The sequence below is a fragment of the Chrysochloris asiatica genome, unplaced genomic scaffold, assembly GCF_000296735.1.
Source record: "Chrysochloris asiatica unplaced genomic scaffold, ChrAsi1.0 scaffold00034, whole genome shotgun sequence".
Taxonomy (NCBI): Eukaryota; Metazoa; Chordata; class Mammalia; order Afrosoricida; family Chrysochloridae; genus Chrysochloris; species Chrysochloris asiatica.
In genome coordinates this window covers 3,057,263-3,129,123 of record NW_006408552.1, presented here as the reverse complement: position 1 = coordinate 3,129,123, position 71,861 = coordinate 3,057,263, and the positions used below count along the sequence as shown (strand labels likewise).

Below are 71,861 nucleotides of genomic sequence, written 5' to 3'. Positions count from 1 at the left end.
TCAAGGAGCGGAGGAGAGGTACAGGAAAGTGGGATACAGGGAAGGGAAGAGAACCCAATAGGAGGAAGCGCTCCGAACTGGAGGTGTCCAGAGTGGGAGACTCCTAAGTGGGAGTGGGCTGGGTGAGGTGAAAAGAAGGGTCCCCAGTGAGGGCTTGAAGGTGCCTGGAGGGGGCAGGTTTGGGTCTGGATGGGCATTGACAGACATGAATTCAGTTCTGGAATATTCCAGCCACACTTCCAGCCCCTCCTTCCCTCACTTCCAGCTCCCAGCAATGATGTCTCCTTTTCTCCTTCATCTCAAGGTCCAGCCTGCTGAGTGGCCTGTGGCCAGCCTGGGGGCCAGGTGGACCCCCTCTCCACAGGCCTCCGGGAGATGCCATGTGAGCTGATCTGTTCAGCTGTCTGTCTGTCTGCCTTTCCTTTTCTCACTAATCTCACGGTTCTTCTCCCACCCCCACCCCCACCACCTGGGGGAGCTCTGGAGGAGGGGCACACAAGCCTGGTCTTGCGGGGACAGCTGTCAGAGACACCATCCTTCCCACTTTGCTCACATACAGTTGAGTGTGCCTAGGACTGGGGTTACAGTTTGAAGGCCTAGACCCTGGGTAGGGGACAGGACCACAGGGAACAATTTGGAATGCAGCTGTACCATAGCCTTGCAGGACGATCCTTAGAGGTGGCTCTCGGGACCGACCGCCAGTATCACACCTATACAATAAGCAGAGGTCCCTGAACATCTTAGCTCTAACATGGTGTGAGTCTTCCTTCTGAGACCTTGCTGATAGAGATCGCTAGAAGAGGAAAGGGTATTATTTTCCTTCTGAGATCGCTAGAAGAGGAAAGGGTATTATTTTCCTTCTGAGATCGCTAGAAGAGGAAAGGGTATTATTTTCCCTTGCCCACCCCCTGGAGTCCTGCTGTGGCACTGTAGAATAAGCACTGGACTGCAAGGTCAGTTTGAATTTCAAGTTCGGCAGTTCAAACTCACCAACTACTCCTTGGAAACCGTATGCAGGGTGGCTATGACTCAATAGCATTTAACAACCCCCTAGCCTGGAGGTCCTAACATAGCCAGATCCCCACACCTTCCACCTGGCACCCACCTCAGTCCTTCCCAGGCTGCCTCCTCCTCCCACTAACCTTTGCCTCTTTTCTTCCTCAGAATTAACCCCATGCGATGGGACATGGCTGCCCCTAACCACTATCTTTCTTTTCTCTGGGTCACAGCCTCCTGCCTTCAAACTAATTCCCAGATGGGGGTGTGGGCAGTAGCTGAGTGAGGGCCATGGGGCTGGCCTGGGTCCCGGGCTTGGACAGCAGTGGCCAGGTGTCTCCTCCTCATTCCCTTCAAATGACCATGAAAACCAAAAACCACAATTCCACTGGAGACAGAGAAACTTTGCCAAGCTCACGAACAGGGCTGGGCCATCACAAATACTTCCGGGCCAAGCATTGCTGATCTGAGTTGTCAGCAGCAGCAGCGTTGAGCAGTTCCATTCATTCAACACTTACTGAGCACCTCCTTTGTGCCTGCCACAGACTTGGGCTCCTCTTCCCGCACACAGGCGAGGAGGGAAAACATAACACATGGATTTGGCAAGTGGCCACTGACTACTACATCCTGTCTGGGGGCTCTCTAAGTCCAGGGTTCAGGGGAAAATGAGGCAGGGGAGCCCTGGCCACTGGTGGAATGAAACTCTGGGCCTGTGTGGGGCCCCGGATGCCCAGTAAATCTGCCATTTCTTCCTGGCAGTGCCCGCAAGCGTCCTATCCCCTACTACCGGCCCAGCCCCTCCTCGTCCTCCAGCTGTGTGAGCAGTGACTACGAAAGTTACAGCAGTCGGAGTCGAGGGACCCACAGCCGCACACGCAGCCCCTCCCGGACCCCCAGTCCCAGCTACCACAGTCGGAGCAGCTCGGAGAGCGGGGGCTTCTGAGCCCAGACAGACCCAGCTTGGTTGCCTCCTGTTCCAGGGAGAGGCGAGGAGCCAGGCCCCAAGACCCTGGGGGGGGCTACACCCCCACTGCTATACAGAGGGCCCGGGGCCAGCATGTGGGCAGTTGGGACCAGGGAAGGCCTTGAGGGGGGACTCCCTACAGACATGGACAAACCAGATTCTGGTGCTTTTAGAGGGTACCCACCTCCACCTCCTGTCCACCTACCAGGTCCAGGGAACAAAGAGCCGTTGCAAACACAGGGATCACCCGGCCCCTCTTCTGCTTGATGCCAGCTCACCAGGCTGAGCTTGGCGGTGGTGAATGGTAGTTTTTTCTCCTCAGCTGAGTTTGCCGACAACCGTCTCTGGAGATGCAAGTATAGGAGCCTCCCTTCCCACCCCACAGTGCCCTCAGCACCCCTCTGTCAATGGGCAGACCAGGTGGTGGTCAGAAGGAGGAAGGGCCTGCCCCTGGGGGCACCATCACCAAGGCTAACAAGCTGCTTCATCCCATTCCTGGCCAGAATGGGTAGGACCTGGGTCAGGACCACACCAGCCAGACCTTCTGCATGACAAGGGGCGGGGTACACCAACCACAGCTGCACCTGACCTTGAACTTGAAGTCCAAGGGATTCAGGTCAGAAGGTGGAAGAGGGAAGAGGCAGGGGGAGGAGGGACCCATCTGCTGAAGGAGAAGCAATCTGGGACCAGGCAGGTCAAGGGGATGGAGGGAGCGGGGAGAGGCAGGTTAGCAGTGACCTCCCTCCGCCTGAGAAGAGGGCAGCATTCTGGGACATGGGCAGATGGCCACACAAGGTCACAGCAGTCTGCCCAAAGGGGCACCTCCTCCTCAGAGCTAGGTGGGACGTGTTCAGCCAAGACTCCCCAGAGAAGGGGTAGTACAGCCCTCAAAGAAAGGGTAGGATCTGGACTGAGGGCCTCCACCTGGGGCACCAACTGGGAAGCAGTGGCCCCCAGTCCCCTTCTGCTGCCCCCTGTCCCTCCTCCTGGCGCCCTCAGGGATCTCACAAAGTCTTCCTTGGCCCAATGGGGCAGATGCCCTGGGCTCCAGTGGGGGGAGGGGCTGGGGTCTCATCTGGGTTCTGTTCCATTTCCCTCTCCCTCTCTCTCTGTGAGGCAGATACAAATGGAACTCTAATAAAACCTTTGGTGCCCGGATGGCAAATGATGAGAACAGGTCTCTGTGGACTTGGGCAGGGAGGGGCATGGGGAATGTGAGAGGGCCAACCGGGGTCCGTCCTTTTGAGGAATGAACGGGGCTCAGACTCCTCAGAACCCAAAGAACCAGAGCCCAATATATCCATCCCCCTGCTTCCATGCTTGGAGTCCTGGTGTGGCACTGTAGGATAAGCACTAGACTGCAAGGTGGGTTTAAACTTCAAGGTTGGCAGTTCAAACTCACCAGCCGCTCCTTGGAAACTCGTACACAGGGACACTATGGGTCGGAACCAACTCAGCAGCCCTGAACATTAACAACAGCCTCCATAGTTGAATCTATAAACCTTTCCTGTAGCAGAGATGGGGAGGGTACTAAGAGACCAAAAAGACCTCTCTCACAGCCTGAAGGCCCTGGGGCTCTGGACACCCCACATCTGCCAGACCCCGCTTAACTTCAGCAGTGAATGGGGGGTAGAGCCCTGGATCCAACACACAGAGAATCCTCACAACGTGTGGCATGTTCAAAGTGGTTAGGACCCAGCCCTTGGCTGAATCCTGGCCCAGTGTGTAACTCAGGGTTGAGAAAACATTTAAATTCAGTCTTCTCTTAATAATGCTCTGCACAGTGGCTGCCTAAAGTGAGTGTTCAATAAACAGGCTTTTAAGGATACATTGTATGCCTGGCCCTGGAGTCCTGGTGTGGCACTACAGGATAAACACTGGGCTGTTAACCACAAGGTTAGCAGTTCAAATCCACCAGCCGCTCCTTGGAAACCCTGTTCAGGGTTACTATGAGTTGGAACCAACTGGATGACACTTAAGAACAACATACCTGGCCCTAGCTGGGCACCAGCCAATGATGGGCTAGAGTCATGGTTTTGTTTGTTTTTAAACTTTTTATTGTGAACTAAGTAAAGGGTTACAGAGCAGATCATCAGTTTTACTTTCAATAAGTCATACATTTTGTTTCATATCCATGATTGCAATCCCTTCCATGTAGAGCACTTCCTCCTTGTAGCTCTTATTTCTAGCCCACTCACCTAGCCAACTCTTTTGAACTTTGTCTTTAGGTAAATGTGGCTCCTTTAACCATTCCATGGAGAGCACACCTTACCAGTGTTGTTATGGAGCGGAGTGGTGGGTCTTGACCCTGTTTTGAGTCAGGTGCCCTTTAAGGATCTGGTGAAGGCTCCGGATGCTTGTCTTAAGAAGAGTCCATGGGACCCATAATCTGTCATGTGATTTCAGGCCTCACAAACACTCTGAAGGGACCCATGAATGAGTTAAGAAGCCCGGGTCCACCTCTGCTGAAGTGTGGCTCATGGGGCCACAGCTCTGGTCTCCCCATGAGCCACGACACAGGAAATGTGTGTCCTTGGTCCTGTGCAGAGAGAGCAGGGAGCCATGTCCCTGAAGACTGGGGCTGTGCTTGCAGACAGCACACAACTGTCTCTCCAATTGGTCTTCCCACACACTGAAGGGATGCACAAGGTGGCCATTGGCTCCATTCCTGATCTGAGGAGGATCTTCAAGTTCAGCAAAATGACCTCAGGAAGGAAGGGGTGGGGCAACAGGAAAAGCAGGCTTGGTCTCACTCTGGAGCCTCCCAAGTAAAAGTCAACCTGTCCCACAACGAGCCAGTCCTGAGTCTAGAATCCTGGCACCATGTTTGCTCCTACCCACCATGCTCCCACGCGATCCCCTCACTGCCCATCCCGGGGGGCTCCCTCCCCTTCTCACCTACAGTAGATGCAACTTCTCTCCCACCCCCAACAAGTCTCCCACCCCTTACAGACCCACCTCCCTCAATCTTGCCCTCTCCAGTCAATCCTGCTGTTTTTAAAATGTAAATCTGACCATTTATTTGCTTATTCTAAATAAACTCTACAATATTTATTGAGCACCAACTATGTGCCAAGCCCCGTTCCTGGCTCTGAGAACCCAGTATTGAATTGACAAAACAATCGATGGATTCTGTATCCAGCCGGGAGGCCCTCCAAATGACTGCAACTGGGATTTGACATCCTCTGCTTCTGGAGTCCTGGAAAACTGCAAGGTCAGCAGTTCAAAACCCACCAGCTGCTCTCGGAAACTATTTGAAGGTACACAACAACAATAACAACATCCCATTGGGCTGCTAACCGAAAGATCTGTAGTTTGAACACATCAGCCTTTCTCAGAGAGAAAGGTGAAACTATCTGCTCCCATAAAGATTAGGGCCCAGGGAACCCGAGGGTCTACCCTGTTGTCATTGTGAGTCGGAATTGGCTAGTGGCCTGGGGTTAGTCTTGACAGTCCTCCAACTTCATTTTCCACCATTGCCCTTGACTCCCAAAGCATTCCGCACAGCTGACCTTCCACCAAGGGACCCCCTACTCAAACCCTCTTCAGCTACAGAGGTTCCAGCCGGGGGAGAATTCCTGACCCCCCACTGCAGTGAGCACTCTTCAGGATTCCTCCAGTTTCTGGTCTGCCCCTGTTTATAGGGCCCTGTAGGATAAGCATGAATTCCTGGTGTGGTGTTGTTGATAAGCACTGCACTGTTAACCACAAAGTTGGTGGTTCACACCCACCAGCTGCTCCTTGGAAACCCTATACAAGTCGCTATGAGTCAGACCAACTTGATGACACTTAACTGCAACAAGGATAAACACTGGTCTGTTAACCATAAGATTGGCAGTTCAAACCCACCAGTGGCTCTTTGGGAGAAAGATGAGATTTTTCTGCTCCGGGAAAGAATACGGGCCTCAGAAACGCTATGAATCGGAAGTGCCTCCATGGCAATGCGTTTGGGATTTGAGGAAGCTCTTCGTGTATCTGTTGGACTGTGATAGCTCCGCAAAGCTGTGATTTCTAGAGATCAGGCCATGTCTTCTTGGTTTCTACATCCTTTGAAATGTTTGGTGAATGAGTAAATGAGAGAAGAGCCATTCGTTCCAGTATCCTGGGGGCAGGGCTGGGACCAAGGGCGAGGTGCAGTGACAGTAGAAAGACACTAGAGGGAGACAGAGAGAGAGCGAGAGAAAAGATGCCATTGGTAACTTGCCACGAGGGTCACAAACAGACCTGGACTGAGGGAACGCTGGGGAAGGGTCCACCCCCAGGCTAGAAGGCTGAGCTGGCCCTTAGTGCCCCCCCTTACCCCGCTACCTGGGGAAGATGCGCTCTCGCGGTCCACCCACCCCCCACCTTAGGAAGGAACAAAAAGGGATACCTGGCTATAAGTCTCTCCCACAGTCCAGGGCTCAACCTGAACTCCTGTGCTCCCTACCTTGGGAAAGTTGAGACAGGGGAATAAAGGGGAAAATATTGACAAAAAGGCAGGCAGGAAAACAGGAAACTGCCTCCTTCCCTTCAGGGGAGTAAACAGTGGAGGTGGGGACATCTTCACTGCCCCATATCCTGAGCCTGGCACATGCCCTTTGGTTTTGGGGTGTAGCAGGCTTTCTCCTGGTCTCTCTATCCCAGATGGGGACCAGCGGACCCCTCCCCCGCCCTTCCTTTCCCTACCCATGCAGTTGCTGGGAGACTGGACAGGATTTTCCTGTTTCCTGTTTCCCTGGCAGTATTTTTCCATTCCTTTTAACCTTTTTAACCATTTTCCTGCAACGCCAGACCCAGGACAACCAAGCCCAAGTGAGTATCTAAATTGGGTGTCCCAGCTCTGAACCAGCCCCCCACACCCCTCTTCCTTCCCTCTCTTTCTTAGGATTCTGCAAACAAGGCCTTACTTGCTTTCTGCCTGCACTCTCAGGAGACCAGAAGCATGCATCTCCATGGCCATCTGCCCACTTTCTAGGGCCTCTCTTCTTCATGCTGGAAGCCCAAACCCACCTCAGCACAGGACCACCTTACTCTCTTGGGTTTGGGGGAAGCTCCTCCACCCCAACCCCTCTTTTCCTTACCTTGCTTTGATTTAAAGAAACTTAAAATAACAGCAACCCCAAGTCAGGCCTAGTTCAGCTAGCCTACTGGGAGGAGACATCCACATCTCAGGCCTGCTGAGTGTGGCACCTCCTTCCCTCCCTTCCTCCCTCCCTTCTGCAGCATTAGACTGCAAGGGGGCTGGGGCAGGGAGGACCTGGAGGAGAGACCAGATTCCAGGCTTTTACAGAACATCCAGTCCAATGGTCTCATTGTGCAGATGAAGAAAATGAGTCACAGGACCGGGCTCCCGGCCAAGGTCACAGAGACATCTCAGGTCCCCAGACTCCTGGGCTGGATGAAGGGGGGAGAAGTGGGGAAGAGCTGGACAATGAATCCCCCAGTCCTCCCACCACGCTCTACTACAGCAGTGCTGGGAGGAATGATCCCTGGATAAGTCAGGAGCCAGAGGCCTAGGGGGTGGAGCAGGTCAGAGATGAGTCTAAGAAATAGATTCCCAGAGGAGCTGTGTCTAGAAGCTTCCAGAAAGACCCGGTGCCTGCCATCCCCAGGCACTCTAATTACGGCTCCCCACAATTTCAGTTCCTGGCAGGCCTGTGTCTGGTGCAATCTTCAGCTGCCAAGCCTCTCCTGGGAGCTCGGTAGCCAGCCGGAGACTCAAGCTTTCTCTGAGGCTGTGGCTGAGCCAGAGAGAGAGAGGCTGGCTCAGTCCGCGTCAGCCAAGGTCTAACTGATGTAGCCATGGCCTTAGACCTATGCAAGGGGGTTGCTCTGGAGTGCCCCAGAATTTGGGAATTGTCTCAGACTCCCAGACCAGATAGGAGGCAATAGAGGTGGGTGGGGTTATTGCCTGGCCCTATGGTTTCTAGAAAACCATCTTTATCGCCTGATCACCTGACCACCGGTAAAACTCCTCTTGCCAGCTCAGTGACCCAGAATGCTAGTCTCAATTGTGAAAGAACAACTGGGCAGGTGGGGAAGTTGAGGCTGACTGCCAACATTTGTTCTACTAACCCTGCGCCAAGTGTGGGGTATAACCTCCGAAGAAAGGGTGCCTGGTCAGAACCTGGACCCACAAGGACACCCTTGGGTGCACACGTGCTGCTGCACCTTAGGAGCCCACAGCCGACAGTCCTCCTTGGACAGCCTGGGACATCTCACCTGATGGTGAATTAAGAGGCCTCAGTTCCAATCCCTCCCCTCCTTACCAGATTTGTCACCTTGGGTTAACTCTGACCCTCATTTTCTCTTCTTTGAAGCTGCGGACATACAACTTAGTCAAAGTCACAACATCCAAAATTAAAGGGCCTCTTTCCTTATTAACAGGAGTCCAGGTGTGGCGCTGTGGGATAAAGCACGAGACCGCAAGGTTGGTTTGAGCCACAAGGTCTACGGTTCAAACTCAGCAGCCACTCCTTGGAAACTCTATACAGGGTCTCTTAGGAGTCGAAATAGACTCCATGGCACTTAACAACAACAACAACGTCATCTTTAATAACAAAGAGCCCTGGTGGCGCTGTGGGTTAAGTTTTGGGCTGCTTGATTGCTAGTTCAAACCCACCAGCCTTTCCATGGGAGAAAGATGAGGCTGTTTGCTCCCGTAAAGATTTACAGTCTCTGAAACCCTAGGGAGCAGTTCCACTCTGTCCTTAGGGTCTGTTATGGGTCGGAGTTGACTCACTGGTGGTGGGTTAGGTGTTTGGTTCCTTGATAGCACGAGGCCCTTCACATCTGCTCTTATGACTGCATTTGAGAGACTTGAAATTTACCACAACCCTGGAAAGTGGGCACATTCTTCACCCCATTTTGCAGATAGGAATATGTGGGCTAAGAGAGATCATGAGAACCCAGACTCAAGCCTAGTTAGTCCTAGCATAGTGGTTATGAATCGGGCTGCGAACCGCAAGGTCAGCAGTTTGAAACTACCAGCTGTTCTGCGAGAGAAAGATGAGGTGTTCTGCTCCCGTAAAGAGGTACAGCCTCGGAAACCCTGTTCAGGGTCACTATGGGTCGGAACCGACTCGACGGCACTTATCAACAACAACAAATCCACCATGGGATTGACTAGAAGCTAGAGAGGATTGAAAAACTGACCCACTGAAGATGAATGTGAATTCTCACTTCCTCTAGCTGGGGCGGAGGGAAGGAAGCCCCATCACGCCCTGCTTTCACACAAGATGAAGGAGCAATGAAGGGAGTTGTATGTATAAAGAGCTGGCAGCCAGCAGGCAGCCCACACCCAGAGCGTGGCTGGGCCTGGCAAGGCTGCACTTGAAAGGATTCTGACCACACCTGCCAGTTCCCTCGAGGGTGGAGCACCTGACGCTCCAGTCTGGGCCCAGGTGGACAGGCAGGGGCAGATGGCTCCTGACCTCATCTCGACTTTATAGCGCGAGGGCTAGGTGGGGCTGTGAATGACGAGGAGCTAAGGCCTGAGATCCTTGGGAGATGGCCACTAGTTCCCAGCTGAAACCCACTGGGTTCCTGACATGATCCAGTAAGAGAAGTGGGACAGAGGGCAGGGGTGTCACCTGCCTCCCACCCTGGGCCCTCCAAACCCCAGGAGCTCAGACGTCTTTCTGGCTTTAGGGAACCTTCCTGGCTGCTTCTCCATCAGGTGGGGCAGAAAGAGAAACATCTATGTGCTCTCTCCTGAAGAAGAAACTGAGGCTTAGAGAGGACATGAGCTCATGAAGATATGAGCATCATGGAGTCCTGGTTTCGGGGCCCTCAGGTGTCCCCGGAGTCTGGGCCCAGGCAGGGCAAGTCCTTAGTGATCGCAGCACAGGCTCCTTATGCAGTAGGAGAGTCTCAGCCCAGCTTAAGAGCAGCAAACAGAGTGGGCCTGGGAAAGAGAGGGGCTAGGGCACTCCAAGGCTGGAATCCCACAAGGGTAAGCATCCTGGGCAACAAGAGACAAGAGGTCTGGTTCTACTAGAATTTCATCAGGAATGGTGGGCAAGTCACTTGGTCTCTGTAAACCTCCATTTCTTCATCCAAGGAGTGAAAATCAGGGGAGAAGGAAGACAGGAGAAATGTTGGAATGGTAGGATCGTGGCAGGAACCTAGAGGCGACATCCTTTCCCAGAATTGAAAATTAAGGGGGCATGGATCCCATAGGTGGTCAGGTAGAGGGATGAGGTCAAGGGGAAACCTCAGGCACCCAACAAAATTGAATGAACTGTATTTACTATCTAGTCAGTTATGATGAGTCAACTCCATGTGTGTCAGAGTAGAACGGCGTTCCATTAGGTTGCCAGGCCTTTCTTCTGAGGTTCATCTGGGTAGACACAAACCTCCAACCTTTGGGTTGGCTGTCCAGCGCTTTAACTGTTGGCACCACCCAGGGACTCCATCTGCCACCTGTAGCTCTACTTTCTCTTTGTGCTGTGGGAACCATACACAAAAGGGGCTTTGAGATCAATCATCATATGCAAAAGGAGAAACTGAGGCTATAGAAAGGAGTTGTAGTTGTCGTTGAGTTCTGTCTTGTCGGTTCATACTTGTAGCGACTCTGTATCGGGTTTCCAAGGAGCGACTGGTGGGTTTGAAGCACCAACCTCACAGTGTTTATCCTGCAGCGCCATGCCAGGACTCCTTGCCCAAATCCACAGTTAGTCAATGACAAATCCCAGACTCAATTAAAAGTTGCTGCACATCAGGTTCCCGGTCCCGTGCTTTTTTTTTTTTTTTAAGTTTTTTTTGTGAATTCAGTGATAGATTACATCAGTTTCACACTCATCGTTTCATTGCAATGATTACAATCTCCTCTGTGCATCATCATTCAACAGTATTTGCTTCCATTCCCTCTGTTTTTTGTTTTATTTGTTTGTTTTGGGGTGGAGGGATGTACACAAAAACACTCAGGAATTTATAATTATTTGAACAACCAGAGGGCACGTTCTGCAAGCCTGTCTCCTGGCTGCCAGCACTTAATCCCTCTCTTTCCATGAATCTAAAGTCCTCAGCTGCTCAGTCTCATCTCTGCCTCCATCCCTGGTGTCGCTGCTTCTCTGGATAGGGTCCCACATTCTGCTCATGCTCTTCTCCCTTGATGGTCAGAGGGTCCTCTGTTCCTGGAATGTAAGATTAACTACTCGCCACTTTTTGTAGTCATGGTAACAATTACTCGCTATTGAATCATAAGAATCCTATCCCCATCTCTTTTCACCAGACCCCTCCAAACAAGATGAAAACTATTCAGTGGGGACTCTACCTTTCCCACACACACTCTTAAGCTAAATTCCCTCTTGAAAACTTGTAAGCCTGGGCCTGGATCACCCCCTCATTTTAGGTATCCAGTGCGTCTTGACAATTAAATACAACAAGAAACTTGGCAAGCTTCCTCTGTCCAGCCCCCTCTCAAGACTAGAGCTGGGGGAATCTGAGCTGGACAAGCTGAACCGGGTTCTGGGGAGGAGGGGGGAATGTCAAACCCACATCTCCGCCTCCCTGTACACATTCTCCCTCTTTTTTTCCATTACAAGTTGTTGTAGTTGTGTGCCGTTGAGTCGCTTCTGACTCACAGCCACCCTGTAAAGGATTTCCAAGGAGTGACTGGTGAGTTTAAAGCAGCGACCTTGCAGTTAGCAGTCCAGTGCTTAATCCTACAACACCACACCAGGGCTCCCCATTCCAAATAGCTAATAATAAGCGTTGGGTGAAAATGGCTGTCCCATAAAGACATACAGTCTGGAAAACCCCAAGGAGCAGTCTGACGTCTGCTGTAATCCTAGGGGTCGCTTTGCGTTCCTATGGAGACCACAGCACTGGGCTTGGTTGTTGTTGGTTTTATTAACCATGATTACGTGCCAGGTCCTGGGCTAAAGTCTTGACATGTTCTAAGTCACTGAGTCATTGCCGTTATGACTACATCATCTACATCATCGTCACTTTCCAGATGGGGAAACTGAGGCACTAAGCCTCTGATTCCTAACTACTACACCTGATTGCTTCTTAAGGCATTATATCACAGACACCACCAGTGTGGTTCAAATTTGGCCCTGTCACTTACTGGTTGTATGGCCTGGGACAAGTAATCCCATAACAAAAGAGCAGGACTGTCCACAGGCCACAGCCCAGCGCTTTACTGCCGAGGCCTGCGAGTGTCCACAACCTGGCCCTGCGCCAGCATCGGTGCGCCAGCCATTTGTTTTTTTCAAAGAGAGAAGGTTCCCGATGTGGGCAGGGCATTCCTCGCCTGGCCTCGCCCCCGCCCCCTTTGGAGGAATGCAGGGGGAGGGACAGCTCCTATCCTGTCATTGCCATTAATAGAGACCTGAAACATCGTAGGCTAAAAATACCCGCTTGGCGACCCATAAAAGCGCTAACTGGCCCAGCAGCCCCACACTTCTCCCAACTTCTGCCAGACTCACCCAGTCGAACCGAGCCAGCATGACTGAGCGCCGCGTGCCCTTCTCGCTCCTGCGGAGCTCCAGCTGGGACCCTTTCCGCGATTGGTACCCGGCCCACAACCGCCTCTTCGACCAGACCTTCGGGATGCCCCGGCTGCCCGAGGAGTGGTCGCAGTGGTTCGGCCAAAGCAGCTGGCCGGGCTATGTGCGGCCGCTGCCCGCGGCCCCGATCGAGGGCGCTGCTCCGGTGGCCTTGGCTGCACCAGCCTTCAGCCGCGCGCTCAGCCGGCCACTCAGCAGTGGCATCTCGGAGATCCGGCACACCGCTGACCGCTGGCGGGTGGCCCTGGACGTCAACCACTTCGCCCCCGAAGAACTGACCATCAAGACCAAGGACGGCGTGGTGGAGATCACCGGTAAGAACCGAGGTGGCGGGGCGAGCGCGGGCCTCCGCCAGCGCTTGGGGGAAGGACTAGGCTGGGTGGGGTGGAAAGGTGGGCTCCGGGCCTGCAGGACTCCAAGGTAAAAGTCAGCCAAGGTCCAGGAGATGGGTCACCGCCCTGGCCGCCCCACCGGCCTGTTTCGCCTGCTGTCTTACGGGATAGCTCCTTCGACTCAAAAACTTTTCTTTGGGGACGAGAAACCCCTTCCAGCGCTGACCCCCCGCAACCCCATCCCACGCCCCGCCCAGGGCTGCGTGCAGAGAGGCTGGTGCGGCCGCTGACCCCGCCCCTAGCCGGGCCCCCGCAGGGGAGTGAGGGAGCGCCGCACCCCCTCAGTCCCGAAGGCCGGAAGGAATTTCCAGAGAGCCTCTGAATGGCAGGGAGAGACGGGCCCCCAACCCCAGGCATCGTCCTGGCGCCCCCGCCTCCCCAAGGCGCCACTGACCGCCCCATCCCCATCCACAGGCAAGCACGAAGAGAGACAAGACGAGCATGGCTACGTCTCCCGGTGCTTCACCCGGAAATACACGTGAGTCCCGGACGGCGACTGGGGGCTCTGGGAGGGCGTGGGGCCCACTGTGTGACACTCTTAACCTCGCGCTCTCTTTCTGCATGGCCAGGCTGCCCCCCGGTGTGGATCCCACCCTGGTCTCCTCCTCCCTGTCCCCTGAGGGCACGCTCACTGTGGAGGCTCCACTGCCCAAGCCCGCCACCCAGTCGGCGGAGATCACCATCCCGGTCACCTTCGAGTCCCGCGCCCAGCTCGGGTGTCCAGAAGCTGGAAAGTCCGAGTAGCCAGGAGCCAAGTAGAAGTCTTACTCTTGCTGCTCTCCCCGCCCCCTAAGCCCCCAGTGACTCTCACTGTTCGTCCCCGCCCTGCAATCTGTATGCTCTTTTGATACGTTTACCTTCAGTTTTTCTGAAATAAAATTCGAAGCAACTGCATGGTGCAACTCCGAGTCTGGTGTTTGTGGAGGCCAGGGGTGTTAACGCCCTTCTCTTCACAATTCACACTCACTGAGGGTCCAGACCAGTGGGGCCCTGGGGATGCAGTAAAAAGGTGAGTGGGCACAGTCTTATCCTCAATCCCCATCATCATTAAGAGAGATGGCATGACTGTAACCAGGCAATTAAAACCACAAGTGCCAGGTGTGGTTACAGGGAAACCTCGTTGGACCAGCTGACCCAGGCATTCAAACTCAGGCACACTGACACCTAGCCTGGGCTGGTGACGGACCACAGAGTAGGTTTGGGAGCTTCCTCCGAGGGTCACTGTCCTCCCCCAGAGGGGCAGGACCATGCAGAAGGTGTAGCAATCCTGGGTGACTTTCTGAGAGGAGTGGGGAGATGGCCTAGTCAAAGCACCCACCCCACCCTGCATTCTCAGGCCTGCAGAGAGGAGGGGAATGTCTGAGGAGGTGCAAAAGTACCTCACCAGGCATAGGCGGGAACCCACCTCCGTCTTCTCTCATGCATGCCTGGCCCTGCTGGTTACGTGAAAGTGGGGCCCAACAGGGGTTCTGAGAGAGAGAGAGAGCAGGTTGGGTGGGATTCTCAAGCTTCCTAACAATTTGAGAGGCTCAACATAATCTAGCCACAAAGGGCCCAGAGCCTGAGGCCGGGGCAAGACACCCCAATATTCTTCTGTAACCCCAAAGCCCTACTTGTCCCTGAGAGGAGCTGATCCCACACTCATACACTCCTGCCCACTTCTTCCCTGGCGCCCTTGTTGTGATGCCCACACCTGGAGCAGGTGTGTTTCAACCAGAGCAGGTCCAAGCCCTGGGAAACCTCACTGGACCTGGAGGGCAGACAACAGGGAGATAAACACAGAGAACAAGAATTGTGCTGGCCCAGCTGGTAGCATAGGTCTGGGCCTGTCAGGCAGGGCACTGCCCAGTTACTCAACCTTCCACCCACCATGCCTGAGCTCACAACCCCGAAGTCCGTCACCTTGGCTCCCCAGCACACGCACACACATAAAGACACTCAGCCAGATGGACACCCCTCAGAAATCTCCCGGCTGCCTCCACACTCCTGTGGCAGCTGGTCCACTCCCCACCCTTGCTCTGCTTACCAGTCCCAGGAGCTCTGCCTCTCCCCGCCTCCTGTACCAGGCAGCACCGCCATGCCTGACCCATCACAGTAACACTGCCTATGCCCTCAGAGCACAATAGGCCAGTGCCAAGCTTTTGACAAGTTAATCCTGGGAAGAAGTATAATTACTGCTGCCTGAACTTCGCTGTGTCATGTACCCTGGACATGTGATCAGGTGGGACCGGTCCCTGGAGAAGACCACCAGAAATGGAAAAAAAAGGGGTCAGCAAAAAAAAAAAAAAAGGAAGACCTCCAATGAGAGCTGGACACAGTGGGCTCAAACATAATAACAATTGTGAGGATGGCGGATGACTAGGCAGTGTTGCATTCAGTTGTGCATAGGGTCGCCAAGAGTCAAAGTCGACTCAGCTCCACAGCTCCCAACAACAACTGAGGTATGAATGCATCAAATATTTTTTGCTTTGTTCATTTGTGAAATCTAAGATGTAAATAGGGAGCCACAGGGAGGAAGTAGGATTGCTGTTGTTGTATGGAGGGGATTGTAATCATTGAGATGAAACGAAGTGTATGACTTGTTGGATGTAAAGCTGATGATCTTGTCTGTGAACCTTCGTTTGGTTCACAATAAAAAGTTGGAAACAACAACTGAGAACCCACAACCACCCACCCGTTGCCTCAAGTCAATTCTGATTCATAGCAACTTGGTCAGAATAGAATTGCTCCATAGAGTTTCTAAAACTGCCAATCTTTATAGGAGCAGACAGCTTTATTGTTCTCCAAGGTTTGAACTGCTGACCTTGTGATTAGCAGCCCAATATTTAACCCACTGTGTCACCAGGATTCCTTAACAACTGGGAACAGTGTCTCACAGGGAACAGACTTGCCCAAGTCCACATAGCAAGTCCTAGAGGGGCTGCAGGGAGTTGCTGGGGAGGCCAGAGGAACTCCGACCGGAAAGGGAGGCAGGAAGAGTTGGCTCCACAGTTTACAGTGCTGACTGGTGGAGCCTGTAAGGCCCCCAGGAGGGGCCAGGGCTGGTCAGGGGGTGGCCAGGCTGCAAAGTGGAAAGAGCTGCCAGGGATCTCAGGACCGGTGCACCTAGGGGCCCACTGTTGGGGGAGGGGGGGATGCTATGGGCACAAGTCCAGAGGCAGCAGCTTTGAGGTCCTGGGGGCTTTTCAGGTCATCAGCTGGGAGGGGAGGTGTTAAGTCCCTGCAAAGAAAATGGGTCTCAGTCTCCACTGAGAACTCCCGGTTTGGCACTGTAGAATAAGCCTTCTACCTCAATGTTGGTTTGAGCGGCAAAATCAGGGATTCAGACCCATAGCCACTGCTCAGAAACTCTGTACAGAGTGGCTATGAGTCACAACCGACTGGACAGGCACTTAACAACAGCAATCCACTAAAGTAGAGAAAGTGAGGCAGGTGACAGGGTCACCCTGGGGGCAGAAGCTCAGCTTACATGTGGGCTCTGGGCTCTGGCTGGCTGGTCCAGGTCTGGGGGCCCTGCTCTGTTTTCTCAGTAGGTCCATCTCTAGTGACCTTCAGGTCTATTCACTTAAACATTGGTTGGGATTCCATCAGCATCTGGGCCCCTCTGCTCAGGCTGAGGGTGCCTGAGGGGAATGCCCTGGTCAAGGCTGGCATTGAGGACCTCAAATCCCTAAGACTGCTGCTCATCCCTCATCTACTGTCACCCTGGGCTCCAGGTGGATCCCTGGGTCTCTCCTCAGTACTTTCCTGCCCAGTTGCAAGGCCGGCCCCCTCCATGGGCAGCTCTCCTGGGCTCAGCACGCATCAGGGGCAGCGGGAGGACACAGCTCAGTGGCCAGCACCAGAGTGTCCTAGAGACAGTCTTGGGGTGCTCAAGAGGTATGAGAAACTGGAAGTTTCAGAAGTAGTCCAGGAGAGAAGGCACGAGCAAGAGGGGCTGTAGGAGAGGTTGGGAGCCCCTTTGCTGGAGGCCACTGCTCAGGGTGGGCTGTGGGAGGCATGGCTGGGATTCACAGAGAGGAACCAGGTCATGGTCTGGTCCTTGGAGGAGAGTGGGGTGTAGGGCATTGTGCTGCTGAGCTGTACTGGGCAGAGTGACAGATGGAATATGGGGGTACCGGGAATGGAGAAAAGAGGAATTCTGCTGAGGTCCCCAGCCCCCCGCTGTGGGTCCCAGCCCTGGGTATGTTTCTCTCACTGTGTCTGTAAAGTCAGGCAGGTCTAGGGAGGAAATGTTTCCAGGGGTTGGGACCATCATCCTCCCTGCTAAGGAATTGACCCAGGGATTCTTTGAAGGGAACAGGGCAGGGATGAGGGCAGATTTAGACTAGATGGCTCCACTGGTGGGGAGGGGAGCACTGAGAGTCAGGGAGGAGGTGGGGAATCAGAGGCTGCTCATGGAACCTCTGCAAAGGAGTCACACAGCCTGACGCTGTCCAAAGGGTGTGGTCAGAGTACCTGCGTGATGCAGGGAGGGGCAAAGAGAGGGTCAGGCAGGACAGTCAGAAATCCCAGCCCCCCTGGCCTGCTGGCAGCCACCCAGACCCTTCTCCCACCCCACACCCCACAGAACTCAGAGCATCAGGACCCTCTCTGGTGACCTTGCCCTGGATCACTCCCATGCACTCACAAGGAACTGGGGGCCTGGGGCATTCCTGAGCTTAGGGTTTGCACAGCAGAGACTGAGTTGCCAGTTCAAGTCACAGTAGGGATGTGGAGGACGGTGGAGGGTGGGCAGGTGAGGCTGAGGCTGCTCAGCCTGCAGCTCAGAACTTGCACTAAAGCCTCTACTACTCAGCTGGGGGTTCTTGTGTGGAACTCCCTTAGCACCCAGAGTGCATTTCTGGAGAGACACAACAGCATCGCACAACAGTTAAAAGATTCTCTAATCCATTTATAAATGTACAAATTCTAAAAAGGCGCCCCCTCCATGCTAGGGCCCAGGGCCCAAGTGATGTGGTTCCCAGAGATGGTCCTGCTCAACCTCTCACCACATAGAAGGGACCCGAGGCTCCAACAGGAGCCGCACTTGCCGAGTGTCATGGGCAGAGCGAGACCTGATGTGTTCTCCAGGTGGAGGAAGCTCAGCATGGACCCCTGACCCCAGAGTGTATGATGGTCACTTCCTCAGCTAACAACCCTGTTTGCAAGCCTTGAGGAGCCTAGGGTCTCTTGAGAAGACCCACGTTTGAGCAGAGAAATCACTCCATCTCTGCTTTTCTCTGTCCCTTCTTCCCCTACTTCCCCGGGTAACTTAGTGCCTCACTGTGTGTGCATCCATCTAAAGGTGCCTCCAAGGATGGGCCATCTTCTCAGGAGCTTCTTAGGCAATAGCTCTACCAGTCTGTAGTTGGTATTAAGAGAGTTGGCAGCGTGGAACATGTCAGGAATCCCAGGCTTGGCTAACAGACAGCTCTAGATCAGTAACAGAATTGCCGAATGCTTCAGGGAGGAGCATGGCATAGGGATGAACCCACCAGCCAGACAGCCCACCTCCCTTTCCACCAAAGGGCAGAGTAAGTCAAATGTGTGGTCAGGCCTCCCCACTCCCAGTGCAGAGAGCAGAGGTCATGTCTGGGGACATTACCAGCCCTTGGAATGTCCCTGTAGAAAAAGGGGCTCACCTGCCTGCTGGCATGGCTCCCACCCAGACTACATGGCAGATTGGATCAAGATGTAGGCTGGTAGGGGGCGCTGGACTAAAAGAGAGAGGGGACTGGAATGGCTGTGTGTGCAGAAGAAAGTAGTGGCTGCTGGGACCGGCTCTGGGTTGGGGCCAGCTCTGCTCCTGCTGGAGGAATGGCCAGGGCCAGGGCCAGTCCTGCCCTAGGCTTGGTTTCCAATCTAAGGGGTCTGAGTGACCTCTGAGACCCTTCCTGCCATTGTCTAGAGATTAATGTCAATCCTGTGCAAGATGGGAATCAAAGGGGAGTCAAGACTGGTGTCTATCCAGACACCCCCCCCCAAAAAAAAAAAGTTGTTGTTTTCATGTTGTTGGATGTGGTTGAGTTGGTTCCAACTCATAGCGACCCTATGCACAACAAACTGAAACATTGTGTGATCCTGTATTAATCTCATAATTGTTATGTTTCATTCCATAGTTTTTGCCACTGTGTCAATTCATCTAGTTGGGGGTCTCCCTCTTTTTCCCTGACCTTCCACTTTACCAAGCATGATGTCCTTGTCCATAGACTGGACCCTCCTGATAAATGTCCAAAGTACAAGTGACAAAATCTTGCTTCTAAGGAGCATTCTGGTTATACTTTGTCTAAGACGGATAGGTTGGTTCTTTGGTAGTCCATGGCACTTTCAATATTCTCCTCCAACACCAGAACTCAAATGCATGGATTCTTCTACCGGTCTAGTCTGTCTTATTCATTGTCCAACTTTCACATGTATATGAAGCAATGGAAAATACTTGGGTCAAGTGCACCTTAGTCTTCAAAGTGATACCTTTGCTTTTGAACATTATAAGTGTTTCAAGCCCTCTTGGCTTCCAGCAAGCAAGATTGTAACATCTACATATTGCAGGTTGTTAAGGAGTCTTCCTCCAGTGCTGATACCACATCATCTTCATATTATCCAGCTTCTTAGATTATTTGCTCAGCACACAAATAGAATAAGTATGGTGCAAGAATACAACCCTCATGTGTACCTTTCCTGATTTTAAACCATTCAGTGACTCCTTGTTCTGTTCTAAGGACTGTCTATGGACAGGTTCTTCATGTGCACAATTATGTGTTCTGGAATTCCCATTTTTCCCAATGCATAATCAACAAAGCACAAGTAAACATCTTTCTGGTATTCTCTGCTTTCAGCCCAGATCCCTCTGACATCAGCAAAGACGTCTCTCGTTCCACATGCTCTTTAGAATCTGGCTTGAATTTTGGGCAGCTCCATATTGATGTACTGCTACAAATGTTTTTAAAATTATCTTCAGCGATAGTTTACTTCCATGTGATATTAATGCTATTGTCGATGACTTCCTAACAAAGGTAGAAAGGCCCAAATCCCAGTGATGTCCAAGAATGTGAAGACAGCTCTCTTCAGGGTAACAAGGGATTGGTGTGAGGAGAGCCTTCAGGCTCAGGGAGTGCACTAGGTAACTTTTCCTTCCCATATGCCCCTGGGCCCGGTAAGCCAGGTTCATGAAGGGATGGCTGGGGCACAGGGAGTACTGGATAACTTAAACAGGTGAGTAGATGCTCTAACCAAAGATGTCCACCAAGCCTCTTCCCTTCTCAGATCCCCTTTTGAACTCAAACCCCCTTACTGAGTGCCCCTCCTTCCCTGATCCTCTATCTCCCTCAGTTCCCCTCCCAACATGAAGCCCTCTCCCCTACCCTGAATCCCCGTGTCCTCTCCTTTTTCTGAGTTCTCCCATCTTCTCTGAATTCTTATCTCCCCTTTCGGCCCTTACTTCATTAAGGCTTCTTCCTTCTTGGACTGCTCCATCCTCTCTCGAGCCTCACCTCCACCCTTCTCTGAGTCCTAGTCCCCAAATTCTTTCTTTACAATGTCTTTGGTGGCTCTAGTGAGGTTCTTGGAAGTCGTCTTGGCAAGGTCTGGCTAGCCTGAAAACCTTGAACCGTAACAGTGGCCTCTGCTGGAAAGAGGAGTGCTTCAGTCTCCACAGTTGGTAACAGGACTGACTCCAAACTCAAATTGTGCTGACCAACTCCTTGTAGGAAACCCTGGCCTCACCTTGGAAGGGCTGGAGCAGTACTAACACAGGCCCAGAAACTGTCCCTCTGCAGGGCGCCCACATCCTCCCTGGTCCAGAGAGAACAGTACATGACCGCCCCCTGGTGCTCTCCTAGGGACCCACGGGCAGCTCACGTCAATCTGTCCGAGAACCTTCTGGAATCTTAAATAGGAAGAGTGGACAGGAGACCCAGTCTTAGAAAGCACAGACACCCCACCCAGTTCCATGCCTACTGTGTCTTTGGCCAAGCTCTTCCCTGCTCTGTGTCAGATCCTGAGGGTCCTCAGAGGTCTCCTGACTCTGCCTTTGTTAGGTCTGGCAGCCAAGGCCTGTATCTGGGGGCCTTTCCTGCCTTGTTGCATTTTTTTATGGTGTTCACCAGAACATGCGATCTGCCAATCACTGATTGGCAGATCAAACATGCCTCACAAACCCGCTCTGAGAGGCATTGGTTATGCTTGTGGACAATGGTGTTGCATGGACTGGGTTCGAATCTTCCTCAGCCACCTACTAGCTCAGTCCTAGTGCTTGGGCAAGTTACTAAATTTCCATTTCTTCATGAAGCTGATCATATAAGGTAATGATGCTCCTAGTCAGTGCTAGGCATGTTTATGAAATAAACTTATCATCCCCATTTTACTGATAGGAAAACCACCCTTCTGAAAGATGAAGGAATGTTGATTTTGTCTCACAACGTGGATCAATCCTGAGCTCCTTCAGCGTTCTGCCACCAAACAGCTTTTTATTTAGAAAATGACATCGCTGAGTAACAGAGATTTTGCCTTTCTAAACAGTCACATTGAAGTTGATTTTCAATTTCTAAATCCACATTTGATTGGTGATGTGGGCAACTTCCCTCCCCTCCCTGCGTCTCAAATTACCCAGTTCTATGCTGGACCATGGGAAGTGAGAGATTGGGTTGGGGGTGGGTGGGTTGTCTGCATCCTTGACATCTTTCAAGACTGACAGTGGGAAAGATCATTAGGCGTTACTGGCCACGGTTCAATTCCAAGTTAAGACTGTCAGTGGAGTGTGGGGACTGACTGGCATTCAAGCAGAGACACCTAGGGAGGAATGGTTTGCGACATGGGGCATGTGAGCAGTGGAGGCTGGGCAGGCAGGTTGGGGACCTCTGTGCCCCCTGGACACCAGGTCTGCCTCCCACCCCCTTGGAAACCTGTGAGTTGGGGCAAAGGAGGTCTGGTTTCCACCTGTGCAACATGGGACTATAATAAGACTTTCCTGGGATCTACAGCAAGCCTTGATGCTGCGCTGGTTAAAGCACCTGGCTGCCAACCCAGGGATCAGTGGTTTGAACCCAACCATCTGCTCCGTGGGAGGGAGTGTGGGGTGTGTGTAAAACAAAGAACAGCAGACCACTACAGGACAATGGTGGTTAATATGGGGATTCCTGGGCAGACAGTGGGCCAAGGGCCTGATACTGCAACCAGCTGGGAATCTGGCCCCTTCTACTGATCCCAGCCATGGAAAACACCCTGGACGTCACTAACACCCCAGGCCAGGTGTCTCCGGGTAACAAAATCGTCCGTCCGTGAAGACGAAGGTGGGCACTCGAGACAGAAGACAGAAGACAAAACACCTCGAAGGGAGGGGCTGCGTTTGGATGAATCCGGCCCAGGGGCAGCGGAAGCGTCAGGTCCGGGAGCAGAAACTCAAGCCCTAGCAACAAGCCAACCATTGGAGGAACAGGGAGAGTGGCCTGTGATTGGCTCTCATCATGGCTCCGAGATGAGAAGGCGGGTCACCTCACAGAGCAGACCCGCTCTGCTCACATCCGGGTCTCTGGACAGTACTGGCGCCTTCACGACCCCTGATGGTCAGAGTCCCACACCAGCAGAGTGCGCGTGCGCACGCCAGGGCGTGTCCGATCGTGCAGGGTTCAGGCACGTGGACTCATCTACCAGAACGAATCCTGCCCTTGGGGCCCAGGTCTTTGGGGCTGGAGCTGGGGGACGAACTGGGCTCCAGGACCAAACGTGAGCCGCCCGACGCCTGAAGGAGTCGTATCAGCGGCCCGGGGAACCCACTCCATCAGTGGCGCCAGCCACGATGCCTGCAGTGCCCACCGGGGGCCGACAGAGGAAACACAGCTGCAGCCCCTAGACAGGGACTGGCCGGTGGTCAGACCTGGATCCCTGCAAAGATAGTAGTACCATTGCAGTATTTTGTAGGCCAGGTAAACTGGACATTTCAAGTGATGAATGCATAGTCATCACCGCGACAACGCTGGTCCCCCGCCCCACCCAGGTTCATTTTGTCAGAATCCGCAAAAAAACAAAACAAAACAAAACCCACCACTGCCATCAAGTCGATTCCAAACTGAGTGACCCTGTAGAGGGTTTTCAAGATTGTAAAGGGAGCAGTCTTTCTCCCCGGGAGTCGTTAGTTGGTGGGTTTGAACTGCCACCCTTGTGGTTTAGCAGGCCAGTGCTTATCCTACAAGGTCACCAAGGCTCCTTTACAAGGGGCATAATTGTTACCCCTTTTGCTCTAACCCAGCAATGAGATGGAATGGCTTGATCTTGGGAATCAAGGACTCACCCAAAATCCTTGCAATTGGATCCAGTCGTTCTTATTTCATATATAACCTTTAGGGCAACAGCCCATTCATTCCTCAACCCTCTTCAACCTCGAACTATGGGACGACATTCCCAATAAGGAATATTTTTTTTAATTAAACAGGCAGATTATTGTAAACCGCAAGACCGAAAAGATCATAATTTGGAAGTGAAGGGCTTCAGGAAGGCAATTTGCTTTGATAACCTAATGGAATTAAACATGAGCTTTTCTATGGCCTGACCATTAAAACCGGAATGTGGCAAGGCAGAAGAGATGAAAAGTGGCTAAGAGTGGAAAGAGATAGAAGCTCTGCTATCTTTTCCTAGTCTATATAAAGTCAATTGCTTTTAAGTCAGACCCTATATAGGGTGGGTTTCCAGGAGTCTCTGGTGGGTTGGAACTGGCGACCTTTTGAACTGTTTAATCCTACAGCCCCACATCAGGATGCATTAAGCTCGATTCCATCCTAGAGATTCATTCTCCTAATAATCTACTTTCCACCAGGAGCTGCCTCTGACCTGCGTGCATGTTGAGATGATTCTCAACACAAAAGACGCAGTTTAACCACCTCCCTCCAAAATAGGGACAGAACAGCCAGAGGCCATTCACAGGACGTCATGCATGGGACATCCAGTTGCAAGTGTTCTGAGGAGACAAAAGACCCCAGCCTAGCGATGAGGACGGTTCCCACGGGTGAATCCCACTAGTTGGGAGCTGCAAATTTGGAGTTGTCAGTTTAGGGCTAACAAGTGCTGCTATACATCCTCCAAGGACCTTAAAATAATCCTTCGGCAAGACAAAATAGTGCCTCAACAGGGATAGGTCAACGGTTCTTTGAGGAAGAAACTGGACAGACGCAGAGGGTGGGATTCTGTCACACTTGCCAGGACTCCTGAAAATGCCAATGCCATAAAAAAAAAAAAAAAAAAAGGAGGGAATAATATTCTAGATCCAGACCAAGGCAGCTTAATGATAAGACCCAATTAATGAATTTTAATACTAGTTGGGGATATGGGAAGGAGCAAGAGTTATCAAATGTACTGTGGGTACAGTTTGGGGTAATATGGGCTGGATATTAAAAAAGTATTGTTGATCTTAGGTGTCATAGTAACACGGTGTGGTTATGAAAGAGAAATGTCCTTATTTTTAGAAATATGATGTAAACTGTAAACTGGGATAAAATGTCACATTGCAAATTAAAGATCTTAAAACATATAGAAATATAAAATCAAATATGACAAATTATTAATTTCTACGTCATGGTTATGTATATAGGTTATCACTCTTGGCAACCAAAATGGGCAGCTCACAAATTTGTTATCACTGTATTTTAAGTTGTGCTTGATGTTAAGTAAAAGCTTGGGAGTAAAGTGGAGGTCCCCAAACACCCACCCTTAAATCTAATCAAGAGGTACTTACAGACACTACCAAATTTCAAATTATACGTATTTTAAATAAAAAGGCAAAACCTCTTATAATTGAAGAGTAACTATAATGCTCAAAATAGTAGCAGAAACCCCATGTCTCAAAGATGGACAAAACATGTTGTTGTATCAGGGCCAGTCCTATTGTTAAGTGCCATCCAGTTGGTTTGGACCCATAGAGTGTAGGGTTTCCAAGGAGCAGCTGGTGGGTATAAACTAGCAACCTTGAAGTTAGCAGTCCAGTGTTTATCCCACAGCGCCACACTAGAGTAGGAAGGACAAGTTAACAGTGGGGGCAGAATTGCATGGGAGGAAACTGCTGATAAAACCAGGTTGGTGAGCTGTACTTTAGTTTTTGTGGGTCACAAACATTTTTTTCATTTACAATCCTTTAAAAAAGTAAAAAACATTCTTAGCTCAAAGGCAATGCACTACCCTTTTGTAGTGACTTTGATACTATGTGCACATACTACTTAGTCAAAAACAGAAACTCGGAAAGTGGCTTCCTCTCTCTTCTCCAGCACTGTGGCTTCGCCAGAGAACCACATGGGTAACACGACTGAAGTTGGGAAACCGTGATCTCTTTGTCTTGCCAGCTGTGGAGTTTTTAATCACGGGAGACACCAAGAAACCTATTACCTGGGGTGATCCAGCCCCTCTGGCGCTAACTCTGCAATGACCACAGGTATTGAAACTCCTTAATTAAAACACAATAATTAAGCTGTGGCTAATTAAGAGGCAGGGTTGGGCTACTAACCACACAAGAGCAGTTGTTTGATTGTACCAGCTGCTCTGCAGGACAAAGAGGCGGCTTTTTGCTCCCATAAAGATTTACAGCCTCAGATACCCTAAGCAGGGTCGCTATGACCACGACCAAAAATCCCTGGTGGCACCATGGGTTAAGCATCTGGCTACTAACATAGGGGAGAAAATTGAGGCAGTCTGTCTGTTTCCACAAACCTAAGGAGCAGTTTGACTCTGGCCCTGAAGGGTCACTATGAATAAATAGTAAAGGACTCTAAAGTTACCCACACTTTAGAGTGGAAAAGTGAGCCCAGCAGTTCAATCAGCAGGCTGCAATGCCATCTTCACATGGCCTGGTGACCACTTAATGTCAGTGCTGTTTCTCCAAGTTCGCTTTGAGAACTGTGCACCCAGGAGACAGCAGGTACCATTCTTCAGCACTCAGTCTCAGCTGACCAGAGCAGAGGCGAGCACATGCCCTAACTACACACAGAGAGGAGGCTGCACACTTGCCGGGCCAGCACTCTGCTATGCTCGAGGTCCCCTGCACTTACGCACCTCATTTGGTGACTGCATCTCAAACTCAGTTGTTGGAATGGAGACTCTGCTCTGTGGGTGCCCAAGCAGTCCTCCATATATAGTCACTCCCCTGATCTATATTTGCCTCACATAACCACAACTGGTTTTGAAATTCAGAGTGCATGGAAGGCACTCTGGCAGCACAAATGTTAATATAAGTGCTTGACTGCTAACCAAAATGGTTCAATACCCCTACACCCACACTCCAGCAGCTCCTCAGGAGAAAAGATCCAGCAATCTACTCTTCTGGGTCGTGGTTTGGCACTAGTATAAGCATTGTACTACTAACCACAAGGTCAGCGGTTCAAACCCACCAGCCGCTTCTCGAAGCCCTATACAGTGCCACTATGAGTTGGAACCAACTCCATGGCACAGATCAGCTAACGGGAAGTTACGGCCAAGGAACAAGGTGTTGGGAGTCACAACTTTTAGGAGAGCCTTGAGGAGCCTGGGCCCTGTTTCCACTGTTCTGACCTTATTCAGACCAGTTTTTCCTGATTGGTCAGCCAGTGTCTGATTCCTCTCTCTACCCTGAGGAACTAAGAGCTCAGTCAGTGTATGGTAGTGGTGGTGTGCCATACTTGGTTCAGCGCAATGACCCTGTTATAGGGTTTCTGAGGCTATAAAATTTTTGCTCCTGTGGAGCAGCTGGTGAATTCACGTAACCCACTGCGCCACCAGGGCTCCTTGTTTGTTGTTGTGTGTTGTGGAGTTGGTTCCGACTCATAGTGACCCTACGCAGGGTTTGACTCTGTATAGGGTTTCTGAGGCTGTAAAATCTTTATGGGAGCAGACCACCTCATCTTTCTCCCGCGGAACCACTGGTAGTTTCGAACTGCTGACCTTGAGGCTCACAGCCCCATTTGTAACCACTACGCTACCAGAGCTCCTTTGGGACTTAAAATTAAAGACAATGCAATTTTCCCACCAACTTCTTAAGCCCCCATGTATAGTCTCTTGGCTACACAGACATGGTCTGGGGTCCGCAGAAGTAGCTCAGGTCAGAGGCTGGGGCTCCACTTGGGTTAGCCCGGTAGTAGCGTGACTATTTCCACATCTGTGCCAGTTCTGCCAGCGGCACTCACAGGGTGGCTGGATGGTAAATGAACTAAATGAGGGAAATCCATTCAGTATACCGCAAAAAACCCCAAAACCTACTCACACGAGGGTTTTTCTTCCTGAAATTGGGATTAGTATTTCTAACAAAGACTTTCTGGCAGTGTGTGAAACAAGGCCACCTCCCCTTTCCTGAAGCACAAGTGCATGGAGTAAATTAGCCTTACCCTCCCTCCTCCCCCACGCCTGGGGCCCTGAGTCACTAGGGTTCACATCCTGAAAGCTGGCGGTCTTCAGGAAGCTGTTAGAGCTCAGTCTACACCAACTAATGCCTGGAGATCACTTCAAAAGGATTAATAAAGAGCTCAGACCATTCACTTCGGAATATTTTCAGGCATAAAGGACCATCTCTTCCAAGACTTCATTATCACCAATACTAGGCGCTAAGAGACAGACACATGACTAGGCACAAGACTCCAACCGAATCTCCTATTGAATCCAGACCTCCAGGGCCCAGAAGGTCAAAAGGATCTGAGATTTAAACTCAGTCCTATGCTTCTTGCAAGCTGTACCCTCAGCAAGGCTGGAATCCAGTTGAATGTGCTCGTTTTTATGAGAAACAGAGAGTGTAATGCTTTTAGCAAGGTCGGGAAAGTAGGCTCTCATCCCAGAAAAAGATGTTCTCAATATATACCATCGCGCCCCCTTTCCCTCAATTCAACTTCATCCCTTGGGTGGGGGAGGAGGAGAGAACAGACCACCTGTATCTGATCAATTCTTCAAACGCAAAGACAAAATTAAAGTCATTGAATGAAACTAAGTAGCACTGACGTCAGATCTGTAAGTTTATTTGCTCCACGTATGACAGCTACAGAATGGACTCACATTCATGATATTCCATCACTGAGGAAAACTGCTAAGAATGGTCCGTGTGAGAAAGAATTCCTTAGAGAAACACGGAGTTGGAAAAATAATCACTGGTTAGACCTTAAAAAGAGTTCACTGCATAACATGACAAAAAGCACAAAGGCTCATTCAGAGAACATATTCTTTGTTCTCCTAGACTGTAATAGTTAGAATTTCACCATGACAAACACCAGACATTAAGATTAAGCTAACACTGGTGTTTCTTTTGCTCCCCTCCCCCCATAAAAACAAAATATATAACTGCATGTCACTATAGCAACATCCAAAACAGATCAATTTGTTACGATCACTATTTGGTAGAGCAAACTTTACCCCCAAAAGGAAAAAATAAAAAAAAAAAAAAAAAAAAATTTGAAGACTTCATTTTTTTTTTTTTTTTGTCATAGGAATACATAACAGCTACAGTATAAGTTAATCAAGTTCAAGCTACTGTATAGAAATACAACACGAGCATGCACGCTACGGTATCATAGAATACTGGAGCCATTTTCACGGAGACAGTGCCATAGGCAGGTGCATTTCTGTAAGAAGAAAGAAAGGAAGGAAACCATTCAAGCTGCTGAAATATCAAGTCGCCCACTCCCTCTTCTGTTTTTAGCCCTCAGGTAGGATTTTGTCTTGCATAATTCTAAAAAGCAGCCAGAGCCAAAGCTGAAATTTTAGGGACCAAAAAGAAAAATAGGTTTTGTAATTCCAGTAAATCATTTCCAAATGCGGTGAGGAAGGACACGACACTGCTCCCTAGACATGAAGGGAAAGCAGGGAATGCAGCCCCCCTGAGCCTCGCAGAAACCTCTTCCCACCCTAGTGCTTACAACTTGGGCTTCTGTAAAGGACACAGAAGCTGCGAGCTGCCTCCTCCTCACTGTCTGGGAGGGGCAGGTAGCTGAGACTTGCGCTCTGGCATATGGAAGAGCCATCTAAGGAAAGTCATGCTGGGTAAACTGTGCCGAGTGACAGACAGCGTATGTTCATCCCAGGGGCGTTCATCACCGTCACTCTTCTATCTTCACTGTCACCTGGACCCCGATAGACATACTCAGTACAGAATTATAAACTCAATTTGGTATTAGCAAAAGCCTGTCAGTTTTTCCTCAATTAGTTATCAAGCCTCTCCTTGCCTAAATATGTAAACAAACAAATCAAGTTTGGTGTCATTACTCATCTCGGGAGAGTCCACACAGTTTTCATTTTGTAAAAAAATAAAATAAAATAAACAGAACACACATTCAGCACGTCATATTTACAGATAAACAGAGATTTGTCCAAAATGAGAACGAGGGGCCTAAGGCTAACTGAGAAGAAATTTGTGGAACTACCAATGTAGCTTTCCTTCAATTCCAAATATGCTTTGATTGCACAAGAAAAGCAAATCTCTAGACTTTTATGTTTTCATTAAGAGAGAGAAAGAAAAAAATATATATATAGAAAACCGTTGGATCAAATAGAAGTATATATTTATTAACCTGGTGTAATGATTTGAATTTCTCTTCCAACAACAATTACTTAGGGAAAGAGTGTTTTCAAGGGAGGAAACACTGACAACGCTTCACAAGGCTTCCTACATTTGACAGAATATTTATGAATCTAGCACTTCCTTCCGGATTTTCCCACCAGCACGCTTCTTAAGAACCTGCATTTCCACACTGCACCACAAACGTTTGTAAAAATGACCACACAGCTTTGACAACCCAACAGGTTCAGCCTCGTCAGCTGTGCTGAGGTGCAGCAGGAAGAAAATCAAGTCAGAAGCGAGATGGCAGTGAGTTCCCTGAGGAAGGAGCGAGATGGCGTCTGAGAAATCAGAATTTTCTCTGAAAATACCAACACAAGAAATGACATACAGACCTGAATTTTCTCTTAGTTTTGTGGTGTTTAACATCTCTATTAAAGTGATTAGTAATTTTCTTGGTGGATTTAAGAGGAAAAAGGACAAAAATCCCACAGCCACCTGCCAAGCACCTGTTAAGTCAAAACCTAAAGTCGCTTTGATTCTCCTCAGGCAAGTCTTTGGGCCTGGGAGACAGAATACAGCAAAATCAACCTGATACGGCTGATGTGGAGGTGAAGCCAAAATAACTCGCAAAGAGAGAGACACCATGGATGGCTTGATGTTACATATGGCTGTAATGTAGAAATACTGTAAACTGCAATTTAGTGTTAATACTGCCAACTAATCAGACTTCAAACAACCAACAAGGCCTAAACCGTAAGGATAAATACACCTTATGTTCTAAGCCTGTCAGTTTGGGATTTGAATTATTCCGTGTCTGGTAGGGGGGAATAAAAAAAAAAAGGACAGCGGAAACAGATGAGATAGAAAGTACCCAAAACTTAAGACAAGAGCCATGTGTACACAAAAAACCTTACTGGAACCACAGAACTTATTGAATGAGGGCCATTCCATTGGGGTTTTCTTTTCATCTTAAAACCCTAGTATCTAGCAATAAGTTAAATTAAAGACAGACAGCTCCACTTGCATTAATCTAGAGAACAGTCCAAATGCCAGTGTAAGGCTGCTATTCCAATACCAGCACAGCTAGCCTGACTTTCCACTAGTGGTATTTTGGCAAAAATGTCAAAGAGGCGATCAAAGACAGGACATGTCGTGGGTTTCCTCCCTAGGAAGGTCATCCCTCCTATTCCCTCCCCTACCCAACCCCCAACTCATGGGAAAAAAATAAAGACTGCAGTAGTAGCATCAGCGTGCGCTGCCAGTCCACCTGGGGGCCTAATTGTTGCCTTCTCCGCCATCGTCATCTTGCTGATCGCTTGTCCAGAGCGTTAGGTTGTCGCGGAGCAGCTGCATGATGAGCGTGGAGTCCTTGTAGGAGTCCTCGTTGAGAGTGTCGAGCTCGGCGATGGCGTCATCAAAAGCGGTCTTGGCCAAGTGGCATGCTTGTTCCGGGGCATTCTGGATCTCGTAGTAGAAAACGGAGTAATTAAGAGCCAAGCCTAATCGGATGGGGTGAGTGGGCTGCATGTGCTCCTTGCTGATCTCATGGGCTTCACTATAGGCCTTCTCAGACGACTCCACCACAGTTGCCCGCTTCTCTCCGGTGGCTACTTCAGCCAGGTAGCGATAGTAGTCCCCTTTCATCTTCAGGTAGAACACCTTGCTCTCATACTGGGTCTCGCTACAATTCTTGATCAGGAAGTTATCCAGCAGACTCAGCACATCCTGGCACACCGCCTCCAACTCCTTCTCAATCTTTTCACGGTAAGCACGGACCATCTCTATCTTCTTCTCATTACCATCTGCAGATGTCTTCTGCTCAATGCTACTAATGACCCTCCATGATGAACGGCGGGCCCCAACTACGTTCTTGTAAGCCACAGAGAGGAGGTTTCTTTCTTCATTGGACAGCGGCTCATTCAGCTCTGTCACCTGTTAAGAGTCCAGAACAGAGAGGGGTTAGTATAGGTGATGCCACTGAGCTGAGAACATCTTACGGCCAATAGTACAACGAGCAGATCTTATCACTCAAGGAAAGTGATGAGCAGAGCAACGGAAGTGCAGGTGTATGGAACGGGGTAAAGGTTGTTGTTAAGTGCCATCTAGTTAGGTCCGACTCATGGTGACCATTCACACCCAGGCACATCTTCTGTGACACAACTAAAAACTGCCACAAGCTTAATTTATTGACAGTTGTGTGTTGCCTACTTTATGGTTAACAATTCCAAAATGAACCCATTTGCTCTTCACAGCAGAACAGCTGTCGGTTAGTGCGCTACTCCTAAACGGCAGAGTTGAGCCCCCATCACGTGTCTTGTAACTCAGCTGATATTGGTTCACACTAAGTTAAAACACTGAGAATCCCAGACACTCACTACTTTGTTGTTATCAAGTTCAAGTGAGTTGGTTCCAACTCACAGCGGGATTAGCAGTCTGATGCTTATATACTACAAAGTCACACCTGGAGTCCCACTACTTTGTTATTGTTGTTAAGTGTCTTGGAGTTGGTTCCAACTCCTAGAGAACCTGTACATAGGGTTTCAGAGGCTTTACATTTTTGCGGGAACAGAAAGCCTCATCTCTCTCCCACGGAGCTGGTGGCTTCAAACTGTCAACCTTGCATTTCATGATCAAAAAGTCACCACGCTCCCTCCCACTACCTCATGTTGTTGTTATTAAATGCCACTGAGTCGGTTCCCACCCATAGCAATCCTGTAATAGGGTTTCCGAGGTGCAGCTGGTGAGCTTGAACCGGCAACGTTGCAGATCAAACGGCTTTGCAGTCTGGCGCATTAACCCACAGTGCCACACCAGGAATCCTTAGGCCTTATAATATTGAGCTACTAGAGTCCTGGTGTGGTGCTGTGGGTTAATGCTCTGGACTGCAAAGTCGGCTTGAACTAGAAAGCCAGCGCTTCATGTTCACCAGCTGCTCCTCAGAAACCCTATACAGGGTCGCTATGGGTCGGAACCTGACTCTTTGGCACTTAACAACAACAACAACAATCTCAGCTTCGTCCTCTCCTCATGCAGCCGTTGATTCAAATTAACTGCAAAACAACCCAGACTGCACTAACAACAACACACTTTTGTCTCTGTCTAGGTTATCTCCCACTTTGTTCGTGCCTGAGAAATGCTTAAACTACTCTTCCTCAATCCCACTGGAAAGTATCTCTTTAACTGAGGGTGGAAGTGGGAGAGAGGAGAGACAGAAGCTGCTGCTTCCTCCTCCTTTAAGTCTGCAATGTTCCTTGTGTAGACCAATCATACCAGCTACCTATTGTTTACAGATATAGGGGGGTTAGAGGAACAGACATGATCACTAAAAACTGGTTGAAATCATTCATTTCACTACAACCTACTCAGAGATAACAAACAAAAACTCCAAATTATACTTAACACAGCACATTGCTTTGAAGAAATAGATCATGCTTATTAATTGTCACAATATCCTGCAAATGAGATACACTCACAGAAACATTTCACTAACTGATTAGAAGTTTGTTTTAACGTTAACATTTTACTATACAAAGGGGCTTGTAGAAAACACTGCGTGGTCTTTTCATTCCATTTTCCTGCAAACTTTAAGTTCCCGGGGCCATTCTAGTACTAGAGAACACAATGGTCCTTTTTCACCAGACAGAGCTGAAGGAAAAGACAGCAGAGTGAGAAAAATGGGGTTTGGTCATACTGGAATTCAGAGAGGGAAACCATCACAGAGGCCTTTGCTCACAGCCCCTCTTTTCCAAGCCAGGTCCTCAACAAGGAGACTTAACAGCGCCATCATAGCACACTCTTTTTACATGCTAGACTCAGCCACAACCACTGCCCCTCCCGTTAAGTTGTGATGTGCAAATAACCTAGAAGACCCGGGGGTTTGATTGTTTCAGTTCTACCATCTGCTAAGTGACTCCTGGCAAGCTATTTCATTTCTCTGGGGGAGTCTTTTCTCATCTATCAAACAGAACTTTATGCCCTCTTTCATGGGTTAGGGTAAGGATATCGCAGACAAATGACCAAATGCTCTGGACAGTCAGTTGCTACAGGGAAGTGAGAATTTACTTCTGAGGATTTCTGGAATCCTTCTTTCAGTTCCCTCTCACCAGAGGGGGCCTCTGCATTTCCCACGGAACCCTCTCCTAGCTCATCTTCCTCTAGTAGCTATCTCTTCTCCATTTCATCCTCTCCTTGAGCCCAAGAGCCGAAGCTCACTTTGGCCTTTCCCAGGGACTCAGGCCTTGGTGGACCTCGGCTGGCCTGGCTTCACAGCAGGTGCCCGAATGCAACCTGAGAAGCCAGGGTGCCTGAGGCAGCAGAGATCAAGTTTGGCCTTTCCCCTAAATCATGCTGCCCTTGTTTCAAGAGCCATCAACTATTTAAAGCTCAAACAAGCTCACCAGTTAAGTACAGGTTTGCAGAACCAAACCCAAGACTTGAGACCTCTCAGACTTGACTTTTGCTGTTAACATAAAATTTGCCCTCACTTGGAAACCAACCCTGCCTCCCAACCAAGTCACTCATGCTGATTCTGCAAAGCTCGAAAATCACGGAAATGGCCCTTTCTTGCTCTAAACCAAACCCACTGCCAGGGAGTCGATTCCAACTCACAGCAACCCTATATGGGGTTTCCAAAACTGTCCATCTTTATGGGAGCAGACAGCCGTATCAATCTCCTGCTACAGGGAGGCTTAACTAAGAACAGTGTGTACCTGTTCTGACTCACACACACAAGGAGACTAATAGGTCCTGCTATAACCTGAGCCTGCCTTTACACCCTACTGCTGGGGCTCCTCCTTCAACAAACCAAGTTGTTGTTGTTGCACTAGTGCCAGCCCATAGCGACCCTGTATAGGGTTTCTGAGAAGCGGCTGGTAAGTTTGAACCGCCAGCCTCACAGTTCAAACCGACTTTGCCATCCAGCATATTAACCCACAGTGCCACAGCCAGACAAGTCAAAGGCAGCAATCTGTGCTGATGTGATGATGGTGCTGTAAGTAGGCACTGGACTGCTAACCACAAGGTCGGCAGCTCAAACCCACCCGCTGCTCCATGGGAAAAAGATGTGACGTCTGGCCCCATGAAGACCTAGTCTTTAATGGGGTTTCCTGGTAGACACGATTTCACAAGACAACACTGTCACCATCTTGGCTGCTCTTAGAATAACCACATCAAATCCTGGGTGGTGCTACAGGAAGGGGATCTTGGAAGCTTGCACCTGGTTTCTTCCAGACTTCATCTCATATGCCTTTCCCCTTTGATGGTTCCGTTTGCAGTAAAAAAAACCGCAGCTGTGAGTATGACCATTTGCTAACTCCTGAGGGTCCTCCTAGTTAATCATCAGCCCAGGGGATATAGTCTTTGGGACGACCCCACACACACAGCCATTGTAAGATCTCAACATAGCATGTCACCTAAGGTCTGGTATATCAAGGAAAAATATACTATTTATCAAATAATTCAACAAGCATTCACTGAATTTTTAGGATGTGTGCTACACTGCTAAAAACAACAAAAACTAAGGCAGTATCCCCCAAGGTGCTCGGTGAGGAAAGCTGATTGCATTAGAGTATTGCTCCCTGAAGTATTCATTCCTGTTGGGAGAAATGGGGAGGTAGGAGTAAGGTGTGGGAGTTAGGACTATGGCTAGGTCTAGGACTTCGTCTGGTATTAGGATTATGGTTAGGGCTACGGTTAGTATTAATGTATCAAATCTGTTCTTCAGATGATCTCTAAATTCAGGTGGGATATATTCAAGGTCATATTTTGGCTCTCTTGACTTGTTTTCATTTTTTTCAGCTTCAGTTTGAATTTGTATATGAGCAATTGATGGTCTGTTCCACAATCTGCCCCTGGCCTTGTTTTGACTGATGATATGGAGCTTTGCCATCATCTCTTTCTGCAGATATAGTCAATTTGATTTCTGTGTATTCCATCTGGCGAGGTCCATGTATATAGTTGTCTCTTTTGCTGTCTAAAGAAGGTATTTGAAATGAACAAATCATTGATTTTGCAGAATTCTATCATGCTATCTCCAGCATCATTTCTATCACCAAGGCCATATTTTCCAACTACTGATCCTTCCTCCTTGCTCCCAACCTTTCCATTCCAATCACCGACAATGATCAATACAGCTTGATTGCATGTTGGATCAATTTCAGATTGAAGAAGTTGGTAGAATTCGTCTATTTCATCATCACTGGCTTTAGTGGTTGGTGCGTATATTTGAATAATAGTGGCATTAACTGGGCTTCCCTGTAGGTGCATGGATATTATCCTATCACAGACAGCGTTGTACCTCAGGACTGATGTGGATATGTTCTTTTTGACAATGAATGCAACACCATTCCTCTTCAATTTGTCATTCCTGGCATAGTAAACCATGTTCACATTTATTGACTACGCAAAGGCTTTCGATTGTGTGGATCATGACAAGCTATGGACAACAATGCGAAGTATGAGTATTCTGGAACACTTAATTGTGCTCATGAGGAATCTGTACATAGACCAAGAGGCAGTTGTTCGAATAGAACACGGAAACACTGGATGGTTTAAAATTAAGAAAGGTGTAGGACAGGGTTGTATTCTTTCACCATACCTATTCAACCTCTACGCTGAGCAAATAATCTGCGGACCTGGGTTATGTGAAGAAAAATGTGGCATCAGGATTGGAGGAAGACTCATTAACAACCTGTGATATGCAGATGATACAACCTTGCTTGTTAAAAGTCAAGTGGACTTAAAATATTTACTGATGAAGATCAAAGAGCATAGCCTTCAGTATGGAATACATCTCAATGTCAAGAAAACAAAAATCCTCACCATTGGACCAATAAACAACATTCTTATCAGTGGAGAAAAGATTGAAGTTGTCAAGGACTTCATTGTTCTTGGATCAACTATCAACACTCATGGGAACAGCAATCAAGAAATCAAACGACGTATTGCATTAGGCAAATCTGCGGCACAAGACCTTTTTAAAGTGTTGAAGAGTGAAGATGTCAGCTTGAGGACTAAGGTGCACCTGCTGACTCAAGTCATGGTATTTTTAATAACCTCATATGCATGCGAAAGCTGGACAATGAATAAGGAAGACCACAGAAGAATTGATGCTTTTGAGTTATGGTGTTGGAGGAGAATATTGAAAAGTACCATGGGCTGCCTAAAGAACCTACAGATCTGTGCTGGAATAAGTGCAGCCAGAGTGCTCCTTGGAGGCCAGGATGGCCTCTCATACTTTGGACATGTTGTCAGGAGGGACCAGTAGCTGGAGAAGAATATCATGTATGGTAGGGTGGAGAGTCAGAGAAAAAGAGGGAGACCCCCAGAGAGATGGACTGGCAAAGTGGCAGCAGCAATGGGCTCAAACGTGGCAACGATAGGTTGGCCGAGGATCGGGCAGTGTTTCGTTCTGTTGTGCTTAGGGTCACTATGAGTTGGTACTGACTCGATGACACCTAACAACAGGATTACTGTTGGGGTAAGGGTTGGGCCTAGGGCTAGGAGTAAGGCTTGGTTTAGTTTATAACCAAGGGTTTCCGAGGATGTGAATCTTTACTGGAGCAGAAAGCCTCATCTTTCTCCCGTGGAGCAGCTGGTAGTTTCGGACTAGTGACCTTGCGGTTTGCAGCCCGATTCGTAACCACTACGCTACCAGAGCTCCTTTTATAGGGTATAGTCAGGTGTTTGTTTTTTTTAAAAATCTACTTGAATTCTTCATTTGGGAGTTCTGTAACGACATTCTTCTTCTTTTTCCTATTTTCTTTTTGTTGTTGTTGTTAGTGTTATTACAACTCATCTGTGGCTCTCTAGTTTCCATTTTACTGTTTCCATATACGGGGTCAGTCTAGGTGGTACTGTAATGCATGTTAATCTCAGGTTGTGACGATCTGCTGTGGTTGGTTCTCTGTCCAAAGGATGCCCTGTAATATTTTTTATAAGGCTGGTCTAGTTTTTACAAATTCTTTTCCATTCTGGAAATGTTCCAATTTTACCATCATATTTGATGGATGATTTTCTGGATATAGGATTCTTGGTTGACAATTTTTTACCTTCAGACTTTTGTATACGTCATTCCATTCTCTTCTGGCCTGCATGGTTACTGCTGAGAAACCAGAGCTTAAGTCTTATTAGTTCTCATTTGTAGGTTGAACTTTTCGTTTTTCCCAAGCTGCTCTCAGGATTCTTGCCTTGTCTTTAGTTTTGAAAAAATAGATTCTATTATGTCTTGGTGCTTTCTTTTGAGGTCTATCCTGTTTGGAGTTTGTTCAACTTCGTGAATGGCTATCTTCTCTTTCATATTAGGAAAAGTTTTCTTGCAACAAATCTTGGATAATATTCCCTTTAGTTTTTTTGTTTTGTCTCTCCTGTTTTGGAATTCCAATCACAGAAGTTATTCTTCACATAAACCTGTGGCTTTCTTTGAATTTTATCCTGATTGTGTTGTTAAGTACCATTGTGTCCGTTCTGCCTCATGTTGTTGTTGTTGCTAAGTACCTCTAATCAATTCCGACTCACAGGGACCCTGTACAGGGTTTCTGAGGAGGTGATGACAAAATCACCTGAACTGTCAGCGAACTGCTGACTTTGTGAATCACAATCTAGTGCTGCGCCACAATGCCATAGCGACCCTATATAAGGTTTCCAAGGAGCGACTTGTGTGACTTTTAACCACCATCCTTGTGGTTCAAACCAACCTTATGGTCCTGCATTTATCCTACAGTGCCATACCAGGACTCCAGCAAATAAATATTGTTCCTCTAGCCGATGAACACTAAAATTTTTCTTCAAGCTCAGTAATTTGGCCTTCCATTGCATCAGTGCTAATTCTTTGCCCTTTCAGCATTATTATCTATTTCTGAAGTTTTAGTATTAATTTTCTGGCTTTCTGATTGCTGTGTTCGTATGGTTCTGTTTTGTTTTTTTTCCATTTATTGTGTTAGTTTCCTGAATTTTTCTTTCCATGTTTTCCTTGATTCATCTACAGTTTTCTCCATCTTTCTTTTAATCCACTGAAGATGCCTAAATAGCATTCTTTAAAATTCCTTATCAGATAGTTCTGATACCATTTCTGGTCTATTTTCTGACTATATTTTGGTCACTTGTTTGAGGCTGTCTCCTTTCTTCGTGTTTTCTCTGAGACATTATGGTGTCTTGTTTGTATTTGACTTCTGATTGTATATTGGTGTGCTCCCAAGCACTCCCCAACCGTCTGGCTCCTGGTGGATGTGATAAGAGACTGGAAGTGTAAACACAGTTAGCTCTCTGTTCACTATGTAGCGTAGTTCAGGGCAGGCCTATGCACCTCCAATAGTAGGAGCACTAGGTGCAATGCCCAACCCCACGGAAGAGAAGGTGTCACTGGCTGCTGGGCTTGCTTGTGAGGCCAGGGAGGGTGTGGGAATAAGAGAGAACTGTACCCCTATACCACCAACTTCCTGCCGCAGCCTGTGCCTATAGGCTGTTATATCAACAGCAAAGCACAAACATCCTAGATGTTCACACCAGTCCGTAGCCTGCCTCTTCTCTCCTCTCTGGCTGCTCCTGTTCAGCAGCATCTCAGGCCACCTTTCTGTCCTATTCCACGATGCTCAGGGTTATAGGATCATCATCTGGGTTTTTTTCACTTGGTCTCCCACATTTGTTACAAAGGTTTCTCACAGAAGTATTGTCAAGGTAGCAAAAGTCTGCCCAGACAGCGCTGAGAGAATTTTAATCAAGAAGTAACAAGTTTAGCTAACTTAAAAAAAAAATGAAACACAGCAACTAATGAAATACTCTACCACTCATCTATGAGTTTGTCATACTGTGGCAGCTTACATGTTAACGTGATTCTAGAAGCTATGCCACAGGTATTTTAAATATCAGCAAGGTCACCTGAGCTTCCAGACTAAGACAGATTAGGAAGAAGGTGAGACAGACAACTTGCAAATACTCAGCCACTGAAAACCTCATGACTAGCAGTGCAACACTGTCAGCACCAGCATACAGAATACTGTCAGATACAGCGACGGAAAATGAGCCCCTCAGGTTGAAAGGCCCTCACAATATGACTGGGGAAGAGCCGTCTCCTTCAAAGGAGAGTTGACTGTGTTATGGAGTAAAGCCTTTAGGCCCCTTCATTTGCTGATGAGGCAAAACTCAGTATTAAGAGAAACAGCTGTAAACATCCATTAATAATCAGAATATGGAATGTATGACTCTAGGAAAATTGGATAGATACTGTCAAAAATGAAATGGAATGCATAAACATCAATATCCTGGGCATTACTGAGCTGAAATGGACTGGGATTGACCATTTTCAATCTGACAACCACATAGTTTACTATGTCAGGAATGACAAATGATAGAGGGATGGCGTCACGTTCATCATCAAAAACGGGATGTCTTGAAGTGCAACGCTGTCTGTGATAGGATAATATCCATACACCTACACGGAAGACCAGTTAATATCAGCAATATTCAAATGTATGCATTAACCAATAAAGCCAGTGGTGATAAAATTGAAAAATTCTATCAACTACTTCAGTCTGAAATTGATCAAACATTACTGGTGACTGGAATGCAAAGGCTGAAAACAAGAGGAAGGATCAGTTGTTGGAAAATATGGCCTTGGTGATAAGACACAATGCTGGAGATGGCATGATAGAATTTTGCAAGACCAATGACTCATTCATTGCAAATACTTTTTAAAAACAACATTAAAGACGACTATACACATGGACCTCACCATATGGAATACACAGAAATCAAACTGACTACATCTATGCAGAAACAGTGGGAAAGCTCCATATCATCAGCTAAAACAAGGCGTGGGGAAGACAGATTGGAACAGACCATCAATTGTTCACATCCAAGTTCAGGCTGAAGCTGAAGAAAATTAAAACAAGTCTACGAGAGCCAAAATATGACCTGGAACACATCCCACCTGAGTTTAGATATCATCTCAAGAACAGATTTGATGCATTAGACACTAAAGACTGAAGACCAGAGAGTTGTGGGATGACATCAAGTACATCATACAAGAAAGCAAATGGTCATTAAGAAGACAAGAAAGAAGGAAAAGACCAAAATGGATGTCAGAAGAGACTCTGAAACTTGCTCCCAGGCATACACATACAAAGCAAATGGAAAAAAAGGAGGTGGTACAAGAGGTGGACAGAAAAATGCAAATATCAGCTCAAGAGGATAAAGTCAAATATTACAATGAAATGCGCAAAGACCTGGAGTTAGAAAACCAAAAGGGAAGAACTCGCTCAGCATTTCTCAAGCTGAGGGAACTGAAGAAAAATTCAAGACTCAACTTCAATACTGAATGATTCTATAGGCAAAATATTGAATGATGCAGAAAAAGCATCAAAAAAAGATGGAAGCGATATACGATAGAATGAATGTAAAACTAATGTTCTCCCATGTAAACTATCACATAATTCACAATAAAACATTAAAAAAAAAAAGATGGAAGGAATACAGAGTCACCAGACCAAAAAGAAACAGTCGATGTTCAACCATTACAAGAGGTAGCATATGATCAAGAGTCAAGGATACTGAAAAAGGCACTGGCAAAGAACAACACACTAGGAATTGAGAAAATACAAATTGAAACCATTCAACAAACTGATGCAGAACTGGAGGCACTCACTCATCTATGTTTAAGATATTTGGGAGACAACTACCTGGCCAACGGACTAGAAGAGATCCATATTTGTGTTCATTTCAAAGACAGATGACACTACAGAATGCAGAAATCATCAGACAATAAGCATATAAATAAAATTCTGCTTAATATAAAAATGGCTGCAGGCATACACTGACAGAACTTCCAGAGGTTCAAAGTGATTCAGATAAGGATATCGAACAAGGGATATCATTGCTGGCATGAAATGGATCTTGGCTGAAGGCAGAGAATATCAGAAAGATGTTTACCTGTGCTTTATTGACTATGCAAAGGCTTTTGATTATATGGATCATGACAAGCTATGAACAACATTTTGGAAAATAAGTACCTCAGAACACTTACTTGTGTTGAGAAATCTGTACATAGAACAAGAAAACAGTTAGAACAGAACAAGGGAACATCAAATGGTTTAAAATGAGGAAAGATGTGGGCCAGGGTTGTATTCTTTCACCATACTTATTCAATCTGCATGCTGAGCAAATAGTATAAACTGGATTATATGAAAAAAAATGCAGCATTAGGATTGGAGGAAGACTCATTAACAACCTGCAATATGCAGATGATACAACCTTGCTTGCTGAAAGCTTGCTGATGAAGATTAAAGACCACAGTCTTTGGTACAGGTTGCACCTCAAATGTAAAGAAAACAAAAATTCTCACCACTGAATAAACAGCACCCATGTAAATGGACAAGATTAAAGTTGTCAAATAATTCATTTTGCTCCCATCAACCATCACCACTCACAGAAATAGCAGTCAAGAAGTCAAACGACGTGTTGCATTGGGCAAATCTGCTGCACAAGACCTTTTTAATGTATTGATGGGCAAAGATGTCACCAAGCCATGGTATTTTCAATAGCCTCATATGCATGTGAAAGCTGGACAGTGAATAAGGAAGACTGTAAAAGAACTGGTGTATCTGAGTTATGGTGGTGGAGGAGAATATTGAAAGTGCCATGGACTATCAAAAGAACCAACAGATAGATCTGTGTTGGAAGAAGTACAGCCAGAGTGCTCTTTGTAATCCAGGATGGCCAGGCTTCATCTCTCATTTTTTGTTCTTGTTGTGAAGCGTCTTCAAGTCGGTTCCAACCCATAGCAACCCTGTATAGGAGCGACTGGTGAGCTTGAACTATTGACCTTGCGGTTCATACTGACTTTGCCGTTCAGGGCATTAACCCACAATGCCACACCAGGGCTCCCTATTTAAGGGCATATCGGTCCCTGAAGAAAGGTATCATGTTTGGTAAAGTGGAGGTTTGTAGGAAAAGATGAAGACCCCCAACGAGATGGACAGGTACAGTGGCGGCAATAATGAGCTGAGGCATAGCAACGACTGTGAGGTGCTTGACCAGACAGTGTTTCGTTCTGTTGTGCACAGGGTCACCTAACAACAAATGAAATAACTACTACTCATATGCCGTGGTGTGGCACTATGGGATAATGCACTGGACTGCAAGGTTGACTTGAACCTCTAAGTGGTGGTTCAATCCACCAGCTGCTCCTCGGAAACCCTATACAGGGTCGCTATGAGACAGAATCTACTTGAGGACACTAACAACATACATGCTACAACATGTATGCTGGATGAACCCTAAGAACATTAAGAAAGTAAACACAAAAGGACACAGCTGTATGATTCCATTTATATAAAACATTCAGTAAAGTAAGCCCACAGAGATAGCATGCAGACTGGCAGTTGCCAAGGGCAGGGGCGAGGGCAATGGGGAACAGTGTTTCCTTTTGGGGTGATGAAACATTCTGGAGCTAGATTAAAGGTGGTGGTGGCACAACATAATCAAGGTACGAATGCCCCTAAACTGGACACTTTGAAATGGTTGATTCTGTTGGGTCACATTTTACCACATCTCCCTAGTAGCTATCACTAGTATAAAAATTGTGCAGGAGGGAGACATTCCAGGAAAAGGAGCACAGAACAGGGTCTCACGTAATATCCAACGGCACACTCAGGACACCAAGCTCAAGATCTCAGAGAAAAAGAGAGCTGGGTAACAACCTGGTTTTATCCGACAGCCACCAAGTCTTCCCACAACTACCCTTCGAGGTAGATCTTAAACTCACTCTGTAAAAACGATTCAGGTAAGATCACTTTCCCAGTCATCCCGGAACACACCGTAGAGAAAGCCATCAAACGCGAGTCCCTGGGACCTCAAACCCTATGCTGGAGACAGGTCAATGTTCAGATACTCAATGCCATTGTCTTTTCAGTTCATGGTCAATTTTAAGACAAGAGGAAGCATTCTTTCTTACCTAACCTTGTCTTTTTCTCAAATCTTTCTTTGGGGAACAATAAAATGACTAAAGGTTCAACGCAAATAATAGAAAACTATTTCTAAGAGCAAAGCATAGGACTTCAGAGTAAGGCTGAAGTCAGGTATCTGCAAAGAAGATTCAATATGATATATCTCAAAACAGATTGTGACAAAATATATTGAGATCCTTAATGTTCATTCTTTGACTCTTGATTCTGTCTTTGAAAGTATTCTAAAAACAATCAAAAAAGTACTGAGAATTGTATGTATAAAGATTCAGTTAAAAGTATAATATTGAAATTCTAAAATTTCACATGGTCTAAAAATAAAAATACTCATAAACAGCAACTTATTTTAAGTATTACTTTTGAAGACTTTTTACAATATAGTAAAACCATCATACTAAAAAACTTAATTACACCCTGAGGGCCCAAGCATTGTTGACCGTCCAAACCATAGGCTCTGAGGATCAGACTCTAGCTACCTAGTAGACATAGCAAACTGTCCCTCATCTGATTATTCAGTAATGCTTGTTAGTAATCTCATACATGAGCCCTGGATATCCACAGACAAATGTAAAAATCTTCCCTAAAAGCCGAGACTGTAAATTCCAAAAAGGCAAGCCCCCCACCCCCATTCCAAAAAAAAAAGCTAAAGAGGATAGAGAGAAACACTGTAAACTGATGATATATGGCGGGGATAATAATCAATGTAATGAAACAAGCTATATGAATGGTTGAATGTGAAGCTGATGATGTACCCTGTAAACTTTCACTCAATGCAAAATAAAAACATTTAATTAAAAAAAATAAATAAAAACTTAATTACATCTCAAAACAAAAATCCTCACAATTGGACCAATAAACAAGATCATAATAAATGGAGAAAAGATCAAAAAGTTGGAAAAGACTTCAATTTGCCTGGATTCATAATGTTCATGGCAGCAACAGTCAAGACATCAATGACATATTGTATTAAGCAAATCTGCCGCAAAAGAACTCTATCAAAGTGTTCAGATGCCCGTTGGAGGACGACGGTGTACCTGATTCCTGACCCAAGCCATGGTGTTTGCAATCACTTCACACACATGTGGTAGTCCTGGTGTGACACTGGGCTAATGTGCTGAACTGCAAAGTTGGTTTGAACCACAAGATCCATGGTTCAAGCTCACCAACCACTCCTCGGAGATCCTATACAGGGTTGCTATGGGTTAGAATAGACTCAATGGCACTAAACAACAACATATACATGTGAAAGGTGGACGATGAGATAAGGAAGAAGAATTGATACATCTGAACTTATGGTGTTGGAAAGAATACTGCAGAGTACCATGCACTGCTATCCTAACTGCCTATAGAGTTAGTGGTGGTTAAGCTGGTGGTGGTGTGCCAAGGAGTCAGCTCTGACTGATGACAACCTTGTAGAAAGTTTCCAAGACTAAACCTATGGGAGCAGAACGCTTCATCTTCTCCAGTGGAACAGCTTTCTCCAGGCAGATCTGAACTGCTGACCTTTCAGTATACGGTTCAACTTGTAACCCACTATGCCACCAGGACTCCTTATAGGGTCAATAACGTGGGAATCAACTCCATTATAAACAGCAGCAACCACACGTTTGATGCCCCCATTGTGATGGTGGTAGTGTGGTTGGTGTGGGGTTTACATGAACTTTATCTATACAATCTGGTTTGGGTCCTTTTTCCAATCTCTTTTAAAACCTTGAGATTTAAGTGTCAGGACTTCGGACCACACCAGATAACCAACTGAGGCCTATGAGGTGACTCTGGGGTGGGCTCGGCTACGCCAGAAAGACCCACAATGTCATCATCATGGTATCAACCTCAGGGGAGAGGAGCTGGGTCCCCAGTTAAAACTCTGGGCACTGAAGGCTCCAAGAACTGCCTGGTTGGCCCAAAAATAAAAAAGGTGTTGTGTCCTCTTTGGGGCAAGGAAGCTTCCCAGACCTCATCCTCTGAAGTTCTTTATGCTGATCCAGCCTTGTACCCTTTATTAAAAACGATGCATTCAGATGTTCAGCAAAGTCATCGAACCTCAGTGGACTGGTAAAAAGCCAGCCAGCAGGTCAGAAGCAAGGAACCCTGAGCAACAACTGGTATCCAGAGGGTATAGAGAGGACCCTCAAATTTATGACCAGCTGGTCATAAGTGAGGATGTTACGTAGACTCCAGCTTGGCAGGCTGACATGTTCCAGGTGGTGTTAGAAGTGGAGTGGAAGAATTTCACATGGACTGCTATCCTCGGATGTGGTAGCAGGCACTCAGACTTGGCTGCAGTCTTGATGGAAACCAACCGAAAACAACCATGAAAATTACAAATGCTCACAGGCTTTGCGACCCTGCAGTTCCATTTGCTAGGAAGGGATTCACTGTGCTATTTCTAACAGCTGAAGTCTGCCATAACCTAAATGATTATCAATGTTAGATTATGATACGTCCATGTCATGAAGTTCTGGAGAGCTCTGGTGGCACAACAGTGAAGTCAAACAGCTGTCAGTTCAAAACCACCCAACGGCTCCACAGAACACCTGGCTCTCTGCTCCCATAAAGATTACCTCTAGAAAACACTGTGAAGCAGTTCTACTCTATCACGTGGGGTTCGCTATGAGTCCAAATAAAAACAACAAAAGCGTGAATATTCACAATATTTCTAGAAGGATCTGAGAATGGTTGGGAGGCAGTCAATGGTGAGAAAGTTATATTTTGTGCCTATAACTAGTACCTATTCAAGTAAACAAACCCTCCCCTTAATTGACCCTATTTAATCAAACCTACAATTAAAGTTTTAAAGCCAATTTTGAAAACCAAGTCTGCTGTGGCGAGCCCCAAGCTCTCCTTTCATACCAAGAAATGAGTGTGCTGCAAGTGTGAGCTCACCTCCACCGAGAATATTTTTAACTTGACTTTAGTTGTATACAAAACTTTCCTATCTTTATACAGGTTATAGCTGATACACAGGGTATGAAAACAGAGGTTCAGAGCCCTGCTTCATTGAACCAATTACTCACCTTTATTTTCCCAGATTCCTCTCCATATTCAGAATCTTATGGTTTCCAAGTATTGCTTGTCAAGTAAGAAAGTACTTTTATACTTTCTCACTGCAAGAAACAGGACAATGTTAATAATGCTGATAATGAGGTGGGTTTTTTGTGTTGTTTTTAAAATTTTAATAGAAGTGTCTGCAGCATTTAATACTTAGATAGACTTTTAGCTTAAATTATGTCTTCATCATGTTATGGATTCTTTGCAAAAACTACAATTCCTTTTTTGGCCCTGAACACAATTCTTTAAGGTTTTGTTATTTCTATTTTAAGGAGATGAAAACCAAGGTTCAGAGGCAAAGAAGGGAAGCCATGTCTAAGAATTCCAAATCCTAATGGTTTCCTCTCGCTCTACTTCTTAAACCAATCAGAATTGGTGTTTTTTACATAAAATATTCTCCTCTGAGCAGCTCCACCCCTTGAAGAATGCAGGAGGACTGTATTTATCTATGATTTCAGGTGAAAAGCCAGATGTACTGCTCCTCAAAATGTTGAGCAAACATGCTCAGCATGGGTATAAGGTTTCTGTTTAGGATAATGAAAATGTGCTAAAATGTGTTGGGATATCATACAACATTGAATTGCATACTTCAAATGGGTGAATTGGATAGTGTGTGGATACTACCTCAATAAAGATGCTTTCAAATGGTTGGTTGGTTGGCTGTGCTGTGGAGTTGGTTCCGACTCATAGTGACCCTGTACAGGGTTTCCGAGGCTGTAAATCTTTATGGGAGCAGAAAGCCTCATCTTTTTCCCATGGAACAGCTGGTAGTTTCAAACTGTTGACCTTGCAGTTCGCAGCCCAATACGTAAGCACTATGCTACCAGAGCTCCTTTGCTGTACTACAATTTATACAGCACTTTCACAGACTAAATGTTATCAGTTGACAAGGAACATCTCATCTCCTCCCCTGGAAAAGAACACAACTACAATAAAACCAGCAATTAAATATTCATTCCTTCGATCCAAGTTCAGCATTCCAAATACTTCAGGCTTCATCCTAATCTTTGGTTATGACACAAAACACTCACTCCAACCGAACTCTTATGTTTAACTCTTTTTGTGATTTCAAATAAACCTTATGCAGCCGGATGTAGCTTAAAATTTCTCAAAATCCTCTCCAAAAATGGTAAGATAACAAGAGGGGTTGGTCTGTCTGCTCACTGGCAAAGATAAAAAAGGGACCCTATACAGGGTCACTATGAGTCTGAACTGATTCAACGGCACATAACCAACCAACCAACCAATGTATTTTCATAATGACGCTTTCAACTCCACCATTTGGGGGAAAAGTCAAGAAGGAAAAACATACTTCCCCTGAAGAGCCAACAATCTACAGATACCCAGCCAAGGCTCCTTTCCTGCTTCCCAACCCTGCTGCTGAGTGAAGGTCCCTCCATCCTCTACTTGCACCCCACCTCTCTGTGAAAAGTCTGCCTAACTCCACCTTGGAGACTGATCAGTGCTTCTTCATTGTGAAGGCAAAGTGCAAACAGGTAAAGACAGCTCCCTTCTCCCTGGGTCTCCTCTAATTCTACTTAGTACATCTATGTCCCAGTTATAGCTCCTTCGCCATCCTGGTCCCTTTTCCCAGGATATGCTTCCTAAGACTTGAACTTTGACATTGGCCTTCGATGGTGTTTACCCATCTGTTCACTCATCCCATTCTCCACAGTAATAGCTCCAAATCATTTTTTTCTCAAGTATCTTAAGTCCACAGCCATGCCCCTTAGAGGCTGACCAGATGTAATAGTTCACTAGAACTACTACTCGACATTATTATTATTAAGTGCTGTTGAGTTGGTTCTGATCCATAGCAACCCTGTATATGGGGTTTCCTAAGAACGGCTGGTGAGTTTGAACCAACCTTGTAGTCCAGCTCCTTAACCCACAGCGCCACACCACCACACAACGTAACTCAGACCAAACCCATTAAACATTTGACTCTTTCACCTCAAAAATGCTCCCATATCTGTGCCCCTTTCAGAGAAAGGTTTCTATTTTTTACTTAAATTAATTCGACTACCTGTAAACGTGGGTCCCTTCCTCTTTATAAAATAGACACTTCATGTCACTGCTCAAATTCTAACTAAAAAATACAGATCTCTATACATCCTGTTAATGTACTTCCACTCTACATATTCTACAAAATCAGTGGCTCTCAACCAGAGGCAATTTTGCCCCCTTCCCACAGAGGGCCCATGGCAATGTCTGATGACTTTTTTTTTTGTTATTGTCATGACTAGGGACGTGCTCCAAACATCCAGTGGGGAAAGGCCAGGGACGCTACAGAATATCTTACAACACACAGAGCAGCAGCTGCTCCCCGTACTGCACCCCCAACAACAAAGAAAAATCTGGTCAATAAATGCCAAAGTAGAGAAACCCCCGCTCCAAGTTATCAATCCCCAGGTCATGACCTTCATAATCTTCCTTCTAATTAAACACCTCTCTGCTTTCACCTACGCTATTCCTACCACCCAAAATGTACCTCCAAAACCCTTAAGAAAAAATTATATATCCTTTAAGATCCCATTCAAATACTACACTCACTTCCTGAAGCCTCTGAAAAGTTCTCAGTCCAAATTAATTGCTGCTAACTCTGGGTATTAGTAACTTTTAACTTGAATCTTTCTTATCACTTGTTTCTGATGTTTGTTACCAAAGACTACAGTCCTTAAGGGCAGGTAACACCTTTACTCACCAGTAAATCCCCATGGTGCTGTACCAGTCACTTCGGAATGTTTGCTGAGTGACATAAACCTACACATCCAGCCCAGACTGTTTACAAAACTGGCCTGACTCATTCCACCCAGCCCACCAAAACACACCCTCCCTTTTCAATATGACTACGCAGGTTCTTCAATCAAGTGAGGGAAATGTATTTTTCAGCCCTAAAAACTAAGCTTGATCCTATGACTTGCTTTGCCTAATGGAGCATTAGCAAGTATGAAGCAAAATTTGAAAAGGGCTTGCCCTCTCTTTGCTGGGACCCTTCTACTGCCATATGAAGCTGGGATAAATCTTCTAGAGGAGACACTATGTAGAGAGGCCAACGCAGTTTACCCAAATGGGCCAGACTGCAAAGTTATTTGAACTGCAAGGTCGGTGGTTCAAGCTCACCAGCTGCTCCTTAGAAACCCTATACAGGGTCGCTATGGGTTGGAATCGACTCCACGGCACTTCACAACAACAACTGGAAGCAGGCCTAGACCATAACTACTCAATCAACTCATGGAAATGTTAGAAATCAAGTGGTTTGTCCCGGCAAGCACTAAGCTAATATATTTAACATTGTTTTTAAACTTGAAATGAAATTAAGCTTCTGAAAATCGAATCGTACTCAATTCCTACCTGTTAGAACACTGTGTGTTTTTCTCCAAAAGTGCTATTAGTGTTAAGCTCCATCTGCACCCAAAGCAATGAACAAGTTGTGTAGCTGAATTTGAAGGCCAATGTACAGAACTTGAAGAAAAATAAGGAGCCTTTAACAATTAGGACATAAAGTCAAATCTAGCTCCTCGTATCAGCAAAACTCTGCAAATATCTTGGGAAAAAAAGTCAGCACTCTTTGGCTGTTAGTCAAATAACCCTAAAAATTAGTTAAGTCGGAATTTTAATACAAAACATATTGATTCCTTCAAAACAATCTTTTTTTCTTTTCTTCCCTTATACAATTTCTCCTGGAATTAATGTCACATTCATTTTCTATGGTATTCATCTACCTGTGTCTAGACCACGGGTTTTACACCTATTATCCAAGACGACTCTTGAAAATTGATTAGAAACAGTTGAGTGATCTCATCAAAATTTCAGTGGCTCCATTTCTGGACTTCATCCAGAACCAGTCTCCTGTTACAAATGCCAGTACCCCCAGTCTTTCCTCCCGCCTGCTAGACTTGCTGCAGACCCGTTCCTTGGTCCCTTAGGCCTTTCCCTTTAGGCTTTATTCCTTCCTCCCAAGGTCCATCAGTTCAAGTATTTACATCAGTGTCAATTTTCTTGTGCCTTGTCATTCTACCATGCATCTCACAATCTCGCAAACCCCATCAATTCAAGAGAGAAGCCTGCAGACAGAGGTAGAGACAAGCCAACAAAAACTATAAATTGAAGTCATTACCAATTAAGGTTTTACTAACCTCAGCTGGGTCCTTAGCAAGCCTTATACTATTTTGGTAACCCTTAACCTTGCCCCAGCTACCAGCCACCCTACCTCCAACAACCAGCCCCACCAGCCCACACTGCTTACACCACTGCTGCCTCATCAGAGGAAACGCCACTTTCTAGGTTGCCAATTTCAGGCCTTCTCTTAATGAACAGCTACACCACCTATCTCTCTGCCAATCCCTGTGCTCCAGAAACGCGCGCTGCTGCCCTCAACACACACTTCTTCCACCACTCTTCTCACCTGCATTTTCTCTTCTCCCGCTCCTCACTAAGAATCCAAGCTCAAGTTTAAAATAAAACCCTATGGTTTCACATTGTGACTTATTTTTAAGTCTACATCTTCCCTATGATCTTATTACGCATGGTTTTAACTATCAAACTCCCACTAGAATATCAGTTCAAACTCATCAAGATGGTAACTGAATTCATTCTTTCCAGTCAATTTTCTTCGTCTTCTTTCAAGTTCGATCTTCGGTCATCACATTCTCACATCCCACACACACACCCCGCCCCTCCCCATATGAAAAACCACCACCAAGTCAGCCTGCTTTCTAGTCTAGGTCTTCATCTCTTCAGAACCAGCCCTTACACTCCTCTAAGGGGTCTTTCTCCCTACACCTCACTGTGCTATGCAGTCTCCACATTGCTGTCAGGAAAAGTTTCTATTTCTAAATCAAAAATGGGACTATGACCCTCTGCTGCTTAAAATGACTCAATGAGTCCCACAGCTTAACAAAGCGAAATGCCACAAATGCTTTCATGAATTGGCCTCCATTTACCACTTTCAAAGCCACGTCCTCACTATTCCTTCAAAGGCACACAAACTACTGCAACATTCCCTGACGGCACCCAATAATGCACCCATCACCTACCAGCCTGCTGCTTCAGTGTCCTGAAAGGGAACACACTGTTCTCCCAGCCTGAGTACTCTGTCTTCCAACCTTCCCCTCTCCTCAAGGTAGCCCCCCCAAAAGGCACTTTCTTCAGGAAATCTTCCCTGGTATCCAGTGTGGATTACTAAACCAGCCTTCCTGGTCACTGATCACAATAGTCCTTAGGTGTTTGCTCTATGTGCAGCCTCACCCACCCGGCAAAACCCTTCATTCCGGAATTCTGCTTTCATTTTCTTATGAACAGGTGCCTAACATAGTAGCTGGACTCTTGGGGTGGCGCTGTGGGTTAACGCACTAGACTGCAATGTCGGTCTGAACTGCAAGTTCGTCAGTTTAAGCTCACTAGCCACTTCTCAGAAACCCTATACACGGTCGCTATGGGTCAGACCGACTCGACAGCACTTAACAACATTAATAGCTGGCACTTGAGAGGTTCAGTCTTTTGGTGTGTAATCAATGTTTCTACAAATATTGAGTATTTACCACCCCATCCTTGTTACATCTTCTCTAGGTGATTTCTGCATCAGAATCAAGAACGCATCATTCTCTTCCCCACCCGCCTACAAGGTCGACTAAGTGGTCATAGTAACATCTTCTTTTCTTCCTTTGATCTTTATTCAAATCCTCCCTAAAACACATTTCCTTGCTCCAGTCTGTGAATTCCACACAAGATCCTATGATGTTGGTTATACAGAAAGGTTATGCCTTTCTCCCAAGTTCATTCTTTCAAGTGAGGTACACTCTCCTCTGTGCAGTGAGGCGTCCTTTCAACCTCCTAGCAACACATCGATGAAACCCCAATGAATGGCTCATAACAGAAATTACCTTCTCATATTAAAAATCTCAACTTCTCCATTGCTAAATGATATTCAAAATACACTGCAATCATTTGATCAAATGACATTTGATGAAAGGTACCAGATTACACTTATACTAGGTAAGAGATATTATATCTTAAGACTATTTGAAAGGAAATGTGCTCTGTATTTAAACCTAGACTATATATTACTCTTTCTGAGACAACTAAATGGGAGGGGGGGATTTAAGTATGCAATAGCTTAAAGGAATCTTCCTTTTAATAAAGTCAACCTTGCGGACAAAAAAAACCAAGTCTTCCGTGCTCCGGTAAACTCTGACGCATACACTAACTTAATGAAAGCACATCAGCCAATTAAAGAGACCACAACAGATCACAAGTATTCCTGCATACACTTTTTTTATGCTTCTGTTTGATAACAAAAAAACCTACAAAAGATGTTTTAATTTAGAATAAAAACACATTTAGCGGGATTGGGAATAGAAGAACAAGGCGGATGGGAAAACAATTAGGCAGGTTTGCATGGGCTAAGAGAGACAAAGAGATAAATAATGATGTACATACAACCTTGGAACAACAGGGCTCTGGGATACAGGATTAAGACATGGTTGGAATGGGGAAAAGGTGGGAAATGATGTTAAGATGCTTGGCTGTCTTTTGAATCTTCGTTTCCCAGGCATACCATTATAAAATAGATACTTGAGGGGGAGAGAAAGGAATAGCCAGAAATATCACCATTATAAAATAGATACTTGAGGGGGAGAGAAAGGAATAGCCAGAAAGCTCGTAAGTCCGTCTTCTGCCTATAACTGATTGGAATACCTAAAATGGGGCTACAAAGTACCCAGTGAAGGAGGCTTCCTGTGGAAACTCTGCATTACATAAGACCATAGGAGGAATCCTGACCCTCACCCAGAATCTTCTGAGATGGGAAATTTCCACTAGAAAGGACAAATAGTCCAGCCTGGAGCAACTAGAAGAACACAACATACTTCTTGAAAGAAAAACCGAAAGTAAAAATACAAAACAATATAGGCAGTGCGACTGATTACTACAACAAGCAAGTTGCTCGCCCAGGAGACATCAAGGCAAGTAGTCGGGTCCCCTCAGGGCAAACCCCCTTCCAAAACTAAGACTCAATGGGAATACACGAGCAGACGTGTGCTCTTATTGGTGACCACGTTCATCACCAATAAGGGAAAGTGAGGGAAAAACAGTAAAGAAGCTGCGAGCTAAGCCCTACAACATTCAATAGACTCCTATGAACCTGGGTGGAGACCTGGTTGGCCAGCAGTGTGGCGGCAAGACCTGGGGACTCTTGAGCCCAGGGTCAGTGACATAGCCACAGAGGACTAGAGTGGAGAGTGAAATGTCCAGCTGTTAAGAAGAGAGGGCATATGCATAAGAACACCCACACTTGCAAATAACACCCACTCGACCTGGCTTCAATGACTGGATGATCACAGCTCAACTAGAAGAAAAAAAGGAAAAAAAATAAGTAATCTGATACAATTTGATGAACTACACCTATGGGTGCAGTAGTTCAAAAGAGGGAACAAATCTTTACAGCGAGGTTCATTCCCACCCCCTCCACAGAGTAGACAGGGATGAGCAAATTGGACATAGGCTACCCAAAATGTGGGGGCTATAAAGGCAAGAAGTGACTGGCTTACAAGCTTTCAAGAGAGAGCCTAGATCCAGAGGTTGTGGAGGAAGGTAAAATCTCCAATGAGTAGTATCCAATCTGTCTGGGCGGGGCTAATGAAAGGAGATGGGAATAGGTCCCTTATGGTACAATAGTGAACAATTGCTATCAGAACTGACTGTGAGGGTTGGAAATGTAAATGTAGATGTAAATTGTTTTGTAGCAAGGAGGGGAGTGATTGACTTTGCAGTCCAGGAGCCGAGATCCCTGGAACCACATCAAGGGAGAAGAGCAGAGTGTGAGACCCTACCCAGAGAAGCATAGACTCCAGAGATGGAGGCAGAAGATGATGACATGGAGAGATGGAGTGGCTGGGGACTGTGTGCTGATGATGGGGGGGGGCCGCGCAGGCTTGTGGTGTATACCCTTTGGTTGTTTGATGATGCATGGAGGGGATTGTAACCACGTCAATGAAATGGTATATGATAGGATGAATGTAAAACTAATGTTCTCCTGTGTAAACTATCATATAATTCACAACATACTATTTAAAAAAAAAAAAAAAAAAGATTTGAAGCCTTGGTAACACTTAAAAAAAAAACAAACACATTTAGCTCAAGCCTTAGTCAAAATAAACATTTCTATCTGTAAAATGGGAAGAACATTATGTCATAAAATCTATTGTGAAACTGTGAAAATGGTAAAAGTATATTTAAAAATGTTTCTTAAATGCTAAAAATGTTAACTGTCAAAATAGATCACGCATTGCTTTACATTTAAGAAGCGTGTTTAACTTAAAATCCTTTTAGTCCCAAAAAGATTTCAGTCAGTACAGAAATCTGCAACAGAGATTTAAGAACAGTATTTAGTCATGATTTCTAAATTAGAAAAAAAATATGTTGTTCAGAGCCATGGAGTCGGTTCCAACCCACAACAATCCTGTATACATCGAGTTTCTAAGGAGCAACCCAGTGGGTGTTTGGCAGTCCAGTGCTCATCCTACAGCACCAGTAAGATATGAAAAAAGAAAGCATGATGAAAATACAATGTTTTATTGTTAATTGCCATCTAATTGGTTCTGACTCACAGCAAGCCTGCACTGGGATTACAAGGTGAGTTTGAACTGCCGACCTTGAGGCTCAGACTGACTTACGGTCCAGTGCTTATTCTACAGCCCCACAACAGGGCTCCAAGAAAATGCAAAACTACTGTAAATCCAAATTAAGCCGTTATGATTCATTCAGCATGGTTTTGAGAACCTATGTAGCAGACATATTTTTAAATAAGTGGGCTGCTAGGTCGGTTTGAACCACAAGGTCAGCAGTTCAAGCTCACCAGCCACTCAGGAATTCTATATAGGGCCACTGTGAGTCGGAACTGACTCGAAAGCACTTAAATTACGTAGTAGAAATTTTAGGCAAGTTTTTATAACTGCAAACATTACTGCTCTTTGAAGATTATCATACTGCTTTTCCTTCTCCAATAAATGGACCTAGTTCTAAACATCTGAAGATTTTCCTGGATTTTCTTTCAGTGGAGAAAAATGTAACTGGAGAAGGTTGTCATAAATAAATCACTGACTACACCGTCACACACCTGAGCCGACAACCTCTTTACATGCTGCCAAACATCAGCAATTTTCATCAGTAGACTGGACCTCATCAAGGAGTCCTGGTGGTGCAGTGGTTGGGTACTCAGCCGCGAAGTGAAAGTTCAGTGGTTCGAAGCCACCTGTTGGGCTGTGGGAGAAAGGTGGCAGTCTCTGTCCATGTACAGATTACAGTCCGGGGACCCCCATGGGGCAGTTCTACTAAGAGTCATTGAATCATTGAATCAACTCAACAGATACAGGTTTGGTCTTTGGTTTTAGACCGTGATGGAAATTAAAATCTACTAAGCCATGGTCTACTGTGGTCATCAGTTTCACACTTTTAACTTGTTGACAATATACACAGCAAGTTTCTACATGTAGTTTAGTGTCAGTGGTGACACTGAGTTGGGCAACCATTCTCACCCTTCTTTCCGAACCGTTTCTCCATTAGCAAACTCACTGCCCCTCAGGTTCCCATCTCATCATCTGTGAATTGCTGTTGTCAATTTGATCCCATACAAAAGGGCTTCAAAACCTTCAAGGAAATTATTTTCATTATTGTTCAATTCCATTTTCCAAGAATTTTTTGAAGTCCCCTTGTATAGAACTGAAGAGTATAATCAAAATCGGTTTTAATTTATGGAAGTCACGATCTTATTTCGCCTTCTTTCAGCTCTGTGCTTTCCTTTGTGCTCGGCCGTTTTCTAGCTTGTAGTTATGGGAGGTGGCATTTGTTGCCTCACTATTTTGAAAAGGCAATCCAACATTACACCGTACGGCCTGTCTCATCATATTCATTTTTCTGTTATCTTCCCCAAATTGTTTTTGTCAACTCTCATTTTCATCTTTGAAATTTTGATTTTATTAATGTGTAAGCTGGAATGGTAGGAATATCATATTAAAATTAACCAACAATTCCCAAAAGAGGGATGCACAAGGAACTCTCAAACTTGGAAAGATTATTTGTTTGAATTCTACCCCCTAGTCCTTTTAAGGAACTGATGAAGTCTAAGCCATGTTACCAGCAGTTATTTCACTTGGAAGACTGTCTGTTTCCCACTGAAGTAAACTGTCTTCACTCGAGCTGAAGACTATTCTTATGGCATTCCCTATGGTTGGAATGTGGTAAACAGAAATGGGAGTGCTCTTACACAGAAAAGTTTTAATAAAATAGAAATTTCCAAATAAAACCATTGGTCTTCATCTCCAGAGACCCAAATCCAGATTTGGTGAACAGGACCCAAGTACGGCAGCAGCCTTTTCTCTTGTAATTATTCTGTTCCTACAACAGGACTGTCAGAGCTGGGAGTATGACAGTGACAGCAAAGGGCAGCTGGACAGTAGCTCATGGAATCCCTGACCCACCCTCCCCAACATACGGCGCGTGGAGCGCAGCTGCAAAGGGAGAGGAAGTGAGACATGGCTCAGAGGTGCAGGTTTTACACAAACAGATGTCATGAAAAAAAAGACAGATTATCTCAATGTCTTTACATTTCTAAAAAGGATTATTAATTTGACACTTGTTAAGTGCTATGGAGTCATGAAGACCCTGTATAGTGTTTCCAAAGAGCAGCTGATAGGTTTGAACCACTAACCTAGTGGTTAGCAGTCCAGTGCGGAGTCTACAGCGCCACACCCAGACTCCTTAGGCTGCCACTGACATAACCTAGATCTAAAGAGAAGAGCTCTGGTAGCGTAGTGGTTACGAATTGGGCTGTGAACCGCAAGGTCAGCAGTTCGAAACTACCAGCGGTTCCGCGAGAGAAAGATGAGGCGTTCTGCTCCTGTAAAGATTTACAGCCTCAGAAACCCTGTACAGGGTCACTATGAGTCAGAACCGACTCCACGGCACTTAACAACAACAATAACAAAAGAGGAGCTCTGGTAGTGTAGTGGTTATGAGTTGGGCTGCCAATCTCAAGGTCAGCAGTTCAAAACTACCAGCAGTTCTGCGGGAGAAAGATGAGGCATTCTGCTCCCGTAAAGATTTACAGCCTTGGACACCCTGTGAAGGGTCACTATGAGTCAGAACGAACTCCACGGTACTTAACAACGAAGAAGAGAAGGTGCTTATTGGTACCTGTGCTTGGAAGACCATTTCGTACTAGGTGGAAAAGGGCCCTGGCAGGAAAGACAAGAAAGCTAGTGTGGGTGAGCGAACAGGGAAGGAACATTTCAGAATATCTTGAATTGGAAGACGCTGTGCTTCTCTGTTGGAGGACCCGTGCTTTGGGAAGGCTATTATCAATGGGACTGACTCCTGGTGACACACAACTGGACTGTAGGACATGAGAAACGGGGAGGAGTCACCAGTCCTTCCGCCTCCAAGCTTTAGGTTTACTCTTGTTCCTTGCCTTTTGCACTTGACATTATTCCAGGGATATTTACGCATGTCATTATCCTAAATGGCTCAGTAGTCTGTATGTCATTTTAATTATTTTCCTATTTAGCACTGAGTCCGTTTCAAATACTTTGTGAACATCTTTTTGATGAACGCTAGTCATTACCTTAGGACAGATCTGAAAACAGAACTGAGGGAAGAATAGACTTTTAAGGATCTGGAGACCATCTCTACTGGGTTATTGTTAAATGTTGTTGAGTTGAGTGGGCTCTCATTCACAGTGACCTTGTGCAGGGATTCTGAGACTTGAAATCTTTGTGGGAGCAGAAAGCCTCATCTTTCTGCCGTGAGCAGCCAGCGGGCTCGAACCACAGATCCCTACAGTTAGCAGTCCAGTGTTTATTGTATGGAGCTGCCAGACTCCTATTACTACTACTGGGTATTATTATCTCTTAAAACTTTAAACATTTAAATTGTTCATGGTTTAAAATTCAAAAAGGTACCTATTGCTTTTTCAAATCCACCTATATGGGTTGACCCTAGCAACTCAGAAGATTAGATGGGAGCCTCAGAGTATTAGTGTTTATGTTAATGGGGGAACGACTCAGAATGCTGTGTCTATTCTGAACAAAATCAACTTAAAATATTTTACAATTATTCCTTTTGACTATTAAAACATGAACTTTTTGAAATCTGCTTGTATGAACTGGCTCTTGCTTTCTTTCCTCATCCCAAGAAACTGACAGAAATGATCAGACATCCTGCCAGGTAAGAGGTTAGGGTACTACTAGAGATGGAGAGGTGGCCTCTCTTACTGAGCTCCTGAGAGCTTCAGGAGCACTCTGGAGACCACAATCATACATCACCTGATACTGGAGTCCCATACAGAGCTCAAGATCCTTAGTACTGAAAGTTCACTAGGGGACCACTACCACACAGCCAGGAGAAAACATGCAACACAAAGGTAATTGTCCTAGGATTGAAAATCAGTCCTAAGAACACTAAACAATTTCCTTAATCTCCATAGAATGAATGGAGATCCAGTCTCCATTGAGGTAAACTGTTTTTTCTTACTTGAGACAGCATCCTATGGTTTATAGGCACTTTAACTTTTTAAATAAAAACACAATGCAAACCTGGTTAAATCTTTTCCCCTCACTTTCTGCTGGAAAAGCTCAGATGTTCGCAAACAAAGGAGCAAAGAGGTAACCAATTTCTACTGGTATGAGTTGCTATGGGTCCCACATGGTGGCACATTCCTGAGGCTGTAAGTCACCTCGTTGTAAAATCCAGCCAGTTCTAGTATAGATCATCATCTCTTAAAAACATCATTAGCTCCATGTTCTGGGGCAAGACAAAAGTGCTTCTTACTCAATATTGTCTTAAATGCTGTTGAACTGTACACTTGAAATGTTTATGGAATGTGAAATTCAACTTAAAAAATTTCCCCCCACTTCTCAATAATGTAAGACTTTGGCCTAATAAATAACGTGTCCCCAAATACTAGGGATAAGATTCTAATCCAAGGTCTGTAGCTGCACTGCACAATTAGCATCATCTTTTATCTCCAAAGAACTCATTTTAAAAATGAGAAAACACCTCCCATTCATTTGCGTTCTTATGGTGGCTAGCACACAAGGCCAACTCTTCTCTCCATCCTTTCCACCCCTAGGGAGAGACCAGTTCTAACCATGTGATTGGGAAGAATGGCTGGCAGGACTCCGCCTCTAAGGTACCCCCCAGGTGCTACTGCTTCATTAGTGATAAGGCCACTGGATCAACCCTCCAGCAAGAGCAAGTGGGGAAAAAATGCAATATTGAAAATAGTCCAACTTTTGACCACCTATTTACCCACCCCCCCCCCCGCCTGCCCCAAACCCAGTTAAACCGCTAACTCCAATAATATCAGTCATCTCCCGATGGTGATGGTGGTTGTATTCTAACTCACGGTGACCCTGTATAAGGCTCTGAGGTTGTCAATCTGAACGGGAGCAGAAAACCTCACCATTCTCCCCCAAGGAGCAGCTGGTAGATCCCAACTGCTGACCTTGCGGTTAGCTGCCTCACTTGTAGCCCACTATGCTGTCAGGGACCTCCTGAGGCAAGTACTATTAACACACTGACTTTTCAAAAGGTCAGAAAATGCCAAAGCACAAGACCATATTGTATAACAAGTAGGGGACACTTCTAGCCACCTACAGGCACATTCTGCATAGATCTTAACTGTATTATTATTAGGGTTAACTTCCTAAAAACAATTAAGTTTGAATCCCTCTATCAGGATCATTTCCACCTTAAAAAAAAAGGTTCACTTGAGTGAGAGGAGTAATGTTTTCACTGTATCTTCCTAGATATATAAATTTTCCATAATGAAATCATTTTTATAAACAGGAAAATACCAAGTTTCATAGGTAGTTACCATTTTTTTGAGCCTATATATTTTATTTAACCCTAAACACCTCTTTCCAAGAGTCCTGGAGTGGCACTGTAGGATAAGCACTGGATTGCTAACCACAAGGTTGGTGGTTCAAACCCACCAGCTGCTCCTGGAAAACCCTATACAGGGTCACTACAAGTCAGAACTCAATGGCATTTAACCATCACTTTTTCAAGTAGATTGCCCCAAATTTACAGAAGAGGAAAATGAGGGTCGGAGATAAGCCTACCTCCTCAAAGTCACAGTAAGTGGGTTTGAAAATCCATCTGCTTTATCTGAGTCTTGCCTCCATACTGTCAAACAGCATTAGTATGAAGCCCAACCAAAAAAAAAAAAAAAAAAAAGTTAACTGCTTTGTAGCAGGTTCTCTTATCCTCTAGTCACTGAAAATGTCCCAGTAGGAAGCCCTATTTTTTGTGTTTTTAGGTTTTTCATCAAAATCTGCCTATTTAGTTATTTGCAATAAACCCAAGTACACAGCTCTCCCTCACATTAAGATCATAAACTGTATTCTTGATTCAAATTTGTATTTTATTCCATCACTGCCCAATTTGCTAAATTTAATGGGATAAAGGTTTAAAATATGAATGGATCTTCCTCTGGGAGAAAATGAGAAATCAGCAAGTGATTAATGCACACCTAGAGAGGTCACTGATTTGCATGTCTAAGGGAAAATGAAATGCATATTTTTGGACCAATGGGACCAATGGTTCTATTGCAAGTTGATTTTTATCTGGTAGAAGATGACTTGGCTCAATCCTACCTGGTTTATCAACTAATCTCTGCATCACCTTGGACAAATGCCATTTGCATACTCCCTAGCAGCCCTTAGGTGCATTGCAGCCTCTGTGTCATTGTGTGTGACATCACTGGGTTGCTATGGATATAGGTAAGAGGTCACTCGCAATCCTGTGGAACTAGAAATACGGAAAAATTAGAAAAGACTAAGTAATACGAGCTAAGGATATTTCAACATGAATATCAATCACAAATACAACTTCTATCATTTGAGCTTTAAAATGTTGTCAACTAACTAGTGCATGTGGTCAAGTACTCCCAATTCCCAGAATCAACTCCCTTCTTTGCTAAGAAAAAAACATGGTTTTTGTTTTTGTTTCTGGTATAACAAATTCAAATATAAAGGCATCAACAGTGTCATCTTTTGTGAGCTAGGATAGCTACTCAAGAATTAATCTATAGAACCTACATGGGTTCAAACTGGTGATGCATCTTAAGCATCTGTTACATAAGGTAGCGAGTTAAATATGAAGATAGTGTTAAGACTTAAGTCATTAATGTGCTCCTTTTCCAGAGTTCATTTAATCATGTTTAAGGCTTTCCCGCTCGCCTAATCTCAAGCTGGTTGACAGCCCATTAGAAAAATGTAGTGTTCCTGACATAATGGTGCAAGACAGCATCCAAGACAAAATGCACAAACCTAGACCAGTATTCTCTTTTAATCAGCATTAGGTTGCACTAGCTATAAAAATTAAGCCCTCAGACTTCACTTACAAAACAATTTAAAAAAAAAAAAAAATTTTTTTTTTAAAAGGACTTTTTCCCCTTTAAAACAACTCCTCCCAGCCTCCACCCAGTCTAGGCTTTCTGCAATATGACAAATGCAGAATCTTCTGGAATGACTTGATACTGCCTCCCACCATCGCTTTGTTTGCAGTATCAGATCAGAGAAAATTCCCCTCCCCACAACTTACAGGAATTTCAAGAATATTCGTGCCTATATTAAAAAAGAAAAAACAGCTCATGTCACAAATGAACCAATGTGCTACATTCACCACCTTTTATTTAAAACAACAAAAAACAAACTGCACACCCTGTCCTCTTCATTATAAAACACGAGGAGAGATGGAGATGACATGTGGTGATCCATTAAGGAAAAGCCTAGGGAGACAGTCCCCCTTCCTAAAAGCAAGAGGGCTCATTTTGGGGGAATGGTGAAAGGAAGAACCTTTTGTTAAGAAAAACCGTGAACAGGAATGTTTCGATTTTGTACCGCTGACCCCAGATCCTGTCAGGAGGGGCCCAAAGGGAAGGAGAATGGGGTGGGGGCGAGTCAACCTGCTGAGTGAATGGGGAAGGCGCCGCCCTGGCACCAGGGACTGGGAAAGAGGAACCGCATCCATGCGGTCCCCCGCCCCCACGCCCCAGGAAAGGAGGAGGGGAAACCGGGCACAAAGGATGCGCACGGCCCGAAGCCCGCCCGCGGGGACCCTTCTACAGACCCCCCCCAAAGACCCCGCCTCGGTCTCAGCCAGGGCCAGGCAGAGGGGGCAGCGCCGCAGGCCCCAGGGGCGGCAAAGAAAGGCGGCGCCACCAGCCGGGTCCTCGTGGCCATCGGGCCCACCCACAGCCGCCCCCCCTCCCCGGCAGCGGGGCCGGGGGTGACCTGCCCTGCAGTCGCCGCAGACAGGCGACTTAATCGCGGTGATTCTAGCGGACGAGCGAGTCTCTGGCGGCCAGAGCTGGCGGGGGAGGGGGCAGAAACTCACGTTCTTCATGGCCGCAGCCATGTCGTCGTAGCGCTCTGCCTGCTCGGCCAGCCGGGCTTTCTGCACCAGTTGCTCGCGGTCCACCATCTTCGCAGGAGGCTGGGTCGGGCCGGAGGGAGAGACTGGGGCGACGGGAAGGCGTGGAGAGCAGTGGGGCGGCAAGAGCCCGTGTGCGAGGACCGACGTACGGAATGAGCAGCTAAGACGGCAGAGGTTGCAGCTTGAGCTACCACGGCGGGACCGGCGCTGGGCGGCTGCGGCGGCTGTGCGTGCAGCGGGCGGACAACCCCCCAGAGGCCCCGCCCACGTCGAGTGACGCAGACGGGACCGCCCACGGCGCTCACCCCGCCCAGACCCCCAGCCAGCGTCTCGAGCTTCCGCGCCCCGAGTCGCCTAGCTGCTTTTTTCCGACAGGCTATGTTCCCCAGTGCCCCACAAAACTCCCTTTTCTCTTCCTCGCCCCTGTTGGTTTGCTCCAGTTTCTCCAGGCTCCCCTTCCCCTAGAGACCCCTTACTGCCCCCTAAGAGTTGCATTTTCTCCACTGGTGGGGGGAGGGGTACTTTGGGGAGACCAAGGACAAAGGGGCAATCAAGACTACATCTCCCAGAGGATCTAGCACACGGGCGGTGGAGGTTCGGGAGGGTTCTAATCCAGCAGTCACTGGGGACCCCTGGCGGGGACCAGGGCTGCATCAATCCTAGGGAGTGCTGTTGTATTCCCTGGAAATTATGAGGGGCAAGGATTTGTTTCTGAGATAAAGTAGCAGGTCTTGCAGGAAAGTCGGGGAGAATGAATGGACAGTCAAACTGTCAAGGGGGTACATGCCTGCAAGATGAATGAACTAAGGGACCAAACCACTGGTTCCAACTCCCCATCCCAGTCTTTAAGTTCTTGGTTACAAATAGATGAAGCCTGGAAGAACAAATATCAGCCCAGTGTACCGATTACAAAAAGAATGTAACTGCAAATTGCAGGCTGAGCCTTGGAAAGTCTCTCCTTTCTCTTGTTCCATGGGCTGGAAGCCCACTGCTCTGTTTTGTGCTCTGGCTTTTCGTTCTGCTGTTGCTGCTCCTCCTCTACCACTCTTAATATGTCACAGTTTTCTGACCCTGGGTCCAGGAGTCTCAATGTACAGGAATAGCAGCATTCAAAGGACTCACTCCACTCTTGGCTCTTCTTTGATGATAGTGAGATTGCCCCCTCCTGCTTCTGAGATGATTCATTTTATACCCTTGTTAAGAATTCCAAGTTTTTACAATTAACCCTGTTATCAGTCACTCACAACTGAATCAGAATCCATCAATATGTTCTTCCCATCTTCTCTTACTCAGTCAGACTCATCAGGAGAAAGAAAAGTTATCTGGTGGGAGTTTACAAAGACTAGAAGAGACATTAAATAATTCAGTACACTGCAGGCTCTTCTAGCCATTGCTCCTTTCATGCCTGATGGACTGACTTCCCCCAGATCATTTTAACTGTAAGCACACCTATGAACGCTTGTAAGCCAGCCACTTGATGCCTTTGTCACCCCCCATTTTAGATACCTGATTTCTAACTTGCCCACCCCATCAATACAGTGGAGTCCTGGTGTGACTCTGTAGGCAAAGTCAGTTTGAACCGCAAGACTGGCAGTTCAAACTCACCAGCCACTCTTCCGAAACCCTATTCAGGGTTGCTATGAGTTGGAACCAACTCGACAGCACTTAACATCAACAAAAACAACCCAGTATGCTAGAAGAAGCACTTTCCTTGATATGAACATCTGATGTTCCTGTTGGAGCTATAGGCAATCTGTATCTATAAGCAAAGTCCAGCCCAGAATAAGTCATGAAATTACAGCAATTACACCAGCTCACAGTTATCGAATACATCCCTCTTCATCAGATCAGATTCTGATCAATTCAGTCATATTCATCCTATCTAGGTCAAATGGGTGCTGGCTGCAAGCTTGGGAGTCCACACACACACCTCCTGATAAGAAGAGAGGGCATATGCATAAGAACACCCACACTTGCAGATAATACCCACTTATCCTGGCTTCAGTCACTGGATGATCAGAACTCAACCAGAAGTAAAAAGAAGAGGAAAAAAAAAAAGTATTCTCATACAATTTGATGAACTTGACCTACACCTATGGAAGCAGTAGCTCAAAAGAGGGAACAAGTCCTTACAGCAAGAATCATTCCCACCCCCTCCACACACAGAGTAGACAGGGATGGGCAACTTGGACATTGGCTACCCAAAATGGGGAGTGTGGGGCTACAAAGGCAAGAAGTGACTGGCTTACAAGCTTTCAAGAGGGAACCTAGATCCAGAGGGCCTGGAGGAAGGCAGAATCTCCACTGAGTAGTAGTCAGTCTGTCTAGGCGGGGCTGATGCAATGAAATGCAGACAGATCTCTTGTGATACAATAGTGAATAATTGTTATCAGGACTAATTGTGAGGGTTGGAAATGTACAGGTAGACTTTTTATAGCAAGGAGGGGAGTGATTGACTTTTCAGTCTAGGAGCAGAGGTCCCTAGGACCATCAAGGGAGAAGAGCAGAGAGCGGAACCCTACCCAGAGAAGCAATGATGCCTGAAATGGAGGCAGAGATGATGACATGGAGAGATGGAGTGGCTGGGGACTCTAGACCCAGAGAGGGCAGGGGTTGTGTGCTGACGACCAAGGGGTAGGCTTATAGGGTATGCCCTTTGGTTGGTTGATGATGCATGGAGGGGATTGTAACCATGGCAATGAGACAATATACGATAGAATGAATGTAAAACAAATGTTCTCCCATGTAAAACTATCACATAATTCACAATAAAACATTTAAGAAAAAAAAAAAAAACAGAACAAAAAACCACCAGCAGCTCTTTAGAAATCCTACTCAGGATAGCTATGAGTCAGAACCAACTCACTGACACTTAAAACAACAGATCCCGTAGGCTAGGGGCACCACTTGCCTCCCTAAACTTCAGACCACGTAACCCATCCTCTTCTCTCTTAACCTGTCTCTTCAGTGCTGCATGCTCCCCACTTAACACTCATCAAGTGGACCCTGATGGTCACCACAAGTATTCTAGACTGTTGCTCACCAGCCCCCTTTAACTTTCTGTCCCAGAAGGGGGTTTTCTCTAATGGTCATATACTTTTCTTGTCTTGATGCATCCAATGGCAAAACACTCGAGATTTTTTAAAACAGTCTTTTTTCCCTTTAGGTCTTTCCTTAACAGGTCAATCTGTTCTCTTGGCAGTTCTGGGTGAAGCTCAGGTCTCCACCAAAGCCCCAGACTTAACAAAGGCTTAAAACAAAAATCAGGCTCCTTCTAGGCAATTTCTAACTCCACTCAAAATCAGCTGAAGGCGGGCTTGCAGACCTTCTATAATCAAAGATACCCAATAGCCATTCCCATCACACATCTGCATATGGCCTTGGGCCTCTAGCTGGCAAGGTGGATCATGTAGGCTCTGGGCCCCTAATGGCATTTTCCTTAACCAGCCTTGCTTTTGTCCCAAACGATTCCAGTAGTAATTGTTCTTCCTTCCTTTGAAGCACATTTCTTACTTTCCTTTCAACCATTACAGTTAACCACCCAAGTAACCTTCTAAGAACTAAAAGTTTTACGTCCCTTGCTCCTTGGTTCTTTTTCTTACAAAACCCCAAAGTTCCCTGAGTCTGGAGCCATTACAAAGAATCCCACTCCTGACACCAAATGTGTCATCAGCCATCCCTCCCACAGCATTCTCTGCTTTCCATCTGGGTTCAATCATTCATTGCCATGGCCCCACTGAAGTCAGACACCATACTCACAATTATGAGGTTTATTAGGGGAATTAATACTTTATAATTCAGGGTCAAGAATGCTGAGGACACAGTTCTTCCAGCCAGGACAGCAAGTCTCTTCCTGTCTAGGCAATATTACAAAGCTCTTTTAGGGCTGCTGGTAAATGCTCACAGGACACGGCAACCCACTGTAAGCTGCAGCCTGAATGCACTCAGTTCTAGCTATGTGGGTCAGCAAACCAAGCTCCCCTGACTAAGTACCTGGAGGTACCTGCAAGCAAGCCTCCCACCCAAAGTCACTCAACTTTATTTGTTCCATGGGCTGGGATGCCCACTGTTCTGTCTGGTGCTCTGGCTCTTGGTTCTGTTACCCCAGCTGCTGCTGTTCCTTTGCCACTCCTCCTTTCTGTCCCCGGATCGAGGAGGTTCAATGCACATGGATCTGTGGTTCCAAAGAATATAGTCCACTCCAGTCCTACTTTAATGGCAGTAAGATCCCTCTTCCTACTTCTGAGAGGCCTCATTTTATACCACATTAGAGTACCAACTTTTCACAGTTAACCCCATTAACTGTCCCTCACAAGTGAATCATATAATCTATCAGGATTTTTTCCCACCTTCTCTTACCCAGACCAATCAGGAAAAATTGTTTGGTGGGAATTTACAAAGACTTTGGCTAGAAAAGCCATTAAATGAGTCACTGCTTGTGTGTGTATACACACACACATAGACACACAAAGAGAGAGATAGAGTGTCATGGTGGTATGGTGCTGTAGGATAAAGCACTGTACCTCAAGGTCAATGGTTCAAATTTAACAGCCCTCCTTGGAAACCCTATAGAGGGTTGCTATGAGTCGGAATTGACTCAACAGCTTAACAACACCAATATGTATAGATTGTTGGACTCTTGGTGAGGCACTGTCAAATTAGAACCAACCCGCAAACCATAAAGTTGATGGTTCAAGCTGCTCCTCAGAAACCTTCTACAGGGTCGCTGTGAGTTAGAACCGACACAACAGCACTTAACAAACAACAATATATATGTGTGTATATATTATTGTTGTTAAGTACCCTGGAGTAGGTTCTGACTCATAATGACTCTGCACAAAGTTTCCAAGGCTGTAAATCTTTACGAGAGCAAAACGCCTCATCTTTCTCCCACGGAACCACTGGTAGTTTCGAACTGCTGACCTTGAGGTTGGTAGCCTGACTCATAACTACTATGCTACCAGCGTATACCTCCTTAAAAAGAATTCTTTCTGGCTGGGTAAGAATAGGTTTTGAAAAGGTTCTTCAGAGAGGATGTGTAGGACTTGACATGGAAGACAGAACACAGGCAAAGGGCATAGGCAGCAAGATTCAGAGGTAGTGTCCCAAGTTCCTCCTTGGCGTATTTACTGACAGGCAAAGCATCTGATGTGTTTGGCACCTCAGGTGATGGGCAGTGATCTGGATGGTAGTCATGGGCCAGAACACCAGAAGACAGTCTTTATACTGGAATAAAGAGGAAGTCCAGCGCGAGAGTTTAACAAGGACAGACCATGATCAGATGGTGAATGTCTTCTTCATCGCTGAATTCAGAGTACTCAGCACCATGTCTGGCACAGAGGAAGTGCGTACAAAGTATGAATCGAATGAATGAACACACTCTGGGGAAACGGCACAAACCAAAGTGTAGGAGATGGACTGAATGGGAAGAGAGTCTTGAATTAGCTCTCTTCTCCCCAACGTTGGCTCTAGCCAGGCTCTTTACTTCTCTTACCACATGATCCAGCACAATGCAGTTCTGCTGGTGAGTAAACCCTCCCTCGTCCTTCTGGCTCTTGCGAGAGTGTTCACCAGGTTTTTCCTCCTTTCTCTTCCTTCCTGCAAGCCAGGCCTGAACCCCTCTGTCCTAGGCATCCCAGGCCCATGGAAATGAATCTTTTTATTCAACCTGGCTTATTCATATGTGCATTAAACATGTCACTACTTCCAGCTCCAGATGCTAAACTTCAGAATTTCCTGGCACATTTGGGACTGCCTCTCTGACCTTTTCCACCTCAGTTCCTTCCCAGCAGTGTGCTTTAAAATAAACAACAACAACGAAACAAAATTTTAAAAAAACTCCAGCCAAATCTACTTGGGAAAAGGAAAGCAGATGCAAGCAATGGAAAGCCAAACAGGAATGACATCTGCAGTCTTCACATCGAGGCTCCTCTCCAATGGTGCAGGGGAAAGCTGGCCCTGCCTTCCTTTCCTTTTTAATTTTTTAAGACTCTAGGCTTAAAGCTACAGCCCCTGACTGTTAAGAGCCAAGGCAACATTACGCAGAACAAATGGCTGAACATCCTGGTTTCCTCCCCCACCTCCTGGTACTGAAAAATAAATCTAGAGAAGCGAGGTGGAGAGCTAGCATCCGACTTCTGCCCGACTCCTCGCTCTATGTGCAAGGCTTGTCCTCTCTCCCAGTCTCAATTTCCCCATTAAAATGATACTAAAGGTGATGAGTCATAGTTCCAGATTCAGCATGTTCCTCTTCTAAAATGAAAACCTACTAGAATTCTTGAGCTGTGTCTTTGCCTGCAGACCTGGGAAATGGTTGAGTCCCCAGGGTTGAGAGACTCAGAATTGACCGTTTTTTAGAGGCTGATCAGAGAGGCTGAGTGATCAGCTAAAGCCAGTGATCACCCAGCCAGTGAGCAGCTGACAGAGTTTGAATGCCAACCCAGGCTGACCTTCAGGACTCCCACTAACAAAGGTTGTTGTTATTGTTAAGTGCCATCGAGTCGGTTCCGACCCATAGCGACCCTGTACAGGGTTTCCGAGGGTGTAAATCTTTATGGGAGTAGAAAGCCTGATCTTTCTCCCGCGGAGCAGCTGGTAGTTTCTTACCACTGACCTTGAGGTTCGCAGCCCGATTTGTAACCACTACGCTACCAGAGCTCCTAGGCGGATTATCCTGTAAGCAAGGTTAGCTGGGTTTACTTGTGTTTACTTCCTAATCGCTAATGGAGAGTTCCACATGTTTTTCACCATGAAGCCTGTGCTTGCTCTCCTTCCTGGGTACTTCATTCCTTGTCAGGGAATTGAAAAGAGACTTCGATTTTGTAGGAAGGTTGGTTAAGACTTGAATTTGAGGATGAGAAGATGTTCTTACTTGCTACAGAAGCATAAGCAAGCACAAGTAAGTCCCTGCTTACCTTACTTATTGAGTCATCCAATGCTGACAAGGGTGTCCTTCCCTGCCAGAGTGTGAGGATGCTCTTGGCATCTACTCAGGAAAGGAGAAGACTTGTCCACAAGGGCACAAGGTTGGCCCCTCATGGGCTAACTCTCCATCCCAGTCTCCAGAGTCATGCTGGAGGATATGACCTTTAACTGCATCCTCTCTGGCTGAGTTGGCAGACAAGCAGGACAGCCAGGTACATTAGTGTCCTGCTGTTCTGTGAGGTCATAAATCACCGCAGCCCTATCCCTTAGCTCCTGGCTTCCTCCTGCGGTTGGAAAGCTCACTGATTGGTACAGAGGGAGCAGCAGCATCTTTTGAAGCAGACGGGCAATGAACACTCTGGGGAGTCTTCCCCATCACTGCCCTAGGAGCCTAGTCGGAGGTATAGCCAGAATACACAGCAAACTCAGAGGCAGAGGACAACAGGAAGATCTGAGTGGGTTGCTCCTCCACCTGAAGATCTTAGAACAGGGAGGAGGCCAGACTCACAGGTCAAGGCCCTGACTTTGCCATTGATTTCGCTGGGTGACCTTGGGCAAGTCATGTGTCCTCTCGGGTCTGAGATTATGCATTTATAAAGTCAAAGAGTTAAATGGATGTGTCCTATGATCTTTCAGGTTATAAGAGTCTTTCAATTGCTGGGCCCCAGTGTCTTCACATCCTCCTCAGGGACTGCCTGAAAGATCTTTGTAAACATCTTCCTCCTTCGCTTGCCTGGGCTCCACCATAGATTCTGCTCCGATTGCATATGGGCCAAAGGTTCCCCCCATTGGCTGGAATTCAAGGCCTCCCTCTTCCACTGTATCTCTCATAGTTGGTACTCAACTTGCATTTCCCGACCATACAATGTTCTCTTCTAACTCTGAGCCTTTTCAAAAGCTATTCCTTGTGATGAGCACTTTCTCTACTCCCAGCCCCTTTCTACCTCCACCTACCTCCTCATTTTTCAGACTCAGACACTGAGTTGAACTGACCATTCCTTCTTGGTGCCCAACTTCTAGCAGTGTCTGGGCCACTCTACTGTCTTATGTTTATGGGTCTGTCTTGCCTTGGCTCCAATGAACAGGTTCCTCAAAGACAGAGGTTCTAATTCTTTCTGAGTCACCTCGGATCACCTAGCCTAGCAAGGAGTAAGTAAGTACTCAGGGAAGTTTTATTAATGAAAGAGGCTCTTTGCTTCAAGGAGGGATTGGAGCTTATGGTAGTCTGACTTTATCAGGAGGATTTAAAATATTTGGCCCAAAAGCAAATTGCCATGACTAAGATGCAGTGAAAACTCAGAAAGGCAAAACTGTACAGACAATCCTGGGAGTCCTGGTGTGGCGCTGTGGGCTAATGCGTCAGACTGCAAAGTCGTTGACTGCAAGGTTGGTGGTTCAAGCTCACCAGCTGCTCCTTGGAAACCCTATACAGGGTCACTATGCATTAGAATTGACTCAACGACACTTAATAACAACAACAAGAAAGAGAAATAGGACCACAGTGAGCAAGCATGATGTGAAGAAGATCTAGACAAAGAACTTCGAAGAATGTCTTGTTGACTTGAAGCTGAGGGACCTGCAGAACATCTCTGCTCCAAGCCAAACCAGCTTCCCTAACTTGATGCCTAACTTCAAGATTCTCCAACTGATGGGGCTGGAAAGAACGAGCGATGAAAATTTTGAGTACATTTTTACCTTTTAAGTTTTGCATTCCACTAGGAAGAGCCAATTTCAAATTTCACCTCACCAAGGATACAATGAAAAATGGTCCATCATTTCCAAGAGACAAACCATTTTCAAGATGTGGGGATTCCAGGGAAAAGCACCCTGAGCTAGAATCTTCTCCCTAAACTCAGCTGTGGGTGGGAACTTGGGTCAACTTCACCAATCCGGACCATGATTTCCCACAGAACCCTATAAAGAAGTCTCCCCCTGGCTTTCTAATGGGTACTGTGAAGTGAATGGCAGTATCCTTTGACTTTGTAGAGGCTTTGAAGTGAATGTTTTGATGCTTGAAACTCCAACAGAGAGTAGATGACTCATGGGAGGGGCTTAGTGATGGGGGATGGTGGCAGCCAGTTAATCACATGGAGCACAGAGGATGTGTTATGTTTTTAGAGGACTCCAAGCTTGTGAAGAGATCACCAATTTCTGACCTACAATTTTTTGGAA

The 71,861-nt window shown here is 46.4% G+C and overlaps 3 protein-coding genes across 3 annotated transcripts in view; 2 read left to right on the top strand and 1 right to left on the bottom strand.

The window, feature by feature from the left end:
* The window catches only part of LOC102812374 (serine/arginine repetitive matrix protein 3-like), a 41,879-nt gene extending 39,940 nt beyond the window's left edge, over positions 1-1,939 (top strand). Inside the window, exon 16 of the mRNA XM_006859832.1 lies at positions 1,756-1,939. Coding sequence (XP_006859894.1) covers positions 1,756-1,939 — 184 coding nt within the window. The remainder of the gene's footprint in view (positions 1-1,755) is intronic.
* A 10,458-nt stretch (positions 1,940-12,397) lies between these two features.
* HSPB1 (heat shock 27kDa protein 1) lies at positions 12,398-13,610 on the top strand. The gene is given in 3 exon segments (XM_006859681.1): positions 12,398-12,773; positions 13,266-13,329; positions 13,421-13,610. Coding segments are annotated over 3 exon segments (630 nt in total).
* Positions 13,611-30,076: 16,466 nt separating this feature from the next.
* On the bottom strand, positions 30,077-62,813 carry YWHAG (tyrosine 3-monooxygenase/tryptophan 5-monooxygenase activation protein, gamma). Its single transcript, XM_006859680.1, has 2 exons — positions 62,727-62,813; positions 30,077-31,254 (listed from the first exon to the last, which is right to left on the bottom strand). Exons 1-2 carry the CDS (start codon positions 62,811-62,813, stop codon positions 30,598-30,600), a joined length of 744 nt encoding a protein of 247 aa, XP_006859742.1. The 3' UTR covers positions 30,077-30,597.
* Positions 62,814-71,861: the final 9,048 nt, after the last annotated feature.

What these genes read in the sequence shown, in the direction of transcription:
- YWHAG (XM_006859680.1), bottom strand. Translation starts at nt 62,813, where the DNA reads ATGGTGGACCGCGAGCAACTGGTGCAGAAAGCCCGGCTGGCCGAGCAG. An exon ending in TGGCTGCGGCCATGAAGAAC is followed by an intron (nt 31,255 to 62,726) that starts GTGAGTTTCTGC and finishes GACTCTTAACAG; the next exon opens with GTGACAGAGCTGAATGAGCC.